General features: G+C 41.4%; 1 protein-coding gene and 1 long non-coding RNA gene across 3 annotated transcripts; one reads left to right on the top strand and one right to left on the bottom strand.

Moving 5' to 3' along the window:
• The first annotated feature begins 20,399 nt into the window (after positions 1-20,399).
• Positions 20,400-36,223, top strand: SRD5A3 (steroid 5 alpha-reductase 3). 2 transcript variants are annotated; one of them, XM_040483284.1, is made up of 5 exons: positions 20,404-20,699; positions 27,964-28,106; positions 29,631-29,828; positions 33,540-33,674; positions 35,230-36,223. In XM_040483284.1, exons 1-5 carry the CDS (start codon positions 20,479-20,481, stop codon positions 35,487-35,489), a joined length of 957 nt encoding a protein of 318 aa, XP_040339218.1. In that variant the 5' UTR covers positions 20,404-20,478; the 3' UTR covers positions 35,490-36,223. The 2 variants fall into 2 exon arrangements, with proteins under 2 accessions (XP_040339226.1, XP_040339218.1); XM_040483292.1 differs by lacking the exon at positions 33,540-33,674 and having other exon boundaries at positions 20,400-20,699.
• Positions 36,224-45,868: 9,645 nt separating this feature from the next.
• Positions 45,869-47,722, bottom strand: LOC121035516 (uncharacterized). The gene is made up of 2 exons (XR_005792926.1): positions 47,693-47,722; positions 45,869-46,281 (listed from the first exon to the last, which is right to left on the bottom strand). It is a non-coding gene; the product is annotated as an uncharacterized LOC121035516 (long non-coding RNA).
• Between the last annotated feature and the right edge of the window lie 3,145 nt (positions 47,723-50,867).

The following is a 50,867-nucleotide window of genomic DNA, read 5'->3' as shown; positions in this document are numbered from 1 at the left end:
CTTCAGACTTGGATGGGACCTGTCCCATTGGCTGTCCTGGGTCAAGACTTCTCAGCCTCTGTAATTGTGTGAGTCCATTTCTTATAACAAATCTCTTGATTTATAGATATGGATGGATAGATAGATAGATCAATCCTATTGGTTCTGTTTCTCTGGACAATCCATAATACAAGGTATGAAGGATAAAATCAGGTAGAATAGAAATTACCTGGAAAAATACCTTATATTGCCCTAAATACATTATATAATAAAGCACATTTTGAAATATAGCTTTATGATATAGTTACTATTTCATTCATATCCTTCTTGTAGTGGCACATATGTTAAACTGCACCTGTATAATTTCTTTGGTCCTAGCATTATGATTCTATTTTATTATGTGCATCCTCATCTTGTCTACAATCCATATGTATATACATATATCCTACATTGTTCCTCAGAAGCTTGGAGACAATATATACGTACATACATAGGTATCCCAGCTTTTCAAAAGCCCACATTATGTCACTCCACTTTTATGAAAGACCTACATTGGTACCTGTTTTCACTAACTGAAAAAAAATTCAAAGGGGATTTTCACTTTTATGGAAAAAGGCAAAAGGGGGAAATAGCATTCAGCATTTGTTTTGCAGCAAGGCAGCACGTATACCCTGAGCAGTGAGTAAAGGTAGTCCTGCCAAATTCCTTCCCCAAGAACTATAGTCAGCATCTCCGCATCAAGCCACCATCACTTTGAACCGTGCCTGTGAGCATCTGTGCTTTATCTGGATTTATTTTGTGCGTCCATTAGCAAGATGGGTGCTAAAGTATCCGAAAAGCCTAAGAGAGGTCACTCTTTTTATTTCTTTATTTTGAGAGAGAGGGAGAGAGCTCGCAGATGCACACAAGCAGAGGAGGTGCAGAGAGAGAGGGAGAAAGAATCCCAAGCAGGCTCCACTCTGTCAGTGCTGAGCCCAATGCATGAACCATGAGATCGTGAACCTGAGCCAAAACCAAGACTTGGACATTTAACCAACTGAGCACCCAGGTGCCCTGAGAGATCATTTTTCTGGTCTGGGGATGTTCAAAAATGTTTCCATATAAATTAATGGTAATTGTTTCTTTGCCTTACACCATTTGGGTTTATGAAAGTTTTCATAGGAACACTCTACTTATCGGAGAGAAGAGAAACCTGTAGTTATGCACAGAATCATTTCCATATACCATATAAATGGTACTAATACAGTTTTGAGGATCTCTGTGTACAGGGCAATCTGCTGTTTGCAACATCTGTTTTTAAAGAGACGATTCCTTCCCAAAGATAAAAATGTTTACATAGCACGGCACAGTTTACAAAGCTTCCATACCCTCAACCTTTATTTTAATCTGCACATTCTCCATCTTCAGGCAAGGAAAATGAGGCTCAGAAATTTTTAAGGGACTCACTCAGTCCCTGCTACTAAAAACATCGGCTCTGGGGTCTTAGCCAAAATCTTCTGGAGCCAGAAGATCCTTGGAGTGGTTGAAGGGAAGTGTTGATCTGTGGGAACAGAATGTGATACTTACCTTTTAAGGGGTTCCCTTGGTATCACCTCAAGCATCACAACCCTTGATCTGAGTGTTACATGTACTTGCATAACTAACTATAACAGAAAAAAAAATTGAAAGATCTTTACGCTTTTAGTCACTCTCTGGTTCCACAAAGGAGCTCAGCAGTGAAACCAAGAGGCCTTCATTGTTCATCCCTCCTGGCTTATGCTAGTCTAAATGACACTTTCCTGAGAATTAGGAAAGCTCTCAGGGGCTTGAGGTGCCCCGTGTCTTGGTGAGTGAAAACAGGGTGACCCCAGAGCCCATGTGCCCCCAGCCTGAGGCCTTTGCTAGTGCTAGGCAGCCCTTGACATTGAACTTCGTCACCCCGAGCCCCTTTCATTATCTTCCTCTTCATTTTCAAATCCTTTCCCCTTTATCCTTTCTCACTGTGTCTCACCCTACACTCCCATCTGTTTAAGGGTGGCCCTTCCAAGGCCACAGCTAGGTGTCATATCTAGTTGCCTGGCTCGCCCATATCCCACAATAGTCACCCTAGAATTTAGAGTTTTCTTCTGTTATCCCAGCACATACATCTTAGTCTCGAACATTGAGGCCTTCCTTGAGAATGTTGCCAAAATTACAAGCAAAATAAGACTCTTCAACCAACTCTTCCAAAAGTTAGCTGCTGGCCTGTTCTACCAATCTCCACTCTTGACACACTAATGAGGTCCAGCAGGGCCAGGGAACGGCTACTTTCAGCCAGTCAACCCAAAGGTCTGACGGCACTGTTAAACAACAACCGGTATTGGGAAATAAGGCTTTATTGTTCACATAATTGCTGCCAGGAATCACGGGCCCAGCACATACGGCCTGAGATTTCAGAGAGCACTTCCTGTATGATAGCATGAAACCATCTAGTCTAAATCCGACAATTTCACTCATCGCTTCATGTTCAGAGTCAATTAAACAAGCTGTGGGTCAAGAAAGGAAATCTGTAGCAGCCAAGAGATCATGTTCACAATAGAACTGAAATCATCAGAGTGTTGAATTCAACATTCCTCCTAACCAGTTGTGAAAATGATGCAGCCTCGTGCATTTATCTCAGCCATAGTAAAGAATATTCTTTTGTGCTTATGCAAGAAAAACTGGCTCCAAGAATTTGGTGTGCAAAATGACTGTCTGGCTGCACAGGGGAGTAGGGGCGAGAAAGTATCTTTGTCTCCCCAGCTGGCACGATCTAGTTGCTCAGTAAAAGGACGCTCGGCAGGCACGGGTTCCTGTGAACGTTGAAGTTGCTTCTCCCTTATAGCCAATCTGGCCCGTGTGGCTAGACTTCTTCTCAGGAGCCTCAGGCCTCTCCTTAGGTTCACATATTCTGACACCAGTCGTGGGAAGGGTTTGTATTCCTGTCACTTGGGACTCTTGATCCTTGCACAAAGTAGGGGATGTTCCTGAACAAGCTGGGAGACGATCATGGCCCTGCCCCATTACTCCGGAATAGTCAGTCTGTGTACCATGAGGACACACAGCACCTCCAGGTCTGAAGTCCCACTGAGCCAAGAGAGCTTACATTAATGAGCTTTTAGTAGACACACAAGAGGAGAGACCATTTCGTGCCAGGTTTAAACTATAAGTTTAAAGATATATGGTTGATCCTTCAACAACATGGGTTTGAACTGTGCGGGTCCATGTATATGCGGATTTTTTTCAGTAAATACCACATGCTACTGTAAACATATTTTCTCTTCCTTATGATTTTCTTAACATTTCCTTTTCTCTAGCTTACTTTATTGTAAGAATGCAACATACAATACATCTAACATACAAAATACTCTAGTCAACTGTTTATGTTAATGGTAAGTCTTGCAGGGGTGCCTGGGTGGCTCAGCCTGTGACATGTCCAATTCTTGATCTCAGCTCACATCATGATCTCACAGTTCATGGGTTCGAGCCCTGCATCGGGCTCTGCGTTGGCAGCGTGGAGCCTGCTTGGGATTCTCTCTATCTCTCTGCTCCTTCCCTGCTTGTGTACTCTCTCTCTCTCTTTCAAAATAAATAAATAAATACTTGAAAACAATGGTAAGGCTCCCAGTTAACAGTAGGCTATTAGTAGTTGCATTTGAGCAGAGTCAAACATTATATGCAGATTTTCGATGGCATGGGGGTTGACACCCCTACCCCCCTCATTGTTCAAGGGCCAACTGTATCATACTCCAAATGGGCAATGCAGAAACACACTCATAAAAAAAAATAACAGAGGAAACAAGACAAAATGACCTCTCTGAGTGGTTAAAAAAAAAATGATTGCGGCAGACATTTATGAAATCTGAATAGAAGGCAGATAAGCTTACACCTGAAAATGTATTTTCTTCAAGGTATTTATTTCATCTAACAATGGTTGCTTCTGAGTGGAAGATAATTTTCTACTTTATACTCCCTTAAAGTTGTCCAGGTTTGGATAATTTACATATGTTATTTTCATAATTAAAAAATGCATACATATTGTTCAAATGCTACAGCACAGGTCCCCATATCTAAAAACAGTGAACACATTGGGCATAAAATACACCTACAGCAGAAAAACAAGGGGAAAGTGAGCATGTGATTATTTTATAGCATCTCTGAAGAACTTCTAAACATAGCCTAATATTCCTAATATTCATGGATTAGGATACTATGAGAATTTCCAGCATAAGACCCAGAAGCCCCGCGGAAGGCAATGTTGTGTATGGAACTCTGGATCTCACCACTATTTCAGGCATTTTCTCCAGCTGCTATATAGGGGTGCTGGGAAGGAACAGATCTAGGGAAGGGACTCCCCACTGCTTAATGAGGACATAAGAACTTCTTAAGGGGGACATTTCTGCCACAAGAAGAAAAGTAGGGTAAAAAATGCAAATTAGAACGAGAATGAAATGTCCTTTTAACCTATCCCATCAGATTGACATAACGTTTAATGTTTGAAAATGTCAGGTGTCGGTGAGGATTTGAGGAAATGTGTTTTCTTGCACAGTGCTGGCAGGAGTATAAGTTGGTACAGGCACCTGGGAGGGCAGTTTGGATTACACTATTAATTCATTAAGTACACATACATAAACACACACACAACTGGGTCAGATGCACGCTCGATCATTGCAGAGTAATGCAAACAGTAATTCTCAGTCAGTCTATAGTATCACCAAAGCCCAAAAATAAAGACCATAAAAACTGTATGGTACAAAACTGACAATCCCCTGAAATGAGAGAATCCCAAGTGATTGTGGTTAAGCGGTCTTTAGTGAGAACAAGGGTCAGGTGGAGGATGGAAGCCAATCGAGCAGTTTTGTTATATCCAGATTCACAACATTACAGTGTCTGCCCTAGAGAAACATCACACGAGTACAAGAGCATTCATTGGAACACTGTCTGCAATGGAACAGAAATCACCTACAAGTCCACCAGTAGGGGAGTGCTTGAATTACCACTGCTTCATTCATCCTATGAAGTAGTCAAAGAATGAGGCAGAAGACTATATCCACATGGGAATGTCTCCAAGATACGTTATCGGATAGAATTTTAAAAACAAGCTACAGAACAATAAATACAACTGATACCATTCATGTAAAAATAATAACATATATTTATCTATATGAATGTGTATAAATTAATTTTTAAAGTTTTAGATAAATACAACTGATACCATTCATGTAAAAATAATAATATATATTTATCTATATGAATGTGTATAAATTAATTTTTAAAGTTTTAGAAACGACTAAAATGATAGTAATAAATACAACTGATAAATAAATACAACTGATACCATTCATGTAAAAATAATAATATATATTTATCTATATGAATGTGTATAAATTAATTTTTAAAGTTTTAGAAACGACTAAAATGATAGTAGTTACATTTGAGGTAGGCAATGGGGTAAAGGGGGTTAAAAGTGACTTTTATTCGATCTGAATATTCAATTTTTAGAATTTACAATGGTAACGTATTTGCATATTTTCTGTGCAATTAACATAAACAACTTTTTTTAAGAAAGCTCTTAGGGCGACAGGCACAAACCCATGTGGGCTGTAACCACCAGGGAAATTCTATGTATTTGTGGTTTTTTTACTTCTTCGGTGCTTTCCCTGAAAATTCCAAAGAAAACCACATTTAGCATAAAAAGACTTCCAACTTTTGCTCACCTGTGTTTTAATTTCTTTTTAAATTTCCCCAGATAGGGGCGCCTGGGTGGCGCAGTCGGTTAAGCGTCCGACTTCAGCCAGGTCACGATCTCGCGGTCCGTGAGTTCGAGCCCCGCGTCGGGCTCTGGGCTGATGGCTCGGAGCCTGGAGCCTGTTTCCGATTCTGTGTCTCCCTCTCTCTCTGCCCCTCCCCCATTCATGCTCTGTCTCTCTCTGTCCCAAAAATAAATAAACGTTGAAAAAAAAATTTTTTTTTAATTTCCCCAGATTATTTAGCAAAGAAAACTTCGTGCCTCAAGGAGAAGAAGGAAGGAGCAAGAGAAGGTGCAGGAGAGAGGAGGGTGAGAAGGAGGAAGGAGAGAGGAAGGTGAGATGGACAAAAGTAGGTAGAACCAATTCACTTCCATACCTTGTCAGAAAAAAGGGCTCCTGCCTTAGAATCCTGACTCTCCCACTTAATGGCTGTGTGAACTTGAGCAGGTGTCTTCATTTCCGGATCCTGTGTTTTCTCTTCTGCAAACAAGTGAGTTAGTAAGAAAGTCTAGGTAAGTTGTCTAGCTTGGGGTTCCGTGCCTAGTAGGGAGTAAGGAAGCCTGCTTAGGATCAAGTCTGAGGGAGCTGAGAGCCTGAGGGCAGGGCGCTGGTAGGCTCTTCTACATTGGAATTTGATTAATTCCATCTGATGGGGGCTGACCAATCTCCCATCTGTTATTAGACAAAGAGAAGGGTAAGAGATTTCAACAGCGATCCTGAAACTTCAAACTGCAGAAATCCACAGACATAAGATTCATCAGTCACGTAGGTCATTGTTATCATTAGACCACATTTGCAGGACTCGATAATTTGCAAAGTACTTTCCTTTCCATTACCTAATGTGATCCTCACAACAATTTGGTTAGGTTATCAGGCAGATAATATTGGCATTTCCAGAGGAGGAAATTGAGGCTCAGAGTAGCAAAGCCAAAGTCACTTAGGAGTAGAGCAGAGATTCATTCAAAGTCAGTTTCATGTGGTTACAAAGCCTTTACTACTTCTATGCCCCACTGTACCTTACCCTTGGTCACTCAATAACATGAGCAATGATGCAGGTGGAGTGGGTGGGTTATATACAATTCAACCTTGTATATAATCCAAAACCATCATGGTTGAATCTTCGTTATCTGCTCTAAGATATCATTCATGTCAGGCCATTGTCTATCTCTCTCCTTGAGAAAGTTTTCCCTCTTTCTCCAGTTCTCCCCTCCTTTTCCAAATACATAACACAGGGAAATTCTCAGGCTCCATATTTGTTGGGGCATCTTCTGAATCCTTGGAGGATATTCTGAGATCGTGTTCTGCCCATGAATCATTTTTTCCGAGACCCCCTTCTAGTGTCAGAAGCAGATTGTCTCTTAATCTTTGGGGGATTAAAATAAATTTTCCTTCTCTGTATGTGTGAAGTGAACTGTGACCACTTGGCTTAAGTGGCTTTGTTCCTGGCCAGCAACAAAAAGGGAATATGATGAGGAAAAATCATTTGGGCTGGTTTTCAAGAACCCAGTGAAAAGTTTTAAGGTTTCTGTGTTCTCAGATGCAGTCACACACAGACGACGAAGAAAAAGGAGGTGGGGGGGGGGGAAGAGGAGGAGGAAGACGATGACGAGGGAGAAAGAGAAGAAAGAAAAGAAAAGCAAATCATATCAGGAAATGTTGATATTTTAAAAACAATGTATTTTTTCCGCCTGTGAACCTTAAGCAGGGCATCCAAATCAGGACCCGTAAAAGTCAGCCCAGAGGCACGTTTCCTTAGTGTCTCCTTGCTTCAATAATATGCTAAAGTAGTTATAAATCCTTTGTCTGAAAGATAGGAAGGAAAGACAGATTTTTCATCCAGGGGACTAGGATAAGATAGGAAGCCAAGTACCATAATGTCTTCATAAGCTCTTCAACAAGATTACTTAACAGACTGGTTTTCACTGCCAAAGCAAAGAACTAAAGCAGTTTGCAGTGTAAGTTAGATGAACTTGGCCCAATTCCATCAAAAAATGGAGAATTGGGGGAGTTGGGGGGAGTAGAATTTCTTTGTCTGAAGAGTAGCCTCACTTTTCTGCTCCATTTGTCACTGGATATCAAGTTCCCCTAAAAAGTAAAGTAAGCAGGCATGGATGTAGCTTATTGATAATTCTCTTATTCTACAAAATTAACATTGTTGAGTCTTAAGTTATGCTAGAGACTTTGCATATATCATCTCACTTAATTCTTACGGCATATCCTCAGAAAAAAAAACATATCAACCCTGATTTTCAGGTGAGGAAATTGATGTTCCAAGAGACCTTCACTAAACTACCCAAGATAACAGTGCCAGGGGGTGACAAAGAGAGGATCTGAACTCAATTCTATCTCATTCACACACACACACACACACACACACACACACACACACACACACCATTTTGTATTATATGCATCAAAAAGAGAGCACATGAAAACTGCTGGGAAACCCATGTGTGATATAATATAAGGAATATATTTTTACAACGGTTATGTGGGAGGAATTTATGTTGTGATGTGAGTTGTCAGAAATCATATCATAAATTCAACCAATACACCCATGAAAGAGATTTCCTATTCAATCTGTCTTAAAGACGTACAAATTGGAGTTTCGATAATTTGGCTTAGGTTGTCACTAGAGAATAATGAGAACTAAGACCAAAAGTACCTGAGATTTTTTTCTCTCTGATCTTATTTTAAACATGTTAGGTCTTATTATTGTAAAAGACAACCCCCTCCCCCACCTTGGATATTGTAGATTGCAGTTTCAGTCAACTATCTTGTCGACTGATCAGCAAACTCAGCTCAAGACAGAGGAAAGGAGGTTCTGCAAGATAGCATAGAAGTTACAGGAATTCATGTGCTACCTCTTAATGACCATGGGCCCAGCACAAGTTACTTAATCTCTAGAGCATCTATTTCCTCTCCTGAAATGTGGGGCTAATGAAAGTATCTACCTTATTGGTTTACTGTGAAGATGAGTTAACACATTTAAACCCCTTGTTCACCATACCTGACATAGTTCTGTCATCATGAGAGGCACACACAAAAGAAATAATATAAAGCTTTCAAAAAATTGGAGATTGGGCATACCTTCTTAATACTAAGACTGAGTATTAAAATTATTCTTCCAGACAATGTAATCTCTTCGGTATAGTATGCGTGAAATATAGACAAAACTACAGGGTTGAAATTGAAATTAATTTTTGTATTCATCATTTCCCTTTCAGAAAATTCAACACATAAACCACCAATGCAAAGTACCAGTCATGCTGTATTAGGTAAAGGTGAAAGAGAAACATTTTCCTCCTCTTCATAAAACAACCGTGTTACAAAGTTACTATTTAAATCAGCAATTATTTAAAGTCAGCAATTCTCCTATTTTCACTTGTGTTCTATTAAATAGCTGGTCACCATACTATTTATAAAAACATTATATCATCAGACATCAATCTTCTATAGTTCATTCTTCCAAGAATGGATAACAATGATTTTATGTATTTCTTCTATAATTGACTTTGGCATAATTAACAATAATTTCGTTGGGTTTTAGTTATTGTACAAAGTTACAGAGAATATAATATGCTTACCATTAGTATGCCCTGTAAACGTAAATTATGGAAGGAATGAATTAAGTGAAGGAACTGAGTAAATAAATAACGTTAAGTGGCCTTTGCAGTACCCTCACGCCAGCAGGAACAAGTTTTCAAGGACGAAACAAAGAACACTAGCGCCACCTGGAGTCAGGAGTCTGTTTGACATAGAAGGTAGACCTGAATCACGGGAAAATGTTACCAGCACTGAAATGGGCAACTGAAATGGGTCTGGCTGACCCTGTGTGACCCTACGTGGTAGCACACATGTAGCTATTGAGCACTTGAAATGTGACTAGTCCAACCTGAGATGTGATGTAAGTGTAAACACACACCAGATTTCAAAGACTTAATATGTAAAAAAGGGTATTAAATGTCTCATTCATAACTTTGTATCGGTGATGTATTAAAATATTTTTTATTATATCAGGTTAAAATACGTTACCGCAATTAATTTCACCTATTTATTTTTACCTTTTTAATGTGGCTTCTAGACATTTAAAATTATACACGTAGCTCATGTAATTCTATTGGACAATGCTGAACTCGCCCTTACCACTCAGAATGTGGGCCATGGATCAGCCACGTGGGTGTTCATTACCTGAGCGCTGTTAGAAATGCAGAATCTTAGGCCCCGTGCCCCACCTGCATTTTAGCAAAATCCCCAGGTGATTTTATTATGTATGTATGTATGTATATTATGTATATTAAGTTTGAGACATTTTGATACAATCCAGCCCCCTTGTTTTACAAATGAGCAAACCGAGATCCAGAGTGGTAACGTGGCTTCTTTACAGTTATCTAGCTGATTGCCCTAAAGCCTTATTCCCTGGTGATCTTGAAACTGACAAATACCGCACCCAACATTGTATCTCTTCTTGCAGATGCTTCCATTTCTTAAGAGTAAAAATAAAACAGATTGCTGCTTCACTAGCAAAAACAAAATTTTGTTGTATATATAATACTCTATGGTGTCTTCAGTAACATTTATAACAGAATTCTAAGGTATTCTTTAGCTCTTGTACAAGAAAATCACTGTAAGTCACCACATAAGAATGTACAAAACCTGTACCTAAACCAGTCCTACAAACAACATCCTTTGACCATGAAACAAAGCCAGAGTTTGGAATCAATAATGTGTATTCCAATCACTGAGTCACTAAGAACAGTTGGACAGATTCCTTTAGGGTAAGAAAGAAGGCGGAAGAAGAGTTTCAGTTTATAACCCAGCTTCTTGCTAAAAGATCTTACTCGTTCTTTGAATGTCCAGTTCCTCACAGTATGTTTAGCACATAGAAGAATAAATATGTGTTAAAGGAACAGATTAGTTTCTGTTGATCAGGTTCTGTATCTCAGGAAATGACCCCTTCTTTACATTGTCTAGTTACAATGTAAAGAAATTCAGGAAAACACTTAAGTAGGACCCATGGCTAAAATTAGTAGTGCTTTTATGTCAAGACCCCATTGTAATTAAGCACATTGTTAAAAGAAAATTCAGGGGCTCCTGGGTGGCTCAATCAGTTGAGCTTCCAACTCAGTTTTGGCTCAGGTCAGGATTTCACGGTTTGTGGGTTCAAGCCCCACATCTGTGCTGTCAGCACAGAGCCCGCTTGGGATTCTCTGTCTCCCTTTCTCTGCCTCCCCTGTCCCCTGCTTGTTTTCTCTCTCTGTCTCTCTCTCTCTCTCTCTCTCCCCCCTCCCCCGCCCCCCATCTCCCTCAAAATAAAAAAAAAAGAAAAGAAAAGAAAAAAAGAAAACTCAAATAGATACCAACTTTGGTGATGAAAATATAATCCATCACATAGAATGCAGAGGTAAAATGAGAGAATATCGGCAAGTAATTCCAAAGAGCAGATGTTGTTAAATATTTCCACTCCTTTTTGTAAAGATTTTTACCGAGACAGGTTAATCAAGCCTCATCAATTTCCAGGGTACTGTGCATATGACCCAAATGTTTTCTCTCATAAGACATTATTTGTATGCCAACTGGAAAATGTAGATTTAACTTAAGAAATGAATTTCTGTGTTATATGAATTGAACATACCGAGTGGAATAGGAAGCACATTAATGAAATGAATTTTTTTTTAATTTTTTTTTCAACGTTTATTTATTTTTGGGACAGAGAGAGACAGAGCATGAACGGGGGAGGAGCAGAGAGAGAGGGAGACACAGAATCGGAAACAGGCTCCAGGCTCTGAGCCATCAGCCCAGAGCCTGATGCGGGGCTCGAACTCACGGACCGCGAGATCGTGACCTGGCTGAAGTCGGACGCTTAACCGACTGCGCCACCCAGGCGCCCCTGAAATGAATTTTTTTAATGATGTGAGTCATATAGGAAGGAAAGTTTAACTCCCACTCTCTTCCTTTCAATTGTCCCATTTCCTCATGTTTTATCCATTACTCATGTCAGGTTTTGCTATTAACCTACATAAAATAATAGGACATCAATCCTGCTTGTTGTATGTAATAATGAACAGATGGTTATTGCATATAATTATTGGAAAAGTAATAATAATGAAAATAACTTGCAAAAATATGAATTTCTATACCATCAGTTTGGCAATGAAGTATGCACTGCCTCACATTTCTTGTATTGATGTCTTTAATAGGGAATAATTCATTATTCATTCATGTAACAATGTTGAATATAGATTGAGCATCTATATGGCAGGCAGGCACTGACACAGGCCCTGGACTGCCCCCCTCATATATTTATTCTTGTGGGAAAAGGCATACAGTAAACACATAAATGATGGAATATATGATATATCAGATTGCCGTAAATGACATGGGAGAATATTGGGGGGAATGCAAAGGAGGGAGGTACTATTTTATATAGGGTGATATTTCTTAATTTTGAGAGGAAACCCAAAAGAATCAAGGGAAGCGGTCATACAGATAACTGGGGGAGAGCTGCCTGGTCAAATGGAACAAAAGTACAAAGGCCATAAGGTAGGAGCCTGGGGAGCAGTTTCAGCAGCAAAACACAGGCCAGTGTGAAGGGAGTGGAAGGTACAGGCAAGGGGAGGGAGAGAAGAAGTCAGAGAAGTAGCAGGGACCAGATCAGGTAAGACCAAGTATGCCATTGTAAGGATTTTGATGTTCCTCTAAATACAAGGAAAGCCACTAGAGGATTTAGCAGAGGTGTAACATGATCTGACTTAACCTTTAGAAGGAATCGCTCCAGCTGCTGTGAGGGAAATAGATCTTAGGGACTAAAGCAGAAGTGGGAGTTAGAAGGTTATTATAGGGGCACTTGAGTGGCTCAGTTGGTTAAGTGTCCAACTCTTGATTTCAGCTCAGGACATAATCTCAGTTTGTGAGTTTGAGCCCTGGGTCTGTCTCCACTATGAAGCAGGCACTGACAGTGCTGAGCCTGCTTGGGATTCTCTCCCTCTCCCTCTCTCTCTGCCCCTCTCCAGCTCTCTCTCTCTCTCTCTCTCTCTCTCTCAAAACAAATAAACTTAAAAAAATATGATTATAATAATCGAAGCAGGCAGGAAATGATGGTGACTTGAACAAGAATGATAATGGCAGAAATACTGAAATCGTATCAAATTCTGGGCATACTTTGAAGGTAAATCTAGCAGGATTCTCAGATGGATTAGATGTGGTGCATGAAAACACAAGAGAAGACCAAGATTTTGGAGCCATGGAGATAACCAGTTCCTGGGAAAACTGAGACATGAGTAGACTTCCCCCAACCAAAACGCCAGCTCCCTGAGGCTACAGCCCAGTCTTTTTTATTGCTCACTGTGCACTGTGCACTGTGCCCACGGTGAGTGCTCAACAAATAGTTGGTGTGTGTGTGAATAAATGAACATGCCGGGCAATGTTTAGAGGTGTTACCAAGATAAAGGGGAAAAAATGTGGGAGGACCATACCATTGATATTTCTCCAGTCCCCATCGCTCACTCCTCCCTGCGTGGGGAAAGAATGACTCAACTGTTTGTTGAATTTGAGACAGGAAATTGAGAGGCTCAGCAGACTCTGGGCTCTTACCTCTTACCAACACTGCTGATTGGGGGCTAGCAGAGGGAGAGGGGAGTGATAAATTACCCCTCCCCCCCCCCCAATCTCAATGTATTGTTTTGTGGTCTTTTGTGACTGCTTTCTTTCACTTAGCATACTGTTTTCAGGGTTCATCCATGTCATAGCACATATTGGTCCTTCATTCCTCTTTATGGCCAAATATTATTCGATTGTATGGCTATACCATATTTTGCTTATGCATTCATCAGTTGATACACATTTGGATTGTTTCCACCGTTGGCTATTATGAAGAATGCTGCTATGAACATTCATGTACAAGCTTCTGCGTGCATGTATATTTTCAATTCTTGTGGTTATATGCCTAGGAGTACAATTGCTGTTTGTACAAATACAAGTGGTTCCTTTATGTTTAACTTCTTGAGGAATTTCCAGGCTGTTTTTCAAGGTAGATGCACCATTTTACATTCCCACCTGTAGTGTATGATTATAGTTATACTACTGATTATTGTTGTATTTCTGGTTGTGAAGTGGCATCTCACTGAGGTTTTGGTTAGCATTTTGCTGATGGATAACAATGTTGAGGATCTTTTGATGTGCTTATTGGACATTTGTATATTTTCCTCTTTTCCTTTCCCTACCACCTACAGACCGGTTTGAATCCTATTTCGATTGTATTGGTTGACCTTACATTTTTAACATTAACTTGAGGCTTTAAGTCAAATATGACCATTCTCAGCCTCCAAACACGAAGACCTTAAAAGAAATTTACCACTTCACCCCATCTTACCTGTCATCTGGTATTTTATTCCAACTTTATTCTTTTATACAAGTTTGTCAGTAATATTATTTTATGAAAGCAGTACTTAGTAATCTACATAAACACTCACACTTGCCAATTACATTATTTACCATTGTTCACTACATCTCACTCTCTCCTGGATCTGATTTCCTTCTTTGTAAAGGACATGCTCATGTACTTTTCTCAATAAGACCCTCTGAGTGATAAATTTTATTTCTTCAATTTTCAACAATTCTATTATTCTTAAATGACACTTTCTCGTGTATAGATTCTGACAGTTACTTTGCTTGAATATTTTAAAACACAATTCAATTGACTTCTGAATTACATTATTACTGTTTTTAGTCTAGTTATTAGTCCTCTAAGTAATTTGCCTTTCTTCTCTCATTGCATTTAAGGCTTGGTGTGTGTGTTTTGTCTCTGATTTTCGTTTTTACTTCCGTGTCTAGATGTCTATTTTTATTCATTCTGCCCAAGTTTCATTGTGTTCCTTAGACTTGAAGATTCACAATTTTAACCAAATTGGAAAAATTCTCAACTGCTGCATTTTCAAACTTTATCTTCTTGGCATTTTCTCTGTTCCTGCCTTCTGGCATCCTATTGACTCTATGCTGGCCCACTTCCTCCTTGTTCTTATCTTCTTCCATTTGCCATCTCTATCAATTTTCACTGCTTTCTGAGTATCTACCATAGATTGAGGTTCATAGTCTCTTTTCAGCTCTCTCTAAAAGGCTATTCAATCACTTTTTACCTTTTCTAGAAATTCTATTTGGTGTTATAAAGCTGGCTTGGTCTTTTCCAATAGTGCATTATTTCCGGGGGTTTGATTCCTTCCATTGTGTCTTTGATCATTTTGAACGTACTTATTTTATTCCTTTCAGACTGTGATTTTAGTTATCTCAGTCTCTTAGAGTTCTATATTCCTGATTTTTGTCACTCATGGTAAACTGATTCCATATGAGGTCGATACCTTTTCAGGAACTCATCTTTAGTGTGACTTCTTTTTCTCTGACAATCTTTTCCAAGTGGTCTGGCATTTTGCTTGTGCCAGGCAGAAGTATCAAAGGCTTAGACCAATTTTTTTATGTTATTTTCTCAGTTGAGAAAGACAACTAAATAAAAAGATAGAACCAGTGCCCAGGAAACTGGATATAAAGCAAACATGTCAAAAGTAGACAGGTAGAGAGTTTTGAGCAAAGGAATGACATGATTTACTTACATTTTTTAGAAATTACTCTACTGTGTTGAGACTAGATTGTAAGGGAAACAAGGGTTAGAAGCAGGACACTAGTTAGGAGGCTATTATAATAATTACAATAATAGAGTAGAGGGGAAAAAGTGGCTGGACCGGGGTAGAAGGAATAACTTGGTAAGACATGGTCAGATTAAGAATATACTTTTCTAACATTTTTTATTGTTAAATGCAATAAAAAAATACATAAAAGTACATAAAACACAAATATACAGCATACCAATAATTATAAAGTAAACACCTAGGTAGCTACCATGCAGGGCAATAAAGAGAACACTGCCAGGACACCAGAAGTCTCTTATATAGAATTCCTTACCAAACACAAACTTCTCTCCCTTGCAAGTGACCTGCAAATGATCATTTCTTTGCTTTTCTTTCCTGTTTTTAAACTTTATATAAGTAGGATTATACAGTGTGTACTTTTGTGGCTTGCCTTTTCTCACCCAACATTATGTTTGTAAGATTCATCCATACTGCATGGAGCTGTGTATGTTCTTTGCAATCACTTAAGAACATTGGAGTGTCTGAACATGGCTCACTGTATTTATCTATTCTACTGTTGATAGATATTTGGGCTGTTTCCAGTTTTGAACTATCCTTTGAATATCATTGTCTGTATCTCCTGGAGCACGTGCATGTGCATTGCTCTAATATACATCCAAGAGTGGAACTGCTAAGTCATAGCATATGGTATCTTCAACTTTACCAGATAATGCCAACCTGTTTTCCAAAGTGGTAGCAACTTATCCTGCTTCAGCACTGTTTGATGATTCTGGTTGTTCCAGAACTTTAACACTCAGTGTCTCAGTTGTTTTAATGTTAGCTGTTCTGATGGAATGTTACATTCCATTTTAGTTTAATTTTCAATTCCCTGATTGGTCACATTTTTGTATGTTTTGGGTTATCTGAATATCTTTGGGGAAGTGCCTGCTCAAGTCTTTTGCCCGTTTTTCTATTAGATTGTCTGTGTTTATTTTTATTTATGAATGTGAGGATACTAATCCTTTATTGGTTATATGTATAGCAAATACCTTTCCCTATTCTGTGCCTTGTATTTCACTCTATGGTGTCTTTTGAGGAAGATAAGGTTTTAATTTTAATGTTGCAAAATGTATTGATATTTTCTTTAAGTTTATTTATTTATATATAGCACATGTGCTATATGTGCGAAGGAGGGACAGAGAGAGAGGGAGAGAGAATCCCAAGCAGCCTCCACACTGTCAGTGCAGAGCTTGATGCAGGGCTCAAACCCACAGCTGTGGGATCATGACCTGAGCTGAAATCAAAAGTCGGTCACTTAATTGTCTGAGCCACCCAGGCACCCACTGATATTTTCTTCTGGTTGTTTTTTATATCTTGAAAAAAAAAACAAAACAACTTCCCTAATGTGGGATCAGGTAGTTTTTTACATTCTAAAAGATTTACTTTTGCTTTTCACGTTAGGTCTTTAATCCACCTGAAATTGATTGTTCACTAATGGAGTCAGGAAGGGGTCCCATTTCTTTTCTCTCTCTCCCTTCTCTATCACCACCCATGTCCATCTCCTGGGACTTATTCATTTGTCCTAGCCTCATTTATTATAAAGTTCAACCTTTCCTCACTGATGTATCACGCAACCTCAATCATATGTCAAGTGTTTGTATACATGGGGATCTGTTTCTGGGTTCTCCATTATGCTCCACTGTCTGCTGTCTATCCCTACTTCCATGCCACACTGATATCATTACTACAGCTCTGTGTTAGTCTTGATGTCTCATAGAATGAACCCTCTGACCTCCTCCTTCACCTTCAAGAGTGCCTTGGCCATCTTAGGCCTTTCTACTTCCATATAAATTTTGGAATCAGCTTGTTAAGTTCTACGAAAAGTTGGGATTTAATCAGGATTATATTTATTCCATAAATCCATTTGGGGACAATTGTCATCCTAACCAATCTGTGAGCTTATTATAGCTCTCCTTTTAGATATATCTTTTTGTAATGCCAGTATGACTTTATTATTTTCTTTGAAAAAGACTTACATATCTTTTATGAAATTTAGTCCTAAACATGAAATATGTTATGCCATTGAAAATTGTATCTTAAGGGGCGCCTGGGTGGCGCAGTCGGTTAAGCGTCCGACTTCAACCAGGTCACGATCTCACGGTCTGTGAGTTCGAGCCCCGCATCAGGCTCTGGGCTGATGGCTCAGAGCCTGGAGCCTGTTTCCGATTCTGTGTCTCCCTCTCTCTCTGCCCCTCGCCCGTTCATGCTCTGTCTCTCTCTGTCCCAAAAATAAATAAACGTTGAAAAAAAAAATTAAAAAAAAATTGTATCTTAAAAACATTTCTGTTTCTGCTGGGAAATAAAATGATCAGTATTTATAAATTGATTTTTGTATCCAGCAACCTTACCAAACTTTCCTATTAGTTCTAATATCTTATCTGTAGACTCTATTGGAGTTTCTGATTATCTTCAAATAATGATAGTGTGTTTCTTACTTTTCAGTCCTTAGAACTTTCCTTTCTTTTTCTTATTTACAGAGCAGGCTAGGGTCTTTAGTAGAGCACTGACTCCAAAGGTTTCACTGAATTGATTGAATTTAGGTTTCATACTTTGAAGGTACAGCCAACAGGATTTGCTGACAGGTTGTATTTAGGCTGTGAGAAAAAGAGAGGACTCAAGGTTTAGTTCAAGGTTTTTTTGCTTGAACTACTAGAAGAATGGCATTGCCATTTACTACAGGCAATGCCAGAGATTTGTTGGTCATATAGTGCTGGTAATTCAACAAAGAAAGATGAAAACTGACTTATACTTATTAGTGATGATCTCTAACAGACTTTAGCCTGGTTTTCCACTTCTGAAATAATTCACTCCAGGAAGGATTTAAACATATACAAATGCTCTCAGTAGTGTTTGACTTATAACTTCCTGTTCAGCCACTGCCCTCTACAGGGGGTTTGTCTGAATATGAGCTGTGCACTCTGATCAAAATCTGAACCAAAAAAAGAGAGATAACTTTTTCCTCTAGCCTCAATCTTTCCTATTTCATTACACACACACACACACACACACACACACACACACACACACACACACACTGATCTTGTTTTGCAATCTTTCCCCAGGTCAAATAACTACAAGAAAACCTCCCTCACCCAGGCAATTTGGTCACTGCAAGTAGCTTGTCTGGGAAAATGTCTTAGAAAGGCAAGCTGCATTTGTGTGGGGTTAACCCAAGAACAACGAAGAAAAATGAAGGAATGACTCCTACAGAAGGGATCCTGAGTCATACAAAAAGGCCTCATTGTGCCAGCTAGAAGGCCAATTTGACCATCCTTTATCACATGGTCCTCAACACACTGGAAAAGCTTATGAGTTCTCACACAAAGAAATAAAACTCTAACAATCCTTTGGACTGCTGAAGTCACATTAACCTAACCACCAGTTTCCCTGATGTTTATTCAACACACATGTAGGGTATCTCATTGGGCGAAGAGTAATAAGCCAGCTACCTCTCCCCTCACTCACCCTTCACCTGCTACCCAATCTCAAGAATGTAAGCTCCTGGGGCAACCAGGTGGCTCTGTCAGTTAAGTGACTGACTCTTGATTTCAGCTCAGATAATGATCTCAGGGTTTGTGATCAAGCCCTGGGTCCAGCTCTGTGCTGACAGCTTGGAGCCTGCTTGGGATTCTCTGTCTCTCTCTCTCTCTCTCTCTCCCTCCGATGCTGGCATGCACACATAAACACACACCCTCTCTCTTTCTCTAAATAAATACATACATACATACATACTTAAAGAAAAAAAAAGAATGTAAACTCCAAAAAGGCAGTAGCATTGTCAGGTAAACCTCACTGTCCAAAATGGTGCTTGTCATATAATAGACATACAATTTTTTTTTTTTTGGAAATTGACATTTTAAAGGCTTTTTAAAAATTGCCTTGAAGAGGGGCACCTGGGTGGCACAGTGGTTTAAGCATCCGACTCTTTTCTGTCTTCTTAATGTTTTTTTTATTTTTGAGAGAGACCGAGCGTGAGTGGGGGAGGGGCAAAAAGAGAGGGAGACACAGAATCTAAAGCAGGCTCCAGACTCTCAGCTGTCAGCACAGAGCCCAATGTGGAGCTCAAACTCACAGGCCTCAAGATCATGACCTGAGCCGAAGGCAAGCGTCCAACTCTTGACCTCCGCTCAGATCATGATCTCACGGTTAGTGATCTGCGCTGATGGTACGGAGTAGGCTTGGGATTCTGTCTCACCTTCTCTCTGCCCCTTCCCCACTCAAAATAAATAAATAAACTTAATTTAAAAATTGCCTAAAAGAGTTAAACTTTGATTTATTGTAACTGAAAATCAATATTTAAATGTATTGAATTTACTGATTTAAATTGATCAAATCAAAATTTTAAATGTTTAATGCGTCAATTCATAGCACTGTCATTACATAGAGTTAAAAACCACCTCTAGGGAGTGGAACTCTAGGGAAAGGAATGCTGCTTTTTAAATACAATTTTTACCACTTTCACTTTTGGGTTATTTGCAATCGTCTTGATGATTTTCTACTTTACTGGTTTAAATTATACACATTCCCAACATCCTAATACAACTATTCGTTTTCGTGTATGACCTACCTTCTTCATCAATACATACACACATTTGTATTAGTATGGTTGTTTGCAATCACAGCTATGTATTTTACAGTCAGCTTTTTATCACTTAATCTAGTTTCAGTCATCAGAACCTGGCATTCCGTGTTTCCACAGTCTGCATGCTAATGAGCATGGCAATGTCTGCATGCTATTACAAATGTGTATTGTACAATAATTTAAATATTCTAAACTAGGACACTCAGGGTTGTTTCCATTTTTCATTGAAAATAATGCAGCAGTGCAGGCTTGCAATTCTTTGAATGATGTTGAATCATACTTTGGGCTTACTTAAGTCCAATTAGGGACTGAGGACTACTCAGGAGGGCCAGCGTAACCCCGCCCCAGGGCCGAGTCCTGGGCGCACGGCCCCGCCCCGCGCTGCGTCACCGACGTCCCGCCTAGCTGAGACAGGCACGCAGCGCGGGAGCGGCCGCTGGGGCGCGGGCGCGCGGTTCGGGCCCTGGGAGCGGGGAAGCCCGGCGCTCGGGCTATGGCTCCCTGGGCGGGGGTCGAGCTCTCGGCGCTGAACCCGCTGCGCGCTCTGTGGCTCGCGCTGACCGCCGCTTTCCTGCTGACCCTGGTGCTGCAGCTCGTGCCGGCCGGCCTGGTCCCCGGCTGCGCGCTCTTCCAGGACCTGATCCGCTATGGGAAAACCAAGCGTGAGGAGCCGTCGCGCTCGGCCGCCTGCCGGGTCTTTGATGTCCCCAAGAGGTAACCGCGCCCCGGCTGAGCCCGGGATACCGAGGCGCGGGGAGCCCGGAGCGCCCGGCTCGGGCAGCCGGCAGGGGGCAGCAGAGGCGGACGCGGGGCCGGCGCTGACCAGGCCAGGAAGGCCTTGACGCCGGGCGCAGCGCTGCCCCGGCTGGGCTGCCAGGCACTGCCGCCTCCGCGTTGTGGCCCAAGGTGGCGGAATGCCCCCAGGGCCGGTGGACAGCAAAGATGGTGAGCCGCTCGGCAATGTGAGCTTGGAGCCGCACGAGTCTTTCCCTGGGAGGAAATGGCAGCGCTTCCGATGTAGGCCTGGTCTTTGGCTGTGCCCCCAGGTGCACAGGCGGCAGGTTAAATCCTTTTGGCCCCAAATTCTCCTTTCTCCCCCTCGCCTGCACTCTAGGGGTTTATAATCTAACTTGAGGTCACCGGAACTCTCTTGTGGACTCGAAGGCAGGCCAGCCCTTCACGCCTGTTTCCCCCGTTTGTCTCTCTGACCCCCAAAGTCAGGACAAGGGGCCAGACGCTGGTCACCACAAGGGCGCCACCTCCTTTGGCCGCACCGACCCTCCTACCTGGCATCTTGGCGGGTGCCCCTGGGGAAGAATGTGGCCCAAGAGTGCACATTTTCGGCAAGCCCGATCCCGAAGCTTTGACTTTCAACCGATTTTATAACCAAGAAAGATGAAATCGTTAGGGCTTACATAGAATTCTTTCAGAAATTGTAAAGACTTGTTATAATTTGCATTTGTTGGGCGGGTGGGAGGGTGTTGTTTGGTTTTTTTACTCTGAATTCAGAACATAGCTGGGAAGAGCCAGCCAAACGCTTCGGAAAATAGCAGTGGCTTTTCTGTCTTTAAGGTGCATCTTAAGTTGATATTAAGGAAGTTATGCGGAGGAACGTGATAAGGTTTCTAACGTATTAAAACCCCTGGTTTAATCATTTGAACCTCTCATTGGCAGTGTCCCAGGTCCACAGACAACAATAGGACTAAGTGTAACTTGGTTTCTGAAACATGGATAATCCCCTACTTTTGTCTTTTGGAGAAGGATTCATCAGGTGTTAACACTGAGAAGGAAAAACCAGGTCATTTAGAGGAAGAGTAAAGGGAATGAGGTTCTGGGAAGAGGTAGGAGTATTTAGGACACATTAGTCAAACTTTGTATTTATCAGGGGCTCTTTTTAAGTCAAAATTTAAAATTTTTATTTTTTTTTTTTTTTTTTTTGAGAAAGAGAGCAGGAGGTGGAAATAGGGGCAAAGATCTCACCAGCATGAGATCATGACCTGAGCCGAAACCAGGAGTCCCACACTCAACGAACTGAGCCACCCAAGGCACCCCCCCCCCGCCGTCATCCTATTTTTAATCAAGTTTGATTGCAGTACATTCTTTTCTACTTACTAGCAATGGCATTCCCAGGCTGTCATTTTTTTAATGTTATAAAGTGAAGAAAAACGTTATTTCTTACTGTGAATTCTAACAATTTGTGCTGTGAATTTTGAAAAAGACATTAGTGTCCCTAGATGTAAAGGACACCACATTTCAAATCATTCCTTGCACTCACCTGTTTCTCTGGCTTCTGTACCCTAGCTGTTAGTGCTCAAGCATGTCCTCATATGACAGCTAAGAAACAAACTTGGTACCTTTCCTTTGTTCATTACTACTCTTTGGGTTTGTAATCTCTCCCTTAATTTACACCTTTTTCTTCTTCCAGAATTCTAGAGTAGAACCTCCATGATGTTTTGTTCTCTAAAGTTAGACCAGCATTTCTTTAGTATTGAAGTCCAGGCCAGTAAGGAAAGACAAATATGTCTAGATACTTTATTTAAATATATTTCCTTATGCAAAGTTTAAATATTCTTAAAAGTGAAAATAAACCTGTAATTTTTACACCAAGGAAGAGACAGCTATAAATCACATTTCTGCATCTAAAATAGTGCTTAGGAAGGGTGCCTGGGTGGCTCAGTTGGTTAAGCACCCGACTTCGGCTCAAGTCATGTTCAAGCCCCGCATTGGGCTCTGTGCTGACAGCTCAAAGGCTGGAGCCTGCTTCACATTCTGTGTCTCCGTCTCTATCTGCCCCTCCCCTGCTGACTCTCTCTGTCTCTCAAAAATAAATATATGTTAAAGAATTTTTTTTTAAATAGTGCTTAGGTAATTTTGTTCGGGGTTATTTTTTCCAAAGGAGGCCAGAATAAAACCTTAAATCAGTTCATGGCATGTTTGATTCCATTACTGCTGTTGGATAGGGTTTTTTTTCCCTAAAGTGATGGTGCTTTTCTCGTTTTCCTTTTGGTTCATAGATTATTGATTTCCCAGAAAGCCTGAATAAATAGGTGACTCCAACATGAATCACAGTGCTCTTGACTTGTGTAGTGTATATGGAAGTACTTCTTCTAAAATTTCAAAATGGTGTCAAAGCATTGCAGTTGAATTGAGTTCTGGAGGCAGAGAGAATCATCCAGACTTTCCCCCTGGGGTTCAGCAATCCTGGCCAGAGGTCCAGGAGACCTGTGGGCAGAAATTCAAGGCAAACTTGGATTAGAAAAAATTACATCTTTATTTCAGTAACCTCTAGCTGAAATTTAGCATTTCCTTAAAGGTGAATGTAATCAACAAACCACAGTAGAATTAGTAGTACTTGCAATATTGTGACGGGTTTATATGTATGTGTACATATATATATATATATATATACACACACACAATTTTTGAGATCTCAAAATATTATTTTCATCACTATAAGAATGAATCACTGGATATTGTTATTTTATACGTTAATTACAAAAAGTACATATGTTACTATTATCACGAATTTTTTTTAGTAGTTGTGTTACCTATATTTCAATATAATTGGTTTCCTTGGTAATCCCTATGTATTTTGTGATTGAAGCAACATTTTGAGAAGTAGCCAGTAGCCTTTACCAGACTGCCAAAGGAGTCCATGGAAGAAAAATGTTAAGAACCCCTCCTCTAGACTGTAAACTTGCCATAAGTTTACATTTGTCTTTTTTGTTACCATATCCCTGGTACAATGCCTGACAAGTAATGTCCTTGATGACTATGTTTTGAATGAATTTTAAGAAAAAGAGGGTTTAAGTTTAATTGGTTCATTGATTAACTTAACTGCTCACTCCAAGAATAATTTTGGATAAGATACCTTCTCTTTCATTCATTTATTTAACTGGTGTTCATAGAGTACTTCTGCGTCAGGAGCTTTTTAGTTCTTGTAAGATAGATACATATGGTAGATATGTAAACAAATCTTACAAAACAAGCGAGATAATTTCGGATGGTAATAAGTGTTTCAGAGGAAATCCAGCAGGATTATTTGATCATGAGCAAAATTGGGTGGCCGTGGCAGTGACAACACTGGAGAGGATGGTCAGGGAGCGTTGGAGCAGGAGACGAGTTCATTGCAGGAGGCAGGGCTGGCTCACCAGGGCCAGGGAGGAAATTAGATTTTATTCTGAGTGTATGGAAAGCCATTGATGGCTTTAGGATGGAGAAGCAGGCGTGGCATTGTGTGATTCATGTTTTGATAAGGGTGACCGACTAGCCATTGTGTGGAGAAGACTGAATAAGAGGCTGTTATGATGGTCCAGACAAGAGACAGTGGATATGGATTAGATGTTAGCATAACAGCACCCCCTTGTCATATAGGTGGTGATATTAAAGCACTTATCCCAGGGCCAGTCACCTTGTCAGATTGACAGATTACCTTGTCAATGTTTACTAAGCATTAGTTCACTTCCTTAGTTAACCCTATTAACTCCCCTAATTGGGCTTTGGGTCAGTTCCAGCAATCAGTAAATATGTATTATTAGATCCTGCCCCCCTCCCCCCTCAAAACCATCCAGTGGCTTCTAACTCACTCACAAGAAGAGCCCAAGGCCATATATAGTTTGTTCCTACCACCTCATTGTGTCCTGTAGTTACCCCCCCCCCCCCCCCCGCCCCGTGTAGTCCCAGTCCAGTTTTGTGGGCCTCTCTTTTCTACCTCAGGGCCTTTGCAGTGCCTGTTATCTATACCTAGAAAACTTTTTCCCCACACAGTCATACTGTTTATGTCCTCACTTCCTAGAATTCTACTCAAATGTTACCTTCTCAATGAGGTGTGCCTTATCTACCCTGTTGAAAAGTATTTCTACCATCCCAGATAGTCCTTCTTTTCTTTCTGGCTTTAGTTTTCTCAGTGACAGTTATCACCTGCTGGCATGCTATAAAATTTATTTTTGTGTGTGAGTGTAAGTGCCATGAGGACTGGAATTATCTATTGTGTTCATTGCTGTAATCCCAGAACCTAGAGCAGTCCCTGGCTTATATTAAGCACTGAAATAGTTGTTAAAAGGGTGCTTCCTTGGTGCCGAGTCCATAAGGATCACCTTATCCCTGTTCCCGAGGGTTTGGAAAACAGTGCTACAATTAAGCAAATTGCCAAGGGAGGAAAAAGAGGGAGAATGTCTAAAAACAAAGAGTAGAGTTTTTAGATCTATCATTTGAGGCTAAAGCTGCGTCTTTATAAAAATCGAGATTTATCGAGTAGAAGATGTTTCTCATAGAGGGTAATCAGGCAAGCAAAACAGGAGATAGAAGGTACAAAATGCAGGAATAAGAACAGCAGTCTGCCTGTGAATCAGAAACACCACAGCACAAGCAGGGCATAGCAAGATATGGCTTAGCAGCTCATAAACCAATTATAAACGCATTTGAGTGATTGGTTGACTGCAGGCTTGGTATAAATTGGTACATGTGATATAGGGACCTAAAAGCAAGTTCAGGCAGGTCTAGGTTGCACGAATTAGAAGTGCAGTGGTGTGATTTTAACTCCAGTCATCAGAGCTTCTGGAGCTAAATGCTGCCCCTTACTGTGTGACCTTGAATAAGTAACCTAACATCTTAGCCTGCATTTACTCATCCGCCACATGAAGATAACCATATAAACTTTACAGGATTGTTTCCACCTGCTTACCAAAGGGATTTTTTTTTTTTAACTTTAAAAAGAGTAAAAAGAATAAGCCATGCCCTGTGTGTGTATATGTGTGTGCGTGTGGGTGTGTGTTAAAATAGACATGACAAAACACTTAACATTTTAGCCCTTTTCAGGTGTACAGTTCAGTGATTTTAAATACATGCTCATTGTTGTGCAGCCATCACCACTATTAGTCTTCAGAACTTTTCCATCAGCCAGAGAAATTTTTAAAACATAAGTTATTTAGGTCACTCTGCTCAAATGGCTTCCCATCACCCTGAATAAAAGCCCATGTCCTTATGAGACCCTATAGCATATGCTTCTCCCACCTCACCACCGATCCTTCTCCACACAGGTGTCCTTTATTGTTCCTCAGGGCCTTTGTGTTTGTCATTTCTCTGCCTAGAAAATTCTTTGCCCTAGAAGTTCACTGGGGTTGTTCATTCTAGCCAGATGTCACTTCCAGAGAGGCCATCCTTGACCACCTGTGCAGAATGGCCTCCCCTCTGCACCCTCTCTGTCTCCTACCCCAAGATTATGCTAGATATCTATAGGTTCATTTGTTGATCATATGCTGAAAGATAATCAAGGCAGGGACCCAGTGTATTTGCTTCCTGCTGAGTTCCTGGGTCCTAGAACATTCATTGCCTGGCAGCGTTCTAAGTTCTCAATAAATGTCTGTGGAAAAATGAAGTAGGTAGAGTGGCTGGCCCAGAAGATGCTTTTCAGAAGCTAGCCATTCTGAGGAAGGCTGCAGAGCAGGGCTCTGCTGACATTCTGCTCCGCTCTTGTAGCTCAGACCATACCTGCACTCAGTTCTAGGAAGCATGTCTTAGAGACCCTGGAAGGCAACCAAAAGCCAGTGGCTGGGTGGGGGGTGGGGTATTGGAAGTGACACTGATGAACTTTTGATGAAACTAGGCTTTTGAGCCCAGAGAAGATCAGAACTGGGATAGAAGATCAGAACAGGATAGCTCAGCAAGGGCAGATTTGGTGATAGAATTTGTAACAGTAGTTGGGAGAATTAAGTGGGTTGCTATGGAGTGATCAGATTAGATCGGTGTCAGGCTGGGTTGTGGGCATAGTCTGGGGGGCTATGTTCTGGATCATCTGGAAGAAGAGTTGCTGAATTCCATCTAATCCTGTGACTCCAGGTTTATTTACCTTGTCACAGGCTAATGAGACCAGAAGGAGGGGGCTTAGTATGTAAGTGATGCATTAAAGACCAGGGAAGACACTTTTCAGTGTCAGAAATATTTTGAATTCATTTAAATAGAGAAAAATAGAAGTATAGGTCAAGGGACCTCAAAAGAAGGTTAGACCTTTGTGCCCTTAGATGGTTTCAGTAAACCAACACCATCTTTCACATTGAAGTAACATTGCTAATTTCAATTTTTATTGGTCCTGGTTTTATTTGTATTTTGTTTGTGAAGTTGCAATTGATTGCAAAACAGGCACTGTACTTTAGGAGAGCTGTAACCATCAGGAGTCTATACCTAGTTTTATGAGTTAATATCTGTCATGTTAGTATAAAAGTTAGGTCAACACAATTTAGGAAATTTAGGAAAACACTGAATCAGAGGACCTTTAAGATTTCTGGCCAGCTCTGAGAGCTTGTGGTTTTGCAAATCTTGTATAAGAGTTGTATGGCTATTGCAGCAACATTGCTCAGGATTTAGAAACCTTTCACGTTTGGCTTCTGTTGGCACAATCTAGGTTCTCTTTGCCGGGGTCTGGCACCCCCTGTGTTGGAACTTGAGCCATCCCCTAACCCAGAGATAAGAGAGATTGCTAATTGACCATCTGTCTAAGTTTAACGAGGTCAATCATGTTCTTACCGCAGGAAGCCTCTTTGTTCTATGAGTTAACCGGTCCCATCATTTGAAAGGAGATTTTTAAAAAATCTGAATGCCTGCAGGATTCAGGTTCTATTAAAACAACAAAACTATAGGGGCACCTGGGTGGCGCAGTCGGTTAAGCGTCCGACTTCAGCCAGGTCACGATCTCGCGCTCCGTGAGTTCGAGCCCCCGTCAGGCTCTGGGCTGATGGCCCAGAGCCTGGAGCCTGTTTCCGATTCTGTGTCTCCCTCTCTCTCTGCCCCTCCCCCGTTCATGCTCTGTCTCTCTCTGTCCCAAAAATAAATAAAAAACGTTGAAAAAAAAAATTTAAAAAAAACAACAAAACTATACCTTGGGAATGGGGGAAAGAGGTTAGGGAACCTAAAAATAGTATTCCTGCATAATGCTTTAAAGTGGACCTACTCTGATTATTGCCTAACTGGTTTAACCTTGCAGGTATTTTTCTCACTTCTATGTCATCTCAGTGCTGTGGAATGGCTTCCTGCTTTGGCACCTTACTCAGTCTCTGTTCCTGGGAGTGCCTTTTCCATACTGGCTGCATGGTTTGCTCAGAATTCTCGGGGCTGCCCAGTTCCAAGGTATGACTCCCCTGGCTAGTTACAACCATTTCGTCCTGTCCCCGCCTTTCCTGCCTGTAGGGAGCTGTTCTCAGTATTTCACAGCCACCCTCAGGCTTCTCTGTGGGCCTGGGAAGTGGAGGGTGAGGGCAAAAAAAAAGTGTAAGTGGTTTATAGGCAGGTGGCCAAGGGGGTGTCCCCCCATCCTTCACTGAGATCATGGCAGCCCCAGAGTTAGCTCTTCGTCCCTGACTTCCCAGCAAGGGCTGTGCTGTGTGTAGGACAGACCGTTCTCCCTCTGATATTTTTAGTACTACTGATTAATATATACAAAAGTCTTTACAATTCAGTGGAAAAGTTCTTAGGATCCCTCGGGTTTGCCTCAAAACATTTATCATTTGTTTCGCTGAACCAAAATCATATCTCAGAACCCCAGAAATATGACAGGAAATTACTTTTTGATCACCAGTTAAAAAAATGTTTGTTATACTGTAAGCTTTACTTATATAATAACATTGACTGTAAATAGTTTTTGACCAGATGATTACAAAAGAGCCCTTAAATTCACCTCACTTTACTTCTGATAAGGATACCTAGAACGATTTTAAAAATTGGAGGATTTTTAAAGGAATTGAAGGTGAAAACCATATGGTGGTTTCAGTTAATGTCAGGCGGAGGAGGCTGAGGGACAGAATTAGAAACAAATCGTTCTCGCGTTCCCTCTGTCCTTTGTTCCAGCAGCCAAACCAGTGGCTTGGTAGGAACAATCCTTTTCTGTATAACCAGAGGAACTCATTGCAAAAGATGGCAACTGGAAGGGAAGACCTATGCAGATCCCCTTTGGGAGCAGAGGATACCTCAGCAAATCCCACATTGGCCATTAAAACTTCATCTCTTCCTTTGTGTGTGCGTGTGTGCACGTACGACTTTCATTTTAAAAAGTCTAGGTGTTATGCCACTTGAAAACCCAGTTCTTCCCAGTTCTTTTGACAAAGGGGTGAGAGGCAGGTAAGAAGATAGATCTTAAGGGTCAGAGTCTGCTAAAGGTATAATTTTCTTTTTTTTTTTTTTAATCTGGAAAGAAATGCATAATTCCCCCATCTCTGTTCCTGTCCCCTTTTCTGCCTCTCCAGGTGCCTTGGTCTCTTGTCTCCCCTTACTCAGGGATCCCACCAGCTGGGATTGTTAGAGGTCATGTGGGCACTCTTCCGGACTGTCTTCATCTGGCTGGTCGTGCCAGGGACTGGAGATCCACAGTCCTCAGGTTCTGAGTGCACAGACTCCTTCACAGTGACATACATGTAACCTAGAAGGCTTTCACATGATGGAGAGTCAAGAGACCTGAATTTGTCACTAGCCAAATTCCTTAGCTTCGCTTGGCCCACTTCCTCATGACTTAAAAAAAAAAAATAGTAGACCAGATGATTTTTAGGGCCCTCTCCTAGCTCTAATCTTACTTAATACTGTGTTGAATAGTAGGAAACAATCCAACTTTGGATTAGTCCTGGAAAGAAAGATGCTAACATGTTGCATTCTGAATTCTAGGGAGTGAGCTGGCGCTGTCTGCATTCTTAGTGTTAGTATTTCTGTGGCTCCACAGCCTGAGAAGGCTCTTCGAGTGCTTCTATGTCAGTGTCTTCTCCAATGCTGTGATTCACGTTGTGCAGTACTGTTTTGGACTCGTCTACTACGTCCTCATCGGCCTAACTGTGCTGAGCCAAGTGCCAATGGACGGCAGAAATGGTGAGTGGTTCCTGGGGTCTGTTAGCTGAGTCACTGGGCATATGAGGTACTCTTGAGGCAAAGCGCCCCACCAAGCTTTAGGGCAGTTTGAAAGTAGACCTGCTCAACTCACTTTGCATATGAAGAGTTTGGACTCTACTAGTAGCTTGAAAAAGTCAACATGCCCAAGGGTATATACATTAACTGTTACAAAACTGCTGAAACCTGAAAGACACTTACCTAAGCACTAATGCCTGTAAAGATATTAAAGTGCCAAGTGTTCAGGAGGTGCAAGGGTGAAGAATTGGGACATGGGCCTCCCTTGGTGGGAATGGAGTCACTGAACTCATGTGGAGTTAGTCTGGAAGGAAAGAGAGAGTGTGGTCAGGAGTCGGACAGGAAGCAGGGGAACACCCAAGAACAAGAGAAAGGGTCAGCAGAGAATGTTGTCTCACCAAAGCCTCAGTCCCTCTGGTGTGCACGTGTGGAAGGGGAAGGGTGATACAGGATTAAATCTCAGAAAACCAGAGGAGGAACGGGTGGCCTGGGCTCCTGGAGAATAGTTGTGATTTGAAGAGGGAGTAGAAAGCCATTTTAAGCTTAGGTCATTTAGGTCTTAGGACGATTCCAGTTATAACAGAGCTTTTCTTCAAGTGAGGCAGCTTGAGGGGAGAGGACAAAAGCGTACTGTGGTAAATCAGAATTGTGTCTGAGCACTTCCGAGCTCCCACTAGCCAGGAAGAGAGAAGCAAAATCATGGTCTTTGTTTATGAGGAGGAAGTAAAGTATATTTTGGTGGGGGAAGGGAGGCTGAAGATAAAACATTTATGACTATCATTTTGGTAAAAACAGTGCATACTTACTACATAGAACTCAAGTCATTTGGGGTAAATGAAGTTAGTTTTTAGTGCTGAGGCTAACTTTACCCTGGACCCTTGGTATATCCATCTGCCTGGACACTGTAAGGCAGACTATTCATGACTGTTCTGAGTTCACTTCTCCATGTTCCGTAAAGCTGCCCTTTCCATCCTTGTAAATAGAGACCAAAGTCTGATATTTAGAATACTCAGTAAGCTTTCTCCTCAGGTTTGATTTCAGTATCAGAGTAGCCCCTTGAAAATCCTCTCTGTGCTGCTGTGGTATAACCCAAGGCCTTTATGGCTTGAGGACTGATTGTAGAGTACAATTTATTAACAATCTTTCTTAATTCATGAATTATTTATTGGCTCCAGCCGCTCAGCTAGCATCTCTCCATCTGATTCCACTGAACTTAATCAAATCAGCATTTCCCCCCTGAGCTTTCTGCGTTGGCTTTCTTTCATGTGCAGGCCATATCAAGGTTTGAACTATTATCTGTGGTGAACATTACTGGGATTTCCACCCAAAGGAGCTTTCTGAAGCATGTGGCTAACCCACTAGCTTTCAGTCTGTTAGCCTCCATTGGCATTACATATCTCTTCTGGAGTTTCATCTGCTGGCTGGACCACTGTTTTTGCCCTCCCTCCTGTGTGGTAGAAAAGAAAGAAAAGGCAGCTGAGACACCCACAAAAATCACTTTCCAAACACTCATTTCTGAAGCTGTCTTCTTTTTCACCTACTTGTCTTTCAAGAGGTCATATACAGGCTTTGGGGACAATGTGGTGAGAACTGGTTTCAGGAATTCATTGAGAGGGAACACACTGGGGCATTTGCCAGCTGCAAGGCCTGATGGGAATAAGCATGAGCTTAGGACTCAGGGGGGCTTGAATCTGAATTCTGGCTTATTTAACCACTCTGAGCCTCAGAACCTTCATCTGTAATTAGGGACACATCCTGATTTCAGAGGATTTTTGTGAAAGGGAAAGGAAAGAATGTCTGTAAGCTGCCCACACCTTCGTACCTCCTTGTCTTCAAAGTCTGGAGGGTCGGGCGCTGGCTGGCTTAGTCAGTTGGAGCATGCAACTCTTGATCTCAGGGTTGTGAGTTTGAGCCCCACATCGAGATTACTTAAAAATGAAATCTTAAAAAAAAAAAATGTTTAAACTCTAGAGGGTCTTCCTCCAACCACTCTCCATTATACGTTGTATTTTATTTTCTCCAGAGTGCCATCTCTACCTGAACCTGTCTGATTATAGGTTTGTCTACTTGTTTCTGTTTGCCTCTTGCCACTAGAATGTGGATTCATGAGGACTGGGATTTTACCTTACTTATTCACTGCCTTGTGCGAGATGCCAGGCTCAGTAGACAGTCAGTAATTAATGAATAAACAGAGTTAAATACTACACAGATTGGAGCCTCAGCCTTCCACCTGACTCCCCTTCCCCACATTATAATTCCAACGTACTCCTAGAAATCTTTTTTCCTCATAGGTACTTTCTCGGATTCAGAGCAGGTCTTCTAGCAGTGATGTAAACTCTCAAACGCTTGCCTCAGTTTTTAATCCTAGAGTGACTTGCTCTTACAGCTGAATTTAAAACTATTTTTCACATTTTGTTTATTTTTAACTTCTGAAAAGATAACCTTTTAGTTAAATGGCTAAATCTAGTAAACGTTAAGAGTCTATAGTAAACTGTTTATATGGGACAAGTTTTTAAAAGAAATTAACACAGGTAGATATTGGTGGACTCTCATTAGCCCAGCTGTCATCAGCTGAGCCCTGCCTTCAGGTACCCATATGGAATAGTACGATCCTTGGTTCTCTTACCTGAGTCAACTCTGTAGGGGCTCTCTCCAGACTCCAGACCCTCAGGCTCTTCCCCGCAGTCAATGGACAGCTTTGTTTCTTCAGTCAGGTTCCTAACTAGCTTGCCTGCTTCCTGCTGATCACAAGGAAGTCCTTAATTTGCTTTTCTGATGCCAGTCCCAGAAGACCTGAATTCTTCCTGTCTTCTTGGTAGCTGGAGAAGAAAGAGGAAGATGATACTTTTGAGTGTTTCTGCTTCTGAACGAAATCCCTCTAACGTGGTTCTCTCTAATCAGAGATTAGAGGGATACTGTTTGATTTTTCATCTTGCAGTTTACATTTGTCTTTTGAGAAGCCCCATGCTGAGCCTTTACTTCCAGTGATTTTCTTCATTGGCTGGAGCCAGTCAAGTCTGTGTTCTGCATTCAGGGTCTCCCCTGAATAGCTTAAGGCTGCAGCCCAGGGTGGGATTCCTTTAGAAAGTGTTCTCACGGTAGACTATAAGAAATAAGACATAAAACCAGGCTTAGAAATATAAATGCACAGTGGCCTTACCACACAAGAGTATGAGACACCAAGAGTTTGGGCACCTGGGTGGCTCAGTTGGTTGGGTGTCCAGCTCTTGACTTCGGCTCAGATCATGATCTCACAGTTTGTGAGTTCAAGTCCCACCTTGGGCTCTGCACTGGCAGCATAGAGCCTGCTTGGGATTCTCCCTGTCTGTCTGTGCCTCCCAAGCTCACACACTCTCTGTCTCTCTCAAAATAAATAAATTAAAAAAAAATAAAAGAGTAGGAGGCAGAGCTGACCTCTGTGCTTGAAGCGTTTGAAAAGGGAACAGGAGAATGTGTCAATGTGGAGTTCTCTGTCAGGGACCACTGAAGCTGCCCCGGGCTGGAAAGCATACCCCTTTCTTCTCCCCTCTGTCCTTGGTAAATTACATCACGATAATTTTCTAGTCATGAGGAACAGAGCAATCGGATAATTGTGTTCTAACTGTATGATTGTTTAATTCCCTGAGCCTCTGAAATTTTGCATTTTGGCCAATAAGGTAACTCTTTTTTCTGTAGTCTATGTGATAGGGAAAAATCTCTTGATGCAAGCCCGGTGGTTCCATATCCTCGGAATGATGATGTTTATCTGGTCATCTGTCCATCAGTACAAGTGCCATGTCATTCTCGGCAATCTCAGGAAAAATAAAGCAGGTGAGATGTCTTTTAGAGGCACTGCGTGTGGATTTTAACCCTCAGAAGTTAGTTGTCTGTGTTCCTTTATTTTTTTCCTTCCTGCCCTAGTTAATGACTTATCTATCAAATATTCATTTTTTAATGTTTTTTTTATTTTAAGAGAGAAAGAGAGCGTGCCAGCAGGAGGTGCAGAGAGAGAGGGAGACACCGAATGTGAAGCAGGCTCCAGGCTCTGAGCTGTCAGCACAGAGCCCGACACGGGGCTCAAACTCACAAACTATTAGATCATGACGTGAGCCAAAGTCAGACACTTAACTGACTAAGCCACCTAGGCGGCCCTATCAAATATTTATTTTTGGCAAGACACCTCGTCAAAATCTTAATCTTCCCATTTGTAAAATGAGACCATTATGCCAGAAGATCTCCCCCGTCCCATCTAGCCCTGATATTCTGTGATTCTATGCTGTGCCCACATTTTGGGGCCTGCGCTGACGATATGTGCCTAACCAGCATGTGAGTGCTAGTGTTACTTTGCTGAGTTAGTATCATTCCGTCAAAGCAAAAAAACTTGACTTTTAGTTAGCTTGTGTTGACTTACCACAGGTACAGTTTATAATAGGCTTTTGAAGTACTAAAAATGGAATAATCCTATTCATCATTTACCAAGTGCTTATTCTGTGCCGGGCCCTGTTCTTAGTGCTTTACATACAGCTTTACGGTGCTCTCTTGAGGTGGTTCGAGTCTTATCCTCACTTTACAAATGAGGAAACTAAAGATGGTAAGCAACTTTTCTAAAGTTACACAACATGTAAGTGGTGGAGTCAGGATTTGAACTCCTGCACTCTGACTGCAGTCTGAGCTCTTAATTACTGGCTTGGAAGTCTGGTGGAGAAACAGACTTTGTTTGCTTTGTGCTTATTTTCAGTTGATGGTGCAACCTAAGGGTGCAACTTTTTAATACGTAGTAGGTTGACAATGGGAGTGTGACGGGAAGTGGGTTCGCACACAGGTCTGTGATCCTCTTTGTTATTTCATTTCATTTTTTTTTTTAATTTTTTTTTTAACATTTATTTATTTTTGAGACAGAGAGCATGAACAGGGGAGGGTCAGAGAGAGAGGGAGACACAGAATCCGAAACAGGCTCCAGGCTCTGAGCTGTCAGCACAGAGCCCGATGCGGGGCCTGAACTCACAGACCGTGAGATCATGACCCGAGCTGAAGTCGGACGCTCAACCCGATGAGCCACCCAGGTGCCCCTCATTTCATTTTTTTAATGTTTATTTATTTTTGAGAGAGAGAGAGAGCACAAGCAGGGGAGGGGCAGAGAGAGAGGGGGACAGAGAATCTGAAGCAGGCTCTGTTCTGACAGCAGCAAGCCCAATGCAGGGCTCAAACCCACAAACTGCGAGATCATGACCTGAGCCAAAGTGGGTTGCTGAACCGACTGAGCCACCCAGGTGCCCAGTGATCCTCTTTTTAAAATAAGAGTCTTTGTAAATTGCCTGGGGACTGAAGTGGTAAGCTTTCTTTCCACAACTTCATATGTTCAGCAAGTCTTCTGTTTCTGTTTCAGGAGTGGTCATTCACTGTAACCACCGAATCCCTTTCGGAGACTGGTTTGAATACGTTTCTTCCCCTAACTACTTAGCAGAGCTGATGATCTACATTTCCATGGCTGTCACCTTTGGATTCCACAACTTAACTTGGTGGCTAGTGGTGACATATGTTTTCTTCAGCCAGGCCCTGTCTGCTTTGCTCAGTCACAAATTCTACAAAAGCAAATTTGTCTCCTATCCAAAGCATAGGAAAGCTTTCCTACCATTTCTGTTTTAACATAACCCCAGTCACGAAGAAGGCAAACCAGATGACAGGTTCAGTTCCTGAGGACAACAATGTCTAGGGACCAAAGTACAATTTCTGCAGAACTGTTTGAAACTCTGTTTCCTTTATACACCCAAAAGTCTTCACTGAATGAGCAAAGCAATACCCCTCAAGAAAATGAATCTTCAAAGAAGAAATAACTTCTGGCAAACTGGGGAGTGCTGTGTCTGCCGTGTCTGCCTTCCGAGATGCTTTATAAAACCAACCAGCTGCTGAGAAGTAGATGAGCTTCTCCAAGTGCTTCAAAAGCAAAGTAGCCAAGAATGTACAAACAGCTTCACACATGCACATACATCCACAAAGGAAGAGAGAAGACCATCTGTGGCTTTGGTTTTATTAGGGACAAACGAACTGAACTCCATAATAAACAATATAATAAGTGCTCAGTAACTGTTGCATTTCAATAAAAGCAGAAAAGCTTTTGAAAATAACAGTATATCATTTCACACCAACAGATTCAGGGAAAAATGACTTTGTTGGAAATAGTTTATACTTTCACCTGTGGCCACAAATATTTCCAGTTATGTAACCAGCAACAGTGGTTTCCACTCCTCTCCCCCTCAAATCATAGCCTAACAGAAAATTTGAAACTTCTTTTATTTAATACTTTTTTGACATCCCTTTCAAGGAAGTACCTTAAAAGTGAAAGCATCTGAAAATAAAATATTTTTATATTTATGTGTAAAGAGCCTCCATTCATGGACTGACCTTGGCTGCAGATTGCGTAGTGCTATAGCCATGTTCATATGTAGGTATCCAAACTGGATTCGTTGTTTGCTGAGTAACTGTTTAACTGTTTTAATGAGATGAATCTGAAGTTTTTAGGAATAAAGTTTACACTAGTTTATGTTTTAAAAAATACTCATGATTAAACCAAAGGGAAATAAATGCGCGGTTTAAAAGAAAAACAATTGAAAAATAATGCTAATACTACAGCCTGAGCACAGTTTTGCTGCAGCAAAAACTGCACATTTGTGCAACATAAGATTTACTGGCTTAGTGACCAAAGTATTGACTTGATTGCTTTCGTGCAGGTGTCCTAGTCTACTAGCTACTAAAGTTTGGCACTAATGTGTACCTTGCTGTGGGGGAAAGAACCTCATTAACCAGACATGAAATCAAATGCACAGTTTAAGAATGTCCTCCCCACCCTCATCCCTAGAATAGTAAACCAAAGCTGTTAAACCGAGATCTTTCTAATCTGAACTTTCAATACATGCATATGAAAGCACATGCTAAAGTTTTTACAATAATTTCTGCTGTGGCATTTTCTCTCTCATCAATCAAATGCCACTTCAGTCAGCTAATGAGTCTACTCAAATAAGCGACATATTTATTTCATTTATCATTTAGATTTGCCATCCTCAGGACCAGGACTCAGGAACAAAACTTTTTCTACACTGGAAATGTAAAGCATATTGCAGTTGGGTCTTAATTTCCACACAAGTGGCATGGATTTTTAATGGCGAACTCCTTGGGGGAAAAAATGTTTTTTTGCTGTAGCATACCATTTTATACCTAGGTTAGTCTAGGAATTTGGATGATGTTCTGGAATTTCATTGCACATTTAAGTAAAATAATGAGTATGCCCTGTGAAGAACCATATCGGGCTGTTAGAAGACTTTCCCGGTCTGCAGTATCCCTGTCTCAGGCCCACTGTCCCTACTGTCCCCTCCCACTCTTTACTTTCCCTCTCCCTCCCTTGCTCAAACATTGCATTTCTAGGTGAAGGCTAAAGAGGAAGCAGTGATGTTCTCCAAGGGGTTCAGAACAAAGTAGCATGGTCTCTGACGAAAGCTTAACCGTGGAGAATGATTGAGAATTGTGCTGTGCTTGCTAGATCACAGTCTGCATTGCTCTTTGTGTTGGTTGAATATATTCCGTGTGCCTAAAGAGAAAGAGTTGGCAAATTCCTCCCGGGGAGAACCAAGCAATAGGTTGGGGGTGGAGATTCCTGACCTTCTGCCGCCTTAGTTGAATAGCCTCACCTTTCCATTCTCTGTTCCTATTAAGTTAGGGGAAATGATACTGAACCACCTCCTGACAGCATTCCCTGGACTAACTAGTGACTAGAAAAGTGTGCTGAAAGTAGCCTCTTTTTAAGTCTCCAAGTCGTACCTCATCGTCTGTACTAACATTTGTTATCAGTGAGCGTGGATCATTTTGTGTCCATAAAACCGTGTTCCGTATTACATTTTTAATTCAGTGAGTGGTTATTGCTAGAATTACTACCAAAAAAGAGGGAGACTTTTGAGATATTTTTATATGGCACTTAACAGATAGTTTAAGGAGACTATACATATTTGTAGAACTCCCTGAAAATTCAAGGACCATTGGTAAGTAACGTGTGTCGAAATGAACCAATATATTAAAGAAATTCTTAAAATAGTGAATGAGCAAGTAGAAATTTTTTACACCTATCTAAGCAATTTCAGCCCACCCTTTCACATTGCTTATCAGGGAAAAAATCATTTAACTTTTTTATAAATTACATATATTTGTCTAACCTAAGATGTTTCCAATAAATGGACGAGACCCAGTGGAGGTGGCAGTGATCCACAACTAATTCACGTGACACATACATCATCATGTTTCTCAAATACCAGTGATCTAGAAAGCCAGGTATTGGTTTCGCAGAAAGCAAAATTTAATTAGCCACATAAAAACTAATTATAAAGAGCTACTCTATGCACATAATTGAGAAAGTTTAGTATTAAGTCTCTTCCTCAGAGAAGATTCTCAACTCTTGAAGCGCGTAGAGGACAAAGGAACACAAGGAATTTCTCAGCAGAAAGACAAACCTGCCTCCTGAGTCTAGCCCTCTGGTAAGACTTCATAGCATGTGTGTAATTTTTATCAGGGCTTCCTGGCCCACACAATACCTTTCTATGGATTGGAAAAGATACCACTCAGGATATCTGCCTAGTAGCAGAGCATGAGCCTTTATGGCCACAAAAGACAGCAGGTGATGGGACCGCAGCTCAGTGAACAGAGCTCGGGCTGGATCTCAGCCCCACTCACCCTTCAGGCCTGGTGTCCTTTGTGCAGTTTTCAAACTGCACAACCTTCTATAGCAAAGAGACCTTGCTCATCATGCTGCCTATCTGTCTGCAGATTCTGTTCACTCTTGAAAGACTTGATTTCATGGAATCATCTCGCTGAGAAAGACCATAGGAATAAAACTAAGACAAGGTGGAAATAAGCAGCCCATGCAAAACACCTGTGCTTCCACTCACAAAAAGGGGGAGTTTGGTGGACAGCAGGTGAGTGACCCTCAACCAGTAGAATGTCAGCCCCAAATAGAGAAAATATTTTGCTTAGTTTCTGACTACCAACTCCTGTCTTTCCAGCTCATTGTTCTAGTACGGCAACTGCAACAATCTTTCTACCCTGTTGGGACTTCCAATCTGTTGATCTCATGGCATTTTCATTGTCCTTCGCCCATAAGTCTTCCCTTATCTCCTTACCCTGCTTAAATTCCAGGTAAATCACTATAATCATTCCTTCATATAGATCCTCAACTCTTGTGTCCTCCTACTGATTTAGCAAAGCCACAACCCTGGTTAGATTCAGCTGTTTCTCTGTGTGTGCACCCACACAGCTGAACTGTGTGTGGCTGGAGAAATACAGTCCACAGACCGCCACTCCAAATTCATGAACACTAACCTCAAATGGTCTTCAATGCTGCAGCCATATTAATATTCTCTAGTCCGTTCACTCTCCCCCTCTGCTGACTGTCTTAATCTCTGTGCCCAGGAAAATGAAGCTACTGGAAGAGAACCCCCACAGGTTACCACTATCTCCTTCACCCACCTAAGCATCTGCTCCCCCATACGCTACTTTCCCTCATTACTATTGTTGAAGGATACTTTTTTTTTTTTAATGTAAAACCATGGGGCACCGGGGTGGCTCAGTCGGTTGAGCGACTGACTTCTGCGCAGGTCATGATCTCATGGTTTGTGAGCTCGAGCCCCGGGTCGGGCTCTGTACTGACAGCTCAGAGCCTGGAGCCTGCTTCGGATTCTGTGTCTCCCTCTCTCTCTGCCCCTCCCCCACTCATGCTCTGTCTCAGAAATAAACATTAAAAAAATTTTTTTAAATGTAAAATCATGATTCTCATACAAATATGCAATGAACATGTGCCAACAATTTTACTTAACTTGTTAAGCAATTAAGGAACCAGTAAGATGTTAGAACCAGTTCAGTGAAGAATTCCTAAGAGCAGGCACACGTATCAATAATGAGGCATGCCAAAATGAATGTCATAGATGCATATTAATTGCTTAATACTTACAAAACTAGTGTCTACAGTGGGGGGAGGGAAAGCACTCGTTCCTTCATCAGACCACATTCGTTTGTATGTCTCTGCAAAAGAATTATTTGCATTCCTGTCAGTTGTCTAGGAGTTGTAAAATAGCTCAAAGACAAGGGGCAGACAGCCCAAACAGTGTGCCAGAAAGGACACCTGTAATATTTTTTGCTCATTTCAAAGTCATTAGTTTTTTCCTGAAACTACAAACAATCTCTCTGGATTTCTTTCCAAAGTTAGGCCCCCTACTTGAGCACTTCTTCCTCCCACTGGATCATCACGTTTTTGCCCTTTTCTGGACATTTCTATAAGCAGACAAATACCTTTCGAAAACCTTCTAGCCCCATTTCCCTTACCAGAGAAGCAGTTCCTTTCTGGTTTGTGTGTTTTGTGTTGTCATGTTCGTTTTGGCTTTTTGTTGCAGCAAAACAAGAAAGGTTTGCTGGAGTCTGATTAACGTTGTTCTCCTTCCCACGTTCAGCCCACGTTGGTCACTCTGTAGACCTCATGGCTGCCATGAAACTGCTGCAGGAAGGTCTCCAGCGACCCTGCCTCACCCAGTGGTCGCGTCTCAGCATCCGTTCTGATGCAGTAGCAGCAGCTGGTCACATCACCTGGATAACTTCCCCTGATTGTCCCCGAGACACCACACCTCTGGCTTTTCCTCCCATCTCCCTGGCTGCTCCTTCCCAGCTTCCTCTGCGGACTGCGTCCCTCTCTTCTGACTTCTGATCACTTGGAGGGAGCGTGCCAATTCACAGTTCCTGGTCCCTTTCTCTACACTCAGTGATCTCATCCAGTCTTTAAATACTGTTTATACGCTGACAACCCCTGCATTTATATATCCAGCCTAAACATCACTCCTGCGCTCTAGGCTCACATACACAATTGCCTACTTAACATCTCTACTTGATGCATAACAGATATCTCAAGTTCGACATGATTCAGTTAATTTATTTTTTTTATTTTATTAGTGTTTATTTTTGAGAGAGAGAGAGAGAGAGACAGAGCACAAGTGGGGGAGGGACAGAGAGAGATGGAGACACAGAATCCGAAGCAGGCTCCAGGCTCTGAGCTGTCAGCACACAACCTGACACAGGGCTCAAACCCATGAACTGGGAGATCATGACCTGAGCCGAAGTTGGATGCTTAACCAACTGAGCCACCCTGGCATCCCTAAGTTAATTTCTGATTTTCCTCATTCCCCCACATCTCCTCCACCTACAGTCTTACCATTTTTTACTTTCTCAAACCAAAAACGATGGAGTCTTCTCTTTCCCTCACACTGCACAAACCAATCCGTGGTTCTACCTTCAAAATACATCCAGAATCCATCCCTGTTATCGTAACTCTACCAACTACCATCCTGATTGGAGCTGCCATCATTTCTTGCCTAATTTACTGCAACAGACTCCTAACTGGCCTCCCTGCTTTCCCCTTATTCCTTACAGCTGATTCTCAACACACACCAGACGGATCCTTCAAAAACCTATATCACATCATGTCAGACTCAGAACCTTGCAACAGCTCCCAGTTTCTCTTAGATAAAGGCCAAATTCCTATAATAACCTCCGAGCCCCCATTGGATCTGGCCCCCAGTCGCCTTTCTTACCTCATCTCCTACTATTTTTACCCTCATTCACGCTTCCTACACAATGACCTCCTTGCCATTCGTTTTACATGTCAATCCTGTTCCTCTGTCAGGACCTTTGCACTGGCTGTGCCCTCTGCCCAGATAGCTGCCACATGGCTAACTCCCTCACCTCCTTCAAGTCACTGTATTAGTTATCCACTGCCGTGTAACTAAATATTCCAAATGTTAGCAGTTTAAAACAGCAAACATCTGATAGTTTCTGTGCATCAGGATTTCAGGTGTCACTTAGCTGGGTGTCTGTGCCTCAAGGATTCACTGCAGTTAAGAAGGCACCGGGGCTGAGGTCTCATCTGTAAGCCCCACCGAGGAAGGACCCACCTTCAAACTCACTCACCTGGTTGTTAGGATTCAGTTCCTCGTGAGCTATTGAATGAAGGGCCAGGAGTCTGTGAGTTGCCTGTTATGTGGCTCTCTCCACAGAGCGGCTCATAGTACCACAGAGTGGGTCCCATCAGAACAAGCAAGCAACAGTGTGCAAGACAGAAGACACGGTTTCTTTGTAACCTGGTCTTGGAAGTGACATCCCATCACTTTTACCACTTTCTGTTTGTTGGAAGGCAGTCACTAGGTCCAGTCCACACTCAAAGGAAGGGGATTATACAAAGGCAGGATGATGAGGAGGTGTGGATAATCAGAGGCCATTTACCACTGTGACCTTCTCACTGAGGTGACCTCCTTATGTATGTATGTGTGTATTTTTTCTATTAAATATAACTTATTGTCAAACTGGTTTCCATACAACACCCAGTGCTCATCCCAACAGGTGCCCTCCTCAATGCCCATCACCCACTTTCCCCTCTCCCCGCAACCCCCCATCAACCCTCAGTTTGTTCTCAGTTTTTAAGAGTGTCTTATGGTTTGCCTCCCTCCCTCTCTGTAACTTTTTTTCCCTCTTCCCCTCCCCCATGGCCTTCTGTTAAGTTTCTCAGGATCCACATGAATGAAAACATATGGTATCTGTCTTTCTCTGCCTGATTTATTTCACTTAGCATAATACCCTCCAGTTTCATCCATGTTGATACAAATGGCAAGATTTCATTCTTTCTCATTGCCAAGTAGTATTCCATTGTACATATAAACCATGTCTTCTTTTTCCATTTGTCAGTTGATGGACATTTAGCCTCTTTCCATAATTTGGCTATTGTTGAGAGTGCTGCTATAAACATTGGGGTACAAGTGCCCCTATGCATCAGCACTCCTGTATCCCTTGGGTAAATTCCTAGCAGTACTATTGCTGAGTCATAGGGTAGGTCTATTTTTAATTTTTTTAAAAATTTTTTTTTCAACGTTTTTTATTTATTTTTGGGACAGAGAGAGACAGAGCATGAACGGGCGAGGGGCAGAGAGAGGGAGACACAGAATCGGAAACAGGCTCCAGGCTCTGAGCCATCAGCCCAGAGCCCGACGCGGGGCTCGAACTCCCGGACCGCGAGATCGTGACCTGGCTGAAGTCGGACGCTTAACCGACTGCGCCACCCAGGCGCCCCGTATTTTTAATTTTTTGAGGAAGTTCCACACTGTTTTCCATAGTGGCTGCACCAGTTTGCATTCCCACCAACAGTGCAAGAGGGTTCCCGTTTCTCCACATCCTTGCCAGAATCTATAGGCTCCTGGTTTGTTCGTTTTAGCCACTCTGACTGGCGTGACGTGGTATCTCAGTGTGGTTTTGATTTGTATTTCCCTGATGAGGAGTGACGTTGAGCATCTTTTCATGTGCTGTTGGCCATCTGGATGTCTTCTTTAGAGAAATGTCTATTCATGTTTTCTGCCCATTTCTTCACTGGATTGTTTGTTTTTTGGGTGTGGAGTTTGGTGATTTCTTTATAGATTTTGGATACTAGCCCTTTATCCGATATGGTGACCTCCTTATTTAAAGTCACAGCGTAACCCTCTCTCATTTCCATCTCCCTTTGCTCCTATGACTGGTAACAATTACTTCCTGTTTTGCGGTGGTTTGTTCTGTAGCAATGGCTAACTGATGCCCTCTCCTCTAAAAACTCTACAGTGTGCTTTTTCACTCATGCTCCTTATTTTATTCTCTGTCTCTCCTCACTGGAATGTAAAATGTTGTTCTGGGGTTTCCTATTTTGTTTTGTTTTGCTTGCAGATGTATCCCCAGCACCAGAAGAGTGCCTGGTACATAATAGACACTCAATAAATATTCACTTAGAGAATGCTTCTATTGTCATTGTTTTCTGCATAATCACTGATCTCCTGCCATTACCTTGTTGCAGAATTGCAATAATATCTACCTTATGAACACTGAGCACAGCTTATATTCACATATTCCCATGTGTGAAAAGCAATGATCCAATTGTGCATTTATACCACCCAGAAACCAGTAACAATTATAGTAAAGAGGAAATAACATGAAGTTCAGTCAAAAGAAATGGTTAGGAATCCATAAATCATTATAATCCCACCTACATGTTTTTTAATCAGGTTTTATAAAAGAAAAAGTCAGCACTTTAAGATTTCTTGCTTCTTGACCTCTAGACCTATTACTCTGTGGCCTGCTATAGCTAACTCCATGATTTTTTGACATGTGGATTAGATAAAAATCTTTGATAGTTAAAGAAAAAACAAAAACCCATGCCAGAGGAAGTATGTAGTCCAATAAATTGGAAATAACTTAATCTGTTACTCTGTAATACTCTTTGAATTCTGTGCTTATGAAATGGTGAGAATAAGTCCTTTTCAGTGCAAATGTGGCCCATACTAAGGACTGAAAAGGGTGGACACTAGTTCAGTATTCCATTTCCCATTCCCACTGATCATCATGGCCAGATTGTATTTCCAATTCATCCCTCTCCTTTCCCATCTAAAATTGTCTGTTGGAGTCTCTTTCCATGACTTTGCTTTTTAATACACAAAAGCAAACTTAAGATTTCAGAGTAATCATGCAATTCAGGACGACAGCAATCGGTGAGGGGCAGTTAAAGAGGAATGGATTGATTCCCTTTGGTCTCTTCCATACTCCAGGGTCTACGATTCCGAGAGTAAAATTTGTTAGTGGGTGAGTGCCTCCCATGAGATCAGGCTCAGAAACTTGGAGATGGACGAGACCTCAAAATTCTTGATTTTTCTAAATAATTTATTAATCTATTATAAATGTACCTAAATCCATTTTGAGCCTCTTGTTCACGATCTCAGTAATATCTTACCTTTGGTGATCTTGTATTCTCTAAGCTTATTACACTTTTGTCTTTTATAAAACTCCCTCTTTCATTCTCCAAGAGTTTTGTTTTCCCAATCTAGGATTCCAAAATGTATAGAACACATCAGTTCACCCTATCCACAATCATGATTTTATATGCTTTCATGTTTTTCTCTTCTCAGAACAACTTTCCAGATTGTCAAGTTATTAAATTTTGTTGTTGTTATTTTATATAAGAGGGACACAGGCTTTTAAGTCAGATGAATTTTATTTGCATTCCCTGGATTGCATCTTTATCAGGGTGTGGTAATTTAGATGCAGAAGCCACTGATAGCATGAGGATATGTCAGAACTGAATAAGCATCTGACTGTGCCATTTTTGGCATGCATGCTAATAAACTGTACTTGTTCATAACGTGTAGACTTATCATCAAGATGAAAAGGCATTTAGGAATATGGCCAGATCTTAAAACTGGTTAGTTAGGGATTCACAAGGGCATGGCTGTCTGCAGATTGAGCATTCCTTGTGACTTGCCTTACAATATCCAGGCCTGCCTTTCATTTTCATGATTTGACAAGGTCTGTCTTCATTACCATAGACTTCAAACTCTTTTTTTTTTTTTTAGTTTATTTATTTATTTTGAGAGAGAGCAGGAGAAGGGGGAGGGTCAGAGAGAGAGAAGAAGAGACAGAATCCCAAGCAGGCCCCACACTGCTTGTGACACAGGGCTCAACCTCACCCACCATGAGATCATGACCTGCGCGGAAATCAAGAGTCGGATGCTTAACCAGTTGAGCCACCCAGGCACTCCTCAAAACACCCTTCAAACTCTTAGAGTAAGTGAAACAAGAAAGACCCCGAGGCAACTACTTCTGCTACTTGATGGAGCTATAGCACCCTGATTTGCCTATTAAAGGAGACAGTATTTAATTAAAAGTTATAGACACAGTTAGAAACCTCTCTCCTTCCTTCATCTCCCACTTGCACGAAAGGGTCCTTTGGATTATACTCAAATCATGAAGCCACTTTAGTTGCGTGTACAACTTCTCCAAGTTTCAGGAAACATTTCCTCACGTGTGAGGAAACATTAAAATACCACTGTATAAATTTATACATAAATTCAGACTTACATAACACTAATTTGTATCAGGAATTAAATCTGTTTAGAGAAACTGTTCCATAAGCACCAACACTCTAGAAGTACTAAAAGTTATATTTCAAAATAATTTATTAGAAAGTTATCTTAGCATTGTCACAGCCTATAAAACATTCTTAATAGTTGCATCAACAGAGAGATCTTCTCCAAAATGAAAATGATCAAAATCTGTTTGAGATCTTGCATTTGCCAAGAGTGACTCATGTTGCTTTCACTCCTATCTAGTGAAAAAGAAACTGCATGAAGTGAATTTCTCATCTACTGAAAATGAAAATAAAATGACAGGGTAAATATTGGTGAATTTGCAGACAAGTAAGCCAGAGAAAATTTCATAATCAATTAAGATATCACATTAATTATTATTATTTATTGTATTACATAAAATTCTGACACTGAAAATATTATCTTATAATATTTAAGTTCATGTCATTGCTCCTATATCACTATGACCCCTATTACATTAGTACCTTTTTTTTTTTTATATATGAAATTTATTGTCAAATTGGTTTCCATACAACACCCAGTGCTCATCCCAAAAGGTGCCCTCCTCAATACCCATCACCCACCCTCTCCTCCCTCCCACCCCCCCTCAACCCTCAGTTTGCTCTCAGTTCTCAACAGTCTCTTATGCTTTGGCTCTCTCCCCCTCTAACCTCTTTTTTTTTTTTTTTTCCTTCCCCTCCCCCATGGGTTCCTGTTAAGTTTCTCAGGATCCACATAAGAGTGAAACCATATGGTATCTGTCTTTCTCTGTATGGCTTATTTCACTTAGCATCACACTCTCCAGTTCCATCCACGTTGCTACAAAAGGCCATATTTCATTTTTTCTCATTGCCACGTAGTATTCCATAGTGTATATAAACCACAATTTCTTTATCCATTCATCAGTTGATGGACATTTAGGCTCTTTCCATAATTTGGCTATTGTTGAGAGTGCTGCTATGAACATTGAGGTACAAGTGCCCCTATGCATCAGTACTCCTGTGTCCCTTGGATAAATTCCTAGCAGTGCTATTGCTGGGTCATAGGGTAGGTCTATTTTTAATTTTCTGAGGAACCTCCACACTGCTTTCCAGAGCGGCTGCACCAATTTGCATTCCCACCAACAGTGCAAGAGGGTTCCCGTTTCTCCACATCCTCTCCAGCATCTATAGTCTCCTGATTTGTTCATTTTGGCCACTCTGACTGGCGGGAGGTGATACCTGAGTGTGGTTTTGATTTGTATTTCCCTGATAAGGAGCGACGCTGAACATCTTTTCATGTGCCTGTTGGCCATCTGGATGTCTTCTTGAGAGAAGTGTCTATTCATGTTTTCTGCCCATTTCTTCACTGGGTTATTTGCTTTTCGGGTGTGGAGTTTGGTGAGCTCTTTATAGATTTTGGATACTAGCCCTTTGTCCGATATGTCATTTGCAAATATCTTTTCCCATTCCGTTGGTTGCCTTTTAGTTTTGTTGGTTGTTTCCTTTGCTGTGCAGAAGCTTTTTATCTTCATAAGGTCCCAGTAATTCACTTTTGCTTTTCATTCCCTTGCCTTTGGGGATGTGTCGAGTAAGAGATTGCTACGGCTGAGGTCAGAGAGGTCTTTTCCTGCTTTCTCCTCTAAGGTTTTGATGGTTTCCTGTCTCACATTCAGGTCCTTGATCCATTTTGAGTTTATTTTTGTGAATGGTGTGAGAAAGTGGTCTAGTTTCAACCTTCTGCATGTTGCTGTCCAGTTCTCCCAGCACCATTTGTTAAAGGGACTGTCTTTTTTCCATTGGATGTTCTTTCCTGCTTTGTCAAAGATGAGTTGGCCATACGTTTGTGGGTCTAGTTCTGGGGTTTCTATTCTATTCCATTGGTCTATGTGTCTGTTTTTGTGCCATACATTAGTACCTTTAACTGCACCTTTTTCCCCTGATTTTTGAACAGAAGTCCCACATTTTCATTTTGCATTGGACCCAGCAAATGATGTAGCCAGCCCTGACCATAGGTAAGAGCATGACAGTTTTTGTCATCAGTCATTACTGAAGACAGGTCGTGGTTGTGAACGCTTAAGAAGTGTAGAAAGGAGGGGAGCCTGGGTGGCTCGGTCAGTTAAACGTGACTCTTGGTTTTGGCTCAGGGCATGATCCCATGGTTTGGGAGATAGAGCCCCATGTTGGGCTCTGTGCTGTCAGCTTAGGATTTTCTCTCTCTCTCTCTCTCTCTCTCTCTCTCTCTCTTTGTCTCTGCCCCTTCCCCCACTCATGCTCATGTGCTCTCTCTCTCTCTCTCTCTCTCAAAATAGATAAAATAAACTCCAAGCAGTGTGGAAAAGAGCAAGAAATGCAAGAAAATTCATGTTCTTAATGTGTTCCATATAAAATCTATCAGCTAATAGACATTTAATCTTTCTTAAAAGTAAAACAAGGTACCTGGGTCTCTCAGTTGGTGGATTGCCCAACTCTTGATTTCAGCTCAGGTCATGATCTCAGGATCATGGGACTGAGCCCCACTTTGGGCTCTGCACTGAGCATGGAGCCTGCTTGAGATTCTCCCTCCCTCTCCCTCTGCTCCTTTCCCCTGCTTGTGATCTCTCTCTCTCTCTTAAAAAAAAAAAAAAAGGTAAAATAGTGTAATACTGTAACTGGAGTGCAGAATTCTGCATAAGGAAAAATCTGTATTTGATCCAAAACAGATATCACTAAAGAACAATTTCAGACAATGCCTCCCATGGGTTGGCAAACTCATTAAAATTATGGTTTCTGCCATTGAAAAGAATGAGTCTGGGGCACCTGGGTGGCTCAGCTGGTTAAGTGTCTGACTTAGGCTCAGGTCATAATCTCATGGTTTGTGGGTTCGAGCCCCGCGTCGGGCTCTGTGCAGACAGCTCACAGCCTGTAGCCTGCTTCAGATTCTGTCTCCAGCTTTCTCTGCCTCTCCCCTGCTTGTGCTCTCTCTATCTCTAAAATAAATAAACATTTAAAAAATTTTTTCTTTGAAGAAAAGAATGAGTCTAACAGGGATAAACATCCATTCAAATAAGGGTGAAACTCAGGTGTATTATACAAAGTCAGCCTGCCTACCCTTCCATCAGCATTCTCTGACTTTTAAGTATGGAGAGCTATGTTTCCAAAGATCAAAGAAACGGCCACCACAATATGGATCCCCCTTCTTCTCCTGGTTTCTTCTGCAATGACTCCTTCTAATAACTCTGCCTGAGAAACAAAATCACAATAGAGATGACTTACATTTGAAAATGAGGGGCGCCTGGGTGGCGCAGTCGGTTAAGCATCCGACTTCAGCCAGGTCACGATCTCGCGGTCCATGAGTTCCAGCCCCGCGTCAGGCTCTGGGCTGATGGCTCGGAGCCTGGAGCCTGTTTCCGATTCTGTGTCTCCCTCTCTCTCTGCCCCTCCCCCGTTCATGCTCTGTCTCTCTCTGGCCCAAAAATAAAATAAAAACGTTGAAAAAAAAAAAGAAAAGAAAATGAAACAACAGGGAATAGAACTTATACCAGATAAACCAAATTGGCTTCCCATAAAGCTAAAAAAGATCCACTTAATCATAATTGCTTTTATTTTTGTACAGTGGTTATATAAGACTATTACTACAGGAATCAAGAAACCTAGACAATATGTGTATTTACCCAAAATAATTTTAGTTCTATCTTCTTGACTTTTGCTAACATAATGGATATCTAAGTGGTATAATTTGTATGTCAATGCTTTTAATGGACCCATTTTAGCCCCATTTCTAATGTTTGTCTTGTCAAAATAGACTGAGAAAAGGTGCATGCATGTACAGAATTACAGTGAAAGGCATCATGATCGGTGTTTTAAAATTAGGAAAAACATTGCAATACATATAAGAATCAGAAAATAAATATTTGGAAGATATAAGATATACTTTACAAGTCAGTGACAAAATGACTTTGTAGCATGCCTCCGTTTTCTAGGCTGACTGTATCAAAGTTAAGTTTGAAACAGAAAAACAAAGGTAAGAAGAGTTGTCTGGGGAGTGTCTGTCTCCAAGCTACTGTGTGAATGATGGGTAATTATAGACAGAAAAGCCATGGGCTTTTGTTAGCCCCAACTCCCAGCCTTTCCCACTCACCCCTCCCTCCTGCAACTCTCTAAATGACTACCTAGCACCAGAAGCTTGGATTTTATAGTGAAAATAATTTAATGGGCTAGAAAGCGCTCAGAGAGAAAATCATATTGTTTACAACACAGCATCTCATCAACACAGTGGTACACACACACACACACACACACACACACACACACACACACACGATTAGCTTTTATCGAAGTGTAGTCTCCCAGAAAGGGTGGGACTCTGGCGTGTTCACTGCAGGCTTCTTGTTACTACGCATGTATGATTCCAGCTGTATGGAGGGTATGTGGTTAGTGTATTTCCATACTGTAGGTCTCTAGAGGACCAAGCTTCCCACTCCAGCATGTAGAGAGGAAGGACAAACAAATTGGCAGGCTCAGACCAAACCCAATGCACAGATAGGTGCTGGTTCTGCCATCACCTATTTTTTAAAAATTTGAATTTGTGACTGTAATAGTTAATTCTATGTGTCAACCTGGCTAGGCCACCATGCTTAATTATTTGTTCAAACACTAATCTAGATGTTGCTGTGGAGATATTTTGTAAATGTGATTAACATCTACAATCATTTTTTTAAATATACCTTTTAAGCAGTCTCCACACCCAATGTGGGGCTCAAGCTCACAACCCCAAGATCAAGGGTTGTGTGCCCTACTGACTGAGGCAGCCGGCCACCCCAACATCTGTAATCATTTTAAGTGAAGGGGATTACCCTCAGTGATGTAGATGGGCCTCCTCTAATAAACTGAAGGCCTTGGGAGCAAAATCTGAGGTTTCCTGGAGAAGAAATTCTGCCTCAGGACTGTAATATAAAAATATTGCCTGGGTTTCCAGCCTGCTGGCCTGCCCTAAGCATTTCAGATTCACCACCCCCCCCCCCCACAATCACCTGAGCCAATTCCTTAAAAATAAATTTCTTTCTCTCTGTATTCACACACACACACACACACACACACACACACACACACAC

This window comes from Herpailurus yagouaroundi, unplaced genomic scaffold (genome assembly GCF_014898765.1).
Source record: "Herpailurus yagouaroundi ecotype Mexico unplaced genomic scaffold, PumYag 28, whole genome shotgun sequence".
Lineage (NCBI taxonomy): Eukaryota > Metazoa > Chordata > Mammalia > Carnivora > Felidae > Herpailurus > Herpailurus yagouaroundi.
The sequence above is the reverse complement of the archived record's forward strand: the minus strand, read 5'-3'. Positions and strand labels throughout refer to the sequence as shown.

Excerpts from the sequence above, each read along its gene's own strand:
- SRD5A3 (XM_040483284.1), top strand. The coding sequence starts at position 20,479 with ATGGCTCCCTGGGCGGGGGTCGAGCTCTCGGCGCTGAACCCGCTGCGC. Across the intron at positions 20,700-27,963 it reads GTCTTTGATGTCCCCAAGAG|GTATTTTTCTCACTTCTATG; the intron begins GTAACCGCGCCC and ends TTAACCTTGCAG. Across the intron at positions 28,107-29,630 it reads CGGGGCTGCCCAGTTCCAAG|GGAGTGAGCTGGCGCTGTCT; the intron begins GTATGACTCCCC and ends TCTGAATTCTAG.